Source organism: Vulpes lagopus, chromosome 13 (assembly GCF_018345385.1).
Source record: "Vulpes lagopus strain Blue_001 chromosome 13, ASM1834538v1, whole genome shotgun sequence".
NCBI lineage: Eukaryota > Metazoa > Chordata > Mammalia > Carnivora > Canidae > Vulpes > Vulpes lagopus.
In genome coordinates, this window is record NC_054836.1 from 1,098,894 (window position 1) to 1,170,982 (window position 72,089).

A 72,089-nucleotide genomic window follows, 5' to 3' on the forward strand; every position below is an offset into this window, starting at 1 on the left:
ATGGAAAACAGAGAAATATGTTCTAGTAATGTGATCAGGAAGAAAAATAATTTGAAGAAAAAATAGAAAGTTAAATTAAAAGTTTCTTTGGGGGTACCTGGGTGGCTCAGCAGTTGAGTGCCTCCCTATGGCTCAGGACGTGATCCTGGAGTCCCAGGATCGAGTCCCACATCAGGCTCCCTGCATGGAGCCTACCTCTCTGCCTCTTTCTGTATCTCCCAGAAATAAGTAAATAAAATCTTTTTTAAAAAGCTTCTTTTTAAAGCATATTTATGGAATTATGAGTTTTGGGAATTAATTCAACAAGTTATACATTGGAAATCACATGACCCAAATACAAATTACTTCATACATACATGATTTAGTTCCAATATGTAGTTTGCACACTGTTTTCAGATCAATGGTTTGCAAAGAATATTTTTTCCTTGAAATATTCCAATTCCAGTAATTCTTACTCTTTCACTGCATGAAAGGTTAACAAATTCTAAGAAGTCAATATAATATAGTGTCTTAATGGCATGCAAGAGTTCTGCAATGGATTTTGGGTTAAGAAAAATGTACCTTTTTGTAGTTAGCACAATTCCTTTTAAATATAGAAATATGTTTAAGGGATATGATGTGACTAGAGACCATGTTACAATAAATCTACAATAATTAGACTTCATAAACAAGTTATTCTAAGTTTCAGTTTTCTGCAATTGGTTATAATATTATATTTAGCATATTAGTAGTAGCTAACAATTGGTTACTGTGATAAAATTCAGAAGCAATCTTTTTGGGTAATGTTTTAAAAATCCTTACAATAGGATTTTTTTTTCCTAATCCAAACACAGGAAAAAAAGGCAAAGTACTGTGGTAGGTCTTAGCTTTATTTAAAGATGGTTGGGTTACTATTTCTTGGACATTTTAAAGTTTGAAAAGTCAAAAAAGGCATAAGGAAAAAAAACCCTGAAGTACCAGGAAGTTGGGGAAAATATAAAATGAATAATGATCTTATGGATAATATTGTTTTTAGTTTGTTTTGTGGTCTTATTCCAGTTATCGGAGGAAAGATGTTTTTGTTTCTATTAGTATTTTGTGTGACATTGAATAAAGTAGTCCACGAGAGGTCCAGGCCCATGTGTGAGTTGCTCAGGCTTAGTAACTGGGAAAATGACCTTCCTTCTGGGAGCTTCATTTTCCTTACATATAAAATACTGTAACAGCATTAAGTTCACAGGTTTGGTAGAAGAGATTGAATATAGAACCTATAAATGGATGAACTAGTATCTAGAATCAAGTTAGAATCACGGGGCACAACAACCCTACTACATGAGAATATGTCTGTGGCTCACCTTTACTGTTTCTTTCAAGTGAATGAAATACATTTTGCCCTATTTATTTTAGGAGCATAAGATTAAATGATTATAAGGGATTCTACAGAGGTAGGAATACTAACAACTCTAGGATGTTATTAATAGCAAAGCATCATTATATTTCCTCAGATGAAGTCTACGGGGTGATCGCATGTGGGGTTCCTGCAAGAACCCTGGTAGGTTATAGAATGAGACCCAGGTATTCTTTATGAAATCCTCTGTTCCTGAACAGAATTCCTGTGCCACACTGAACACTACTTGCAACTCGTCAAGTTTCAACTAGTCTTCCCTAGTCCAGCAGGGGGTTAACCAAATTTCAATTCCAGCTTACTTCACAACATAAAGAAATGTTGTTTTAGAGATCAGATGACTTTTAGCTAGAATAAGTACAGCAGCAAAGCAATGAATGTTGTTGTCTGGGAAATAAAGAAATGCGAGAGGTAATCAATTTCTTCCAATCTGCTTTTGCTCACCCACTTGATTTGAAACCGCATATTGCTTCTCCCAGAATTAACAGTTAAGGCATCTCTTACAACTCAACAGGCATTACAGTGTACACTCAATTTTGAGTATATTGAAAACCACATCATAAAAGATCTTCCGAGGCATCTATATTTAAAATAACAGCATTTTCTAATTAAGCCAGCAAATTTAAACTCATAGAAATAAAGAAATTTCTGAAGAATTAGCTCTCTGGTATAAGCTATGGTTAACTATGTGCATATTTATTCATCTATTTTACACAATATGCTCATTTGTTTCAAAAGTAGATAGTCCAGTTTCGGTGTTCATCGTAAGCTCAATTTGGTTTTACTTCCTTACTGTGCTTTCTTGGCATCTGCTTTTATGGAAATATAGCTGGCCATTAACACAGCTTTGCATGCCTTACAACTGCATGGTTTTTCATGCAAAATAGACATTTGTAAAATAATTACAGATGGGGAAGTATGCCCCATGGAATTTTTTCTTCATTACGAAATTATCCTATTCTGATCATTTTTACATCCACTTCATTATAAGGGGAGAACACAGGGAAAATAAAATATTTCTGTTATGATAGCAATCTTCAAAGTATTTTTTCTTACAAAGTGGGAAGTGATGGATTATATATATATAAAAGGGATGATTTTGAAGATATCTAATAATTTATTTCCAATCCCCCTCCTTTATGCCACCCTCCCTATTCTCTAGAACAACTTCTCTCAACCACATCTGAAGCTCCTGGCAAGATTCCAGATGTTATAGTCATGGTGGACTTGGAAGCTCAAATCCAGAAGAGGAAGATTTGCCATCAAGGGTTGTTTAGTCATCACTGTATCCAGCTTCCCTTCCATCTTTCAGTAAGATAACCCTGAGCTGGATATCCTTTATATAATAAATAATAATAATAATTCCAGGTCCTTTCTCGTACCCTTCTCCACCTTCCCATATGCCCCAGGAAATTGATGTTTATGGGCTGCATCAACTGGAATCCCCTGCCTTCTAACTCCCTATAAGGTCTAACCATTGGGAAGCACTAACAGATGATTTCTGAGAAGAGAGAGGTTGAGGATGTAACTGGCTGACTCCATCATTGCTAAGGCTTCAGTTGGCCATATTGGTACCCTTCTAATGAAGTCCATACCTCCTCCTATGAAGTGCTTTCCTAAAACTTTTATTCTTCACCATTTCTGGTAATTCTTCCTCTCTATCAATTCAAGCCAAATGGTGGCAATGTCTTCAAGTTGGAATTAGCTCCAGGATATCATCCTTTCTTAGTTTCCTTTGCTAATATATTATATGTAGTCCCTTCAGTATGTTGTCTAATCATCTTTGTTGAGAGTGCCATCTATCTCCTGAACAATATAGACCCTTACTCATACTGTGTTCTGTGGAAATAGAAGCATAAGAGGAGTGAGATTTTAGTTACAGAATGATAGACCGATACCACTGGAAAGGAGTTTCACACACATATTCATGATGAAAATGAGACAAATATAAAGTATTCTGCCCAAGTCACAGAACAAATTAGCTGAGGAGATGAGACTATAGCCAAAGTCTTCCAAGTACAAGCTGTTTTTCTTTCAAAAGAAACATCTGTATTTGATCTTAACATCTGTATTTGATCATCCAGAATCCAAACATGAGATGAGTCAACAAGGTTATAAATTTTGATTTCCTTATGTTGTTTTAAATGTGTTTTTTGAGGAAGATTCATATGAACAGTGATAAAAGAAACAAGATAGAAGAAAGACTATAACATTTGAGGAATATATGGTAGGGACATTGATAATTTTAAAATTTCAATCACTAGGAATATTCATGTTAGCATCCTCAATTTTTCTCCAGTTTATGCTGAGAACAGATCCTGAGTGTGGAGTAAATTCTGTATCTAAGTCACTTAATGCACAGCTGCCAATATCACATTAAAAAGGCTCATTATTTCATTAATGGGCTCAAGAGGGGCTTCAAGTCTATTGCGATGATGAAAAAAAACATTTCTATTAGATGACTGGCCTTCCTAGGATAGACATAAAACTCCTGAAACTAAGAAAAATTTCACTTTTCTCACCTGTAACCTATTTTTTTATATCTGATAGAAGTTTCCACACATTCCAGAACTAGCTTCTAAGAACCCTCAGCACCTTTTATTACCCCTCATAATAAGATACTTCTAAAAATAGAGAATTAAGATACAATTACTTTGTGCCTTCCCATGGGCAAGGCAGTAAGGGGAAAATGAAAATAAATTATTTCATAATCTGATCAGAGAAAGTGGTCCTTTAATTTACAACCATATTTGTGCATGCAGAACTCAGTAATTCAACAAATCCAGGAAAGACAACTTATAGAGCATACAAAGCAATTCATTGAGTAGTCCTCAATAACTTATGTTTTACTTTCAAAGCTTTTCCTGATGGACAAAAATAGAAACAACATAACACTCTGTGATATTATCATTCTAATGGAATAATTCAATTGCTAAATGTCGTTTGGTCTAAATTCCACAAGCATCTGTCATACATAGACAAATACCTAGAATTTCACTTGGAGTATCACAGAAAACATCTCTGCCCTAGAATACAAATCAGAGGATGATTTAAAAAAAAAAAGTGTTGCCTGATTTTATATTCAAAGAGGGTGCACAGTAAAATAACCAATACATACGGCAGTAATGAATAACATGAGGCCATGGGCCTCACAAAAGCTCTATAGCTTTGAATCTGGCTTTTGGTATAATTTCAAACACAGCCTACATACACAAATACATCAAAAAAAGATTAATAGGAAAAATATACAGTCAGTCCATCAGTATGAAACAGCTACCAAAGATAATAATGAGACAGGGAGGAAAGAATGACCTGGCACATTTCTTCTAACAAAATGAGGATCACTGTAATGGTCATCGGCAGTAGTTGGCCAAGTGTGATGTAGCCCTCACATGCATTAGGCTAGCCTTCAGGTTCCAGGATACCCCTGAGCATCAGGTATTGGTCCTGAAACCAGAGAGTGGTGGCAACAGCCCCAAATGATGTTTTCCTAAAATTGTACGATTTGACTATTACTTCTCAGCATAGAAAAGCAATGTGGAAATATGAAAAATAGTTAAGATTATATGAGATTAGAAGTTCTTATTTATCTCTGTACTTCCAGTATCCCTAATGGTGCTATTAAATGCTGTACTTATAGTCAAGTCATTAAATGTTAGATTGCATTGACTTAATTAATTAGAGCCTATCCCTTCACTGTTAGGCATCTGTTGTACAAATTTAAACAAGTTGTTTCAACTCAGAGCTTCAGTTTCAACATCTGAAGACTGAGATTTATAATAGTACCACCTCCTGGATTTTTTTTCCCCTCCAAGAACGAGATAATGTACATGAATGTACTTTTTTGACTTTAACAGATTGAAGACTGAATTCTTGTGTTTGTGTGGCTATTTTATCTTTTTTAAAAAGGTTTTATTTATTTATTTATTTATTTATTTATTTGAGCAAGAGGGAGGAAGAAGGAGAGGAAGAGGGAGAAGCAGGCTCCCTGCTGAGCAGAGAGCCCGATATGGGGCTCAATCCCAGGACCCTGAGATCATGACCTGAGCCAAAGGCAGATGCCTAACGAACTGAACCATCCAGGTGTCCTTCTGTGATTCTTTTAATATTTTAGGGGTTAAAAAAGAGTGCTAATTTTGTCATTGGCATTCCTCTGATTCATATACAGTTAGATTTACATAACAATTGCTAGGTTTTATTTTCCTCAAGAGATTCAATGGTAATTTCAATGAAAAATGACTTGCAAACCCTTTTATTTTTAACACACGTGGCCTTACTAAAGAAGATTGCTCATCAGTTTTCCAAGATGATGATGAGAGAGTTCCATAGTAAAGACACAAATGGAGCTGTGAAACTTGGCATTTCAGGACATGTCAAAACAGAAGCTATTCCCCATGAGGGAGGTCCTACTGACAGGAGAACCCATTGAACCTTAGCAATGAGAAAATGACTGAACATATTTGTTCTTACAGAAAGCTCTGAGTATCTTTGACAGCCACTCTGGGCAGAGACAAAAAGGAAGTGGTTTATATAGCACAAATCAGTGTAGTCCCAGCAGCTTAAGGGACTTCAAAAATAAAGTCCTTTCTAAATAACAGATTTCTAGAGATGCTGTAAGCAAATTTTTCCCTGCGAGAGAATGAGGGCCTTTCTCTTCACCACTGGAAAACGTTATAGCATCTTGTATTAGTGATAATAGAAATAACTATGTCAATTGGCAAACAGATGAGAAGTGAAGGCAGAGGGGACAAAAAAAAAAAACAAACACTTGAATACTGTTTGGTACTACTGAGACAAGAAAAATGGTAGGAGTTACTTAAAATACATGTACCTTTACATTTCCAACAAATATGAATCTTTAAATCTTTGGGGTCTGGGAACAAGAAACGAGAATTTCTAAATCATATGTTATCCACAAACCACTTCTAGTATTCTTCATACTCTTTACTCGTTATGATAATAAAATGTTTAAAAAATAAAATAAAATAAAATTCTTACTACTTTAAAAATATTATTGTACCATTTATAAAACCTTTAGCCTTATAACAAATATTCAAAAACTGCAAAATCCTAGCAAATGTTATTGGATAGTTTTCCAACAACATTTGGATCTCCTATCAAGATTAGAAGTACTATTTCTAAAATGTATTACTTCTTGAAACACCATTATAAGACTTGTATAAACTAAACCATGCGTATAAGCATATTAATATCTAGTGGCAGGAATGACTCACTATCAGCAAAACACTGGACCTCTATGAACAACACAGAAGCAGCTGTGATCAGACCTGACTGAGTAAGTTGTGACTCATGGTCTCCTAAGTGCTTCTGTGCTGGTTCTCTGAAATGTCAGCTTTAACCTTTGACTTGAACATCAACATTTCCTGTACTTGCTTTAAACCTGACATAAGTGATTGCCTTCAAATCAGGAATATCCCTAGGTTGACTATCAGGCTTTAATTATTTCAAGAGAATTACAATAATTTTTCCCATAAACCTAATTTCTCAATTTATTTTTAAGATTTTGGATGCAGAAAAACAAACTTCTGGAGAATCACGGGGAAGACGTTTCTCCATGGAAATCCCATGCAAGACAAATAGTCTTTCCCAGGTGAATAAATGGCATGACAGGCAATACCTAAAATTGTAATCTAAGCATAAACTCTTGATTTCTTAATTTCTCTACTCTTATACTGAGTCTTAATCTTACTTTAAATATATCCCAAACAAATCATTATCTCTCCAGCTATAAGCCTACCACTGCCACATCTCCTTGCCATGACACAATAGTCTTAGGTGGACTTCTTGCTTCCATTTCTGATTCACTAAAATCAATTCTCCACAGACAATTCAAAACATAATTTAGATTTTGTTATTTAGCATGCTTAACTATCAGTTTCCTATCACAATTGAAGTCCAAAATTCATAGCTTGCCTCTAAATTCCTAATGGTCTAATTTTCCTATTCCATTCTATACTGTCCTCAGCCTAAATTCCAGATGCACTGGCTTGATTTCTGTACTTTAACCTTTCACTCTATTTGGTTTCTCCCTAAATGGCTTCTGCCCCCATACAATGGCATATGACTCAGGAATCAGCTCAAAAGTCATCTCTAAGTGACTTCCACGTGCACTCCACCCATAGTAACATACCACACTCGGAATGATGCTATCATGTTTAAATCCTCTGTATATATGGGTCACCATGTTTTCTCTCATTGCCCTTTGCCTCTCCTTTTCTTCTTTTTTCTCCTTTCTTTCTTCTCCTTTTACTAAAACAAACTCTAATAAAGCAAATGCTCTCCATTTTTAAAGCCGTGCATGGCACATAGTAAGCTTTTGATAGACTTTCACTGGATGAATGAGTGAAGGAAGAAATGAAGGGGCACCTTAGGTCATACATTTATCATGAGATTTAGGGTCATCTGGGTGGTACAGTCAGTTAAGTATCAGACTCTTAGTTTTGGCTCAGGTTGTGATCTCTGGGTTGTGAGATTGAGCCCCACATTGGGCTCCATGCTCATTGCAGCCTCTCCTTCAGTTTCTCTTTCCCTCAGTTCCTCACCCTGCCCCCTGTGTGCTGCCTCTAAAACAAATAAGTCTTGTTAAAAAAATAAAAAAAAATAAGATGAGCTTTGGTTTGCTCATTTCTAAAACAGTAATACTGCTTTTCCTCAGAGTTGTTGTGATATTATGTAGGATTAGTTCGTAAAAATATTTATATAAACCAGCATGAAAATGGGAGATTTTAAAACTATAATGAATTTTAAGAAGCTATCAACATAGTAGAGCTACATTTAAAATATAAACCAAAAATCTAAGAAAAGAAATCACATATTTTTAAAAGTCTTACTACTTTAAGGGGTAAAATATTGGGAATTGCCAAAGTTATTCACCCTAATTTAGAGATCTAGGCTTCAGTAAATAGAAGGAAAAGCAAGAGAATTACTTTGCATTGAGTATTTAAAGCAGACTCAAAATGATAATAAGATTTCTACATACTTTACATCACTGAGGTGGGTATTGTTATTTCAACTTATAATTTAGCCCCAGAAATGTTAGGTCTGTATGTCACCAAACCAGGTGTTTTTCCTGCAACATCACCTTGCTCTCATCAGTGGCTAGGAAAATGTTCAAAACAGAAGCTAACAGTTTTGTTGGAGTTTGTATTTTTAGACACCAGTTCTGCCTATACCTTTTTCAGAGAACTCCACCCCCAACACCTGCTAAGTGGTTGTCAGATCATAAGTCTCCATATCACTGCAGCACCCCTCCTCAGGTAGGCATACCTGACCTAGGAAAAATCGTCTGTGGCCAGGCTTTAAAAAAGTATGATGAGTCAATTAGATTGCTTTCTTGGGAACTAGAAATAGGAAATCAGAAGAAAGAAGCAACTGTCAGTTTTCTAGGGATTTTGAAACAAGTCGAGTCTGGAGAAAAGATAGAAAATTCATGAAACAGTCAAGAATGAGGTGCCAAGCATTCCCCTTGCAACTCCATGGCCTTTCTGGGCCTTGTGCTAGTATAATTGAAATAAAATATATTTTGTTTCAAAAAAAAAAAAAAAGCAAGCCCTAGCAAGCCAAAGCTACCCACAAGTGGAGACTATTAAAGAATAAAAATAATAAATTAGGAAAAAAAGACAAAAGAGCAAGGAGCCCACATGCTGAGACTAAAGAGAACATGTAGTTCCTAAGAAATGACAAGAGAACCTTTGATTTCCTACTACTCAGTTTCAGTCCCTGCAAGACTGTCTCTTAGCTTTCGATACAATTGCCTGCTATCTTTATAGGAAAATATTTCCTCCTCTTTTTTGTGGACCTAGCGCAGAGTCTTTCTTGAAACTAAAATGACCTTAAATAGAGCAGATTATTTGCCTGAAAAAGCCCATCCATGTTTGTGTGTTTATGTGTACGTTTCTAGAAAGTCTGTTTCACCTCAATGTAGGAGTTTGTTTTATTTTTAGATATGCTTTTATCTGCTACCTCTGTTGGAGAAAGGAGAATCAATCTTGCTTGTAGGAGCTCATACTTTTAGGAAAGGGAGCAGTTCAAAAATAGAAGACAATGGAAATTATCATTTATTTACTACCTCCCCCAGTTTCAGTCTTATAACCTGAAAACTCAGCTTTACATAATGGGAGCTATATCTGACACATAGCTAAATTGAAATTTAGTTTTGCAGGAACAAGCAATTAATACAAATGATGGCAAGTGAGGATCCCTTAAATAGCTTACAGGTAGCATCTTACACCATCACAGTATTCAATTAGTGCAAATTTTTATTGCAACTAACATTGTTTCATTGACTTAAACTACGCAGTTTTTTCAAAATGAAAGCTGCGCAAATCAACATGCATTTGTAATTTATAGCCCTGATAGCTGAACTTAAGTTTGAGTAGAAAGCACTTCATGTCATAGAAACATGACAAGACTATGGCTGATATTAAACAGAAGTATATTATATCAGAAAAAGGCTGCTAACGGGATGCCTGGGTGGCTCAGTGGTTGAGTGCCTGCCTTCAGCCCAGGGCATGATCCTGGAGTCCTGGGATCAAGTCCTGCATTGGGCTCCCTGCATGGAGCTTGCCTGTGTCTCTGCCTCTCTCTGTGTGTCTCTCAAGAATAAATAAGTAAACTCTTAAGAAAAAAAAGTCTGGTAACTATATGCCAGGACTTTAAAGGAATAAGATTAATGTCCTTATATAATTTAATAAACCCAACTTAATTATGTTAGAGTCACACTACTATAACTGCAGACTGAATTGTAAAGTTATTCTAGTTTTAATAAGAAGTGAAGATAGGTTTTCTGAATGTATGAATGTTTTCAGGCATGGATATAGAGATGGTAGTTGGGGTTCTGGATATGAGTAGGAGGAATAAAGTATGCAATATAAGTGCTCAAGCAGGAGGAGAAAAAATTGTGAAACATTTGCTCAGCCACTACACAAGGTTATTTCAATAGGTTATTCTTCGAGACAATCAATAGTCAATCATTTGCCAAGGGTAGAACCTCAGTTCTCATTAGGACTTTCTATAAATACAGAAATGGCTATGTTCCCATTAACCATTTACTCTGGCAGTTCTACGATTCCTCTGTTCTGTTGTCACTTACCGTCCCATTAATTTATTCTTAAACCTTGATAATATCCTGCAGGCCACCATCTAGAGGTCCCCACTAATGCTAATCCCCTTTATAATCCATACTTTTTGGCTGATAGTCCGTGAAGCAATTGCAGAAGCACTGAATTCTGTTCTCTTTTCCGTCACAGTCAGGATGGCCTCAACATTTGCCACTAGATCTCCTGCGTCAACTTCTCTCTTTAGTCAGGGTTAAGTATTTTCATTATTTTGTGATGTGGCAAGGGAAAGGGAAGAGTCAGCCACTGGGAGCTATTTCTGAGAATAATCTGCCCTACTAGCTTTTTTCCTCATCATGTGTAGCAGTGTTCTCTTAGGAGAGCCATTGCTTCTTCTTTCACTTTGACTTTTTTTTTTTTTCATGAATCCATTAAGTTTATCTGCATATGATGATATTCCTTCTGCTGAGTAACTTCTAGATCTTCGCCCATGGGGATCTCAGATTCCATACAAATAATGGACATATGATAAAGAGACTGCTAAGAATACTAGACTTTTAAAGATGCTTCCTGCCTACAGCTAGTGAATGACATGTGGAATGGAGAAGAATGTTAAAATAAGATTGAATGTAGCTTAATTACACATAATCTCCTCCCTAAGTATCAACTTTTCATGCAGCAAGACACTAGAACCTAGGTAGAAATTTCTGGTTACAAAACACATTGGTAGTTTCATATCTCCATGTAATATATTGCTGGCTCCTTTCCAATGGAGGTGATAAAATGCAAAGTGAGGCTTTAAGGTCAAGAAAGAACTGGTTTCATGTGGACTTGTTTATTGAGAAGTGAAGACAGGAGTTAGATTTCTTCTACCTGCATCTTTATCAGAAACTGTATTTATGCCAATCAGAATTTTCAGCTCTGGTACTGAACCTGAGTATGCAGCAGCTTAGCAAGTACTTCTACTTAGTAATTTATGGCAAAAAAAAAAAATGTCCTTCATAATGTGGATCTTGGCATTGACTAGTTGTATGTGCATAAGTTAAGAACCTACTAAGAAAAAAAAAAGAACCTACTAAGAGTATTAACTAAGTTTAGTGGTAAAATATTCTCTTCTAGTATACAAAATATAGAGATATAAATTTAATATTTAACACTAGAATCTTGAATCAGTGATTTAAATACTGCCTTTCTTAGACTTTATAAAAATGTATTCTCTTCTTTCCTAACATATTTCCCTTTTGAGTTCCTTTATATCAATATTATCACCACTACTTCACCAACCTCAATTTTATGTATCTGTGTTATATTTGAATGTGCTTCCTTTATATTCCTATTCAGTAAGGTACAAGTCATATTTAGAAGTCAATTAAAAACTGTTTAACTTTCTTTATCCCTACCCTCCTTTTAATCATAACTCATTATTTCAAATTTAGTGTGTCTGTACCATATGCTGATTCTTTCTCCTGATATGCTGTACCAGAGGCTGGTATTGCCTATAGCATATGTACAATGCTTTATATTTAGCAGATCCTCCAAGAAAATTTAGCTGTCCTTACCACCTCCATTTTTTTCTCTTCCTTTTCTCCCATAAATGTAGATTCTGTGCATTACTGTTAGACTGTGTCTACTGTGTTATAACATTCCTTACTACACAACTTTCAGTAGTTCCCTCTTGCCCATAGAGGTCACTTTCTCTGCTGTATCTTTCAGTCTTGCCAAAGTCAGGTCCTACCATACCAACTGAAATTCATTTTCTGCAGCTTCCCAGCAAAAACTGTGCATTAGCCAAGCCAGTCCTAACAATCCTTTCAAAATGGCAGGCTTATGCCAGACTCCATTCCTCTATTTTGCCAAGAAAAGCTTGCTTTCTTCAAGTTTATCACTTACGTCCAGTTTTCCAAATATCTTCTATAACAGTTCCAGTTTGCTCTTTGGGGCATTGCATGTAATCACATGCTACTTTGTAATAGTTTTATCCTTTCCTTTCTTCAATAGAAGTTTCTTAAAGGCAGGGAACAGGCTGTATACTCTGTTCCAGAAACTTATGGCTGGAAACAACCCTGAAAGAGCAACTAGATTGATCCTTCCATTTGACAACTAGGAAATCTCAGATAGTAGCTACATTTGTAGTGAGCATAACATATGAAATTATTGAGTCATGATGTTGTACATCTAGAACTAATGTATCATTGTGTCAACAATGCTTCAAGAAAAAATAAAAATAAAACGGATAAATGTGAGGCTTAATGTAGTCTAATTAACTTAAAATGCCATGGAGCCTTTAGCAACAGAGTTAATATTAATATCCAATTTAGCCTCCATAGAGCTCCCCATTCAGTGGGGAGTCGGCTTGTCCCTCTGTCCCTCTCCCCATTCTCTAAGTCTTAAAAAAAAAGGAGCATACGCCCTATATGTGTGCCGATATGTGTACCATATCCCCCAACCAACTACTCACAAATGACAAGGTATACATGTAAGCATTCATGCCCTTGAAATTTATTTCTTGACAATATTAACAGAATACCCTAGCATAATTACACATCACCCTTCCTAATACTAGCAGCTTATGTTCATTAGGTAGGTTCCCAGTGCTTTACTTATTTCATATCATTTTAGCTTCATCTCCTTGATTTGCATTTAACAGATTCTCTGTAGACAGGAAAGGATATGTATTTTCCCAGTGAAATAGCCTTTAAAGTGGACCAATTTCAAAATATCCTGCTGTGACAAGAAACAAAAATTAAGGTGAAAGTATATAGCTTATTTACAAATAAACTGTTTTCTAAGGAGAATGGAAACTCATCTTTTCTGAGCAAAAGGATGTGCATATGGAATCGAATTTTAAAAGTGGAGAGAAAGCAATGAAGCAAAAGAGTGCAGAAAGAAGAGATTACTAAAAAGCAAGACTGTAAAACAAAAATGAAGATTTGGGGAATGGCTAAGTGCTGTGTGTTGCAATGCCCCTTCCTTCCTGAATCAATCCCCAAAATCTTTAAGAAGTTAATCTTCTAAAACATTACATTTTGAAAATGCAACAAAAAGTGCCAATGCACTGGTTCAAAGTGAGTGGAGATAGAAAGACGTAGGATCTCAGACACATGTGTATTCCCCTGGAATAGCACCATTCTGAGCTACCTTTTATGTTTAAGTATTTATTGCTTTTAATATTGATAAAACCATAGTTTAATTAGGTTTACAAATGTTAAGTATTTTAAGAGCATCTTATGGAATAATCCTACATATACACCCAAGATATTTCAATGATTAAAGAAAAAAGTTTTCATTTGGTTAAAATAGGAATAAAATTGACATTTTATGGATAAAACCGAACTGTTCTAAAATAAAAACTGAGTTTAACAGTGTTTTCAGAGTTTTGACAAGTCATCAGATGGTACATTCGTTGATGAGAACAATTTAGATATTGCCGAAACATTTAAAAATGTTACAGATGGAAATCTTTAGCTCAGTTAATTGCAATATATTTCTTACCTAATATGTACAAAATATGAAAACACTTATGGATTCCAAGTTTCTGCATGTTTAATGATTAATAGTTCTGAGTGGCTTATGTATAACTTTAGTGAAAATGAAATCCTTACCTCTTTCCAGATCCCAGAAGTGTTTGCAGTAACATTTTCTTCATAAAATATACATGCTTCCCTCCTGCACTGTTGGTGGGAATGTGAACTGGTGCAGCCACTCTGAAAAACTGTGTGGAGGTTCCTCAAAGAATTAAAAATAGAGCTACCCTATGACCCAGCAATTGCACTACTGGGTATTTACCCCAAAGATACAGATGTAGTGAAATACTGGGACATCTGCACCCCATTGTTTATAGCAGCAATGTCCACAATAGCCAAACTGTGGAAGGAGCCACAATCTCCTTCGACAGCTGAATGGATAAAGAAGATGTGGTATATGTATACAATGGAATATTACTCAGCTATTAGAAACGACAAATACCCACCATTTGCTTCAACGTGGATGGAACTGGAGGGTATTATGCTGAGTGAAATAAGTCAATCGGAGGACAAACAGTGTATGTTCTCATTCATTTGGGGAATATAAAAAATAGTGAAATGGAATAAAGGGGAAAGGAGAAAAAATGAGTGGGAAATATCAGAAAGGGAGACAGAACATGAAAGACTCCTAACTCTGGGAAACAAACTAGGGGTGGTGGAAGGGGAGGATGGCGGGGGGTGGGGGTGACTGGGTGACGGGCACTGAGGTGGGCACTTGACGGGATGAGCACTGGGTGTTATTCTGTATGTTGGCAAATTGAACACCAATAAAAAATAAATTTATTAAAAAAATAAAAAATAAATAAAAAAAGAAAATATACATGCTTACTCTTTAAACTTATTAGTACTTACAGCCTCAGATAAACCAATGCCACAAAGTGTTTGTTCTGTAAAATATTCTTTCAATTTAGTTGATTTGGAACAATTTAGTTCTCAAAAGTCTGAATTTTCTTTAGAGTTACCAAGCCAAGTATTAGGTTTTAATCACTGCTTTAACCAACTGCCACAAAATTAGTGGTTTAAAACCACTCAAATTTGTTATCTTAAAGTTTTGGAGGTCAGAAATCCAAAATGCATCTTGCTAGACTTAAAAAAAAAAAATCAAGATGTCAAAGGACTGTAATCCTTTGAAGGCTCTCAGTGAATCTGTTCCGTGACTTTCTCAACTTCTAGAGTCTGCCTGCATTCCTTGATTTGTGGCCCAATTTACCATCTTCAATCTTTGACTCTTCTGCCTCCCTTGTCCACTTATAAGGAAATGGTGTTTACATTGGGCCCAATAAAATAATCTGGGATGATCTCCTCTCCAGATAAATTAATCAGCCCTAATTCCACCTGCAACCTTAATTCCCCTCTGCCATGTCAGCTAACATATTTATGGATTTCAGGGGTTAAAACGTGGATATCTTTGGGGACCACCACCAGCTACTAAGAAAGTTGAATTTGCTTCATTTTATAATCTCTAGGTTTTTCAAGCCTTTGTGGTTAATTTTTAGATTAATATTGTACCATAAATTTTAACCCTAGAGTCCTATAGGACAAGTTTTGCTTGAACAGAATTGATCTATTCTTGTGTTAAAAATTCCCTGGTATCTCAAATTTGGGGATATACAAGATGATGTGCCAAATCATAAATACACTGTTTGCACTGCAACTTTGTGAAGATTGGCCAAGACCTTACTATAAGTTTCCATGGCAAATGAATGCCCAGAAATGGAGAGATCTTTTCCTACTTCCCTGCATCACTCTTGACTACACAAATTATGCTGTAAATGTCAGAAGCTGCTTTCTACAATTCAGTTTTAAAAGTTTCCCCTCCATTATACTGAAATTTAACAACCACTGAGCCAAACAATAAATCTAAGCCTTATAGGCAAAAGTAGCTTTCAAAATAATGGAATTTTAAGATTGGCTTAATAAACCACTATATTGTAGAGGGTTTTTATGATATTTGTTGTAATACTGTATTTCATATTTGGCATTTACAACTAGAAGAACAAATTTAAGTTTCAGTCCACATTGAATTCGTATAGTTCAATTATGCTTAAAATTAGACATTATTCTCTAAGCATGTGTCTTTATAAGATTTAGAAGGAATGTAATTTGGAGTGAATTACTATTACAGAATAACTTTGTAATAAGTTTATTTTAGTTGAATATTCTGAATGTTCTATAAATAGCCTTCGGGGAATAACTGGTTAAAAAGTATTCTTGTAAACACTAATTTAACTGAGGTGGGTATACAGGGCCCTAAGGGGGATCACAAGCTTATCCCTGTGGTTTTCTAGTTAGTTTAATCCTATAGTAAGATATTATTTAACCTAAAATTCAGGAGATTTAATAGATGAAGATGCCTAAGAGGACACTAATAATAGTTGTTGATTCCTAGTATTTTATAGACCTGGAAATATATGAACTAAATTCAGGCCTGGATTCATACTCCAAACTGTCACATCTGTTTTCTCATCTGTAACTACACTGGGGTGAACTGTACAGGTTGAATTTCATGCAAATTTGATACAGCAAATGTATTCTCTTATCTTTTTTACAATAATGTAAACTAGAGAAAGTGTTAAAAAACATAGTATATAATAGGTGTAATGTAAGAAATAGGGGTTCATCAGCTGTTATCAGCAGGGCTTCCAGTCAATAGTAGAGTTCTTTGGGAGTCAAAGGTATACATAGATTTTTCAACTATATGGGGGGTAGAGTACTCGAATCCCCTGATTGTTCAATGGTCACCTCTATCAAGAATGTGATTCATTTAAGATTCCTTGAGGATTAATGGTAAATATGGGTGCTTAGCATCGCACATATATTTTACTTAACTCAGTGAATGATAGCACTTTTTTCAAATAAAGAATTCCACCACTATATTCTGTTAGTCTGCAGAAAGCTAGTAACAAATAGTAACTTACATGGATAAAGAGTATGTCCGGACTCTCATACCTGTATAAGAGAGAAACTAGTCCTGAACTTGTTTTGCCCTTATAAACAAATGGGGGAGAAAAATCACATACAATCCTGCCTGGAGTTTATTATTAATGGACTGTTGATTTAAGAATTTTTATCCATTATTTTTCAAGTATTTTTTCTCCCCCCTTTATATCCCTTCTAGGTTGTTAATTACTCACTTGCTTAATCCTAAGCCAAGAACCATGGAGAACGAGTTTATATCAATCCTTATTGTGAGGATTGGTTTTTAAAAATCATGATTCAAAAAAAAAATCATGATTCACTTTAATGTTATTAATGAATTTTAACATAACATTTCAATTGAGGGTGTGCATTTGCTTTCAATTTTCTGTGACTTAAGCTTTAAAATTCCTACTGATTTTTGTGCCTGATCACTTGAGCTTGATCAGAATTATTTCAAATAGTGCTTATTTCTCAGATCCCATTGTATATTTCTCAGTTCCTATTTTATTCTTTGGGGTTTTATATCTAGGATCTTTACACCCTTAACTACAGAAACATTTTACAGCCTATCTCTCTGCTAATTCCAACATCTGTGTCAATTGTCTTCTCACTTTATCCCTCTTGATTATGGATTTTCCTGCTTACACATGGTAATGTGTTATATTCTGGACCTCATAATTCTTGTTCAGATTCTGAATTTTTATTTTCTTTTGAAGGTTCAATGTTGTCCAGCAGGCAGTTAAATTATTGGTGTTTTGCTTGATCAAGTGGAGACTTTTGTATTCTGCTGAGGCATTTATTTTGGTTTTACATCTAGTTCTGGGAAAAATCTCTTTTCTGGGGTATGGTCTTTATTCCTGAAATGGAATCCGTCTGGGATTTTGCTGAAAGCCTGAGTGTTAAAATATACCCTCTAAATTTGACAACTTGAACATCCCAGAATGTGGAAACTTTTGAATAATCTACTCTTTTCCTTTGCCTTCCAGATGTTCTTTTTCTGTATCCTTCAGAGCCATGCAACTATTTTATTCAAGTCTTTTATCATGGTCAATATCTACAAAAAAGCCTACAGCAGCTTAATTTACCACCACCAAAAACTGGAACTAATATGGTTACCAATAGATGAATGAATGACCATTGTACGGTACAACCATACAACAGAATATTATTCAGTAAGTAAGTGAGCAATTGAGCTATGAAAATACAGGGATGAATTTTAAGTGAATATTGCTATGTGAAAGATATCCATTCATAAAGGCTGAATACTGTATGATTCCAACAATATGGAATTCTAGAAAAGGAAGAACTCAAGTTATGGTAGAAAGATCAGTAGTTTACGAGAGAGTTTGACAGGGGAAGGTGAGAGAAGATTTAATAGTTGAAATAGAGAAGATTGTGTAGGGTGGTGAAGCTGTGCTTTATGAGAGTGTAATGAAGCATATAACAATGCATAGGTCACAATCCATAGCACTTTACTGCACAGAGAATGAATCTTAAGATATGAAAACTTAGTCATTTAGGAGGTCAGGGAATCCCAGGACAGTATGCAGAATGTAATAAAATCATCAAATTGTGTTACAAATTCATAAAAGGACTTCATTGAAAAGGGCATAAGTAATGTTGGAAATGAAGTATATAACTACAGACAAAAGCAATTGTGTGGGGTCATTAAGCCCGTTCACGTTCAGAGTTACTATTGATAGATATGAGTTTAGTGTCATCATATCTATTCAGTCCTTGTTTTTGTGGATTGTTCCACTGAACTTCTTCTTAAAGGGGAATTTTAAGAGTCCCCCTTAAAATTTCTTGCAGAGCTGGTTTGGAGGTTACATATTCTTTCAGTTCCTGCCTGTCTTGGAAGCTCTTTATCTCTCCTTCCATTTTGAATGAGAGCCTTGCTGGATAGAGTATTCTTGGTTGCATGTTCTTCTCATTTAGGACCCTGAATATATCCTGCCAGCCCTTTCTGGCCTGCCAGGTCTCTGTGGAGAGGTCTGCTGTTACCCTAATATTCCTCCCCATAAAAGTCAGGGACTTTTTTTCTCTTGCTGCTTTAAGGATCTTCTCCTTATCTTTGGAATTTGCAAGCTTCACTATTAAATGTCGAGGTGTTGATCGGGTTTTGTTGATTTTAGGGGGGGATCTCTCTATTTCCTGGATCTGAATGCCTGTTTCCCTTCCCAGATTCGGAAAGTTTTCAGCTAGGATTTGTTCAAATACATATTCTGGCCCTCTGTCCCTTTTGGCGCCCTCGGGAACCCCAATTAAACGTAGGTTTTTCTTCCTCAGGCTGTCATTTATTTCCCTTAATCTATCCTCATGGTCTTTTAATTGCCTGTCTCTTTTTTCCTCAGTTTCCCTCTTTGCCATCAACTTGTCCTCTATATAAAGGAAGGGAGAAGAAATGTTGGGAAATATCAGGAAGGGAGACAGAACATAAAGACTCCTAACTCGGGGAAACGAACTAGGGGTGGTGGAAGGGGGGAGGAGGGCGGGTGTTGGAGGGGAATGGGTGACGGGAAAAAAAAAAAAAAGCAATTGTGTGTAAGTATCATACTCTAGTTGATAAAGTGGTTTCCCACCAGGGTACAGATAAGCAATTGATACTCTATACTTGTATACTGGAACTGAACAAGTAAATGTTCAGTAGATGGCAGGTCCCAGATTTCTCAATAATGGAGAGGGAGGTTACAGATAGGCAAGGAAGAAGAATCTACAATGATCCATTTGGTAATGGATCAGAGTTGTAGATATATGAGCTCATGTTTGGTCTAATATAAGATGGTTACATATAGAAGTATTTGTAGATATATATTTGTATACATATACATTTGTACATATACATATCTACTTGCTTGGTCATCTAAGGGAGCCTATAAGCAACTACATCCCTGTAACAATAAACACATTTAGGATAGGGTTCTTGGTTTCTAATATTATTCAAGTTTTAAAAACCAAGGTTCCTAGAAAAGTCCACAGAGGAGCTTAGAGCATTTTTTTAGTGCCAGAGAGTGAGAAAAATGCTTAAACAAAACAAAATATAAAAAGATACATAATGAGCATATGTCAAAGACACAACAGCTAATTGAAAGAGAGCTTCAAATGGTGAGAGCTAGAATCATTTGAGCAGATAGGATTATACTTCAAAGTATAAAATTAACGAGTCTTTTCATTCATCTCTCATTATGAACAAATGGAGAGAACAGAAATCTCCTATGCAGAAAAATTCTGAATACTCTATATGTAGCATTCCATCTTCAAAGTGGTGAAGTAGAACTCCTGACTTTAGTATGAACTGCATATACTTCCTTGGAAAGAGTAAAATATGGAATGAGAGGAAGGAGGTACGTTTACAATGAACAAACCTGGCATACTTCAAGCCAGGTGATCAGGGTTAACAGTAAGTCATACTCTCAAATGATGGGATACAAACAACATTTTATCTTTGAGGTCTTCCTCCTCCAAATCCAGAACACCAGTTTAATCATCATAGGGGAGGGATTAGAAACCAAAATGAGTAACATTCTATAAAACATTTGGCCAATAATCCTCAAAACTGGAGGTCATTAAAAAAAAAAGTCTTAGAAACTGTCAGAACACAGAGGTGCCAAAGGAGAAAAGACTACTAAATGCATTGTGTGATACCCTAGATGGGCTTCCAGAACCAAAAATTAAGTTAATATCCAGAATTGCTTACTTTTAACCTAAGGCTTATACATCAGTTTACCTATTATAACAAATATACCATACTATAGTAAGATTTAATTAGGGAAACAGAATATGGGGCAGGGAGATAAGAGCTGTGTATTAGCTTTATAACTTTTCTATTACCCTAAACTGTTCTAAAATAAAATTCTTTACATGTAGATTAATAAAGACCTTTTGTCTTTTAAAAATGGATATTTAATACTAAAACTAAAGACCTTTTGTCTTTTAAAAATGGATATTTAATACTAAAACTAAAGACCTTTTGTCTTTTAAAAATGGATATTTAATACTAAAACTAACACATCTAGTTGCCAAAGTATAGAACAGCTTTAATGCTTTACCCCTCTTATAGAATGGATATTTCTATATATTAATATGTAAATTTAAGAGGAGTATTGCTTAATTTTATTAAATGTTTCACATCTGCTCTATGCAACAGTAGACATCTCTGGGAACCATGCATCAGAACTAAAAGAAAAGCAAAGCAATCTATGTTTGGCACTACCAAAACTAATGCTCTGTTATATATGAATGTATTACAGTCATGCTAGCAGAAAAAAGTTTGCAAGTTAATTTGCAGTAATGCAAATAATTCCTCTGCTTACATCCTCCTCATACTCCATCCTTCTTTAATATTGGCAGCAGCATAAGGCACAGAACTTTACAGCATTTGGTCACTTCCCTCCTTCTTGGGACTTGAGTCCATAGGTGAGGAGAAGCATTGATTTCCTTTGGGCTTAAAAGGTATTCATCATAAGAGTGGATCTTTATAGTTAGGGGTTGTATGGTACTTGCATAGAGTGTCAGACTTAATGACAGAGTTTTTTTCTTTTAACATCTCAATTTTTTTTTTTAATTTGGGATATGGAAGATCCTCTTAAGCTGTGCTATTCAAAATCTGTTCTGTACCTTAATTCCAGGGTATAAACTTTTGGCAACTAGGTATTAAGAAGTAAGTACTGAAATTGAGAAAAAGCACATAGGAAATTTTATTGCACTCTGAAATTGCCATTTTATGAAAATATTTATCTACAAAGATTAAAAACAGGACTTTAATACTTGATCACAAATGGTGAGGAACAGTGATCCTGAGCATAGGGCCTAGGGTAGGGGATCCCCTTTCCCAAAGTCTAAATGTGATGCTCAAGGTAGGGAGCATGGGGAGGGGGGAGAGAAGAAAAAGATATCACAGAAGAAGAAAGATCACCTTTGACCTTTCCACATTCTTTAAGATGGAGTCAACTTCTACTAACAAAGAGCTAAAGATTTTAGATTCCTTTCTTTCTCATGAGCCTTTATTATCTAACCTTACAAATCATTCACAAAATTTAACAATTAACTGTGGGAAATATACAGGGAACTAGAAACATTTCATCTTGTGAACTTTAAAGAAGGAAAATACAAAGTTGAACTGTGTAATTACAAGATTAGTCATGCTTATTTTCCATGGATTGATTTTTGGATTACTGCATAAGGATAATGATGATGCCTGAAGAAATGTACTGATGTCTTTTCATATACTGTGAATTGGAACTATAAAGTAAAACATTGATTTTTTTAGGCCGGTGATGTGTTAGGAATTATGGTTTCTCACTTTGGAGAATTTATCTCAGCTTTTTGAATCCACAGGTAAACTTCCACTATCCTCCTATACTACAAACATCAGTCTTAGTTTTGAAATGTGGCATATTCATTTTAACTCAATTTGTCTTCTCATATAAATATATTTGCACATAGAATCTCCATTTGTGATTCCATGTTATTGCCTTGCAAGTATGAAGGTAGCTACTCCCCACCTCTACCTGTGGATTACTACCTCTGTTATGATAGGTTTTCACTTCTCAGTCCTCATTATGCCCAGGATAAGGTGCTTGATTTGTGTCTTAATTTGGGTTGCTTTAACATAGACTGAGTGGTTTGGACTATAAGCATCTTGAGACAGAGGGTGTGCCCTTGGGAATCCAATGGGTTGCCTTACCCTACAGCTTCTGTTGGAAGTCTAGACACTAACCCCAATGATCTGAGTCACCTTTGGGGTCCTTCTTCCCTTAAAGGATAACACACATCCATAGCCTTCCTTCATTCCATCTTGGTTTTGGTTTCCTTTAGCCACAGCTGACTGCATTTCTGCTGGTATAATCCCATCTCTGTTCCTGGATTCTTTTGAGATTGCTGAATAAAATCAGTGGTATGCACCCACACTAATCTTATCAAAAAGTCATTCTATTACATCCTTAGTGTTTTCTTCCAAATATGCTTTCTTATTTTTACTAGTGATAGGCTGAGAAATTTCCAAGTCTTTAAGTTATGGCTTCTTTTTACTTAATTTCATATTTAATTTCTCTCCTTGAATTTTACTAAGCAGTCAGGAGGACCCCAAGTCTCAAAACTTTGCTTAGAAACCATATTAGCTAAATCTATAGTTTCATTGCTCACAAGTTCTACCATCTATGAGACACAGAAACATGAACATCATTCCGCCACGTTCTTTGCCACTTTATAAAGGATTGCCTTTTCTCCATTGTCCAGTAACATGTTCCTTGATTCTGAGATCTCATCAGAATGGCTTTTACTATATTTCTCCAATGTTCTATATGTGATAATTTGTGTTCTGTAAGATGGAACCCTTTTCTATAGATCCATTACCAAAATCACCCTTAAAATACCCTTAATTGCTTTTTCTAACATGCACCTCAAAACTCTTCTAGCTTCTAATTATGACCCAGTTTCAAAGCCACTTACACATTTTTAGATATTTGTTATACCAGTATTCTACTTCTTGGTACCAATTCCAGTCGTTCTGTACAGACTAATTTAGGATACCACAGACTGGGAGATTTAAATATTCTCATGAATCTGAAGGCTGGGAAGCTCAAGACCAAGGTGTTGGCAGAATCAATGTCTGGTGAGACCCTGCTTCTGGTTTTCCGTGGTTGTCTTCCCATTTATCCATAATGATGAGGAGCAGAGAGAAGCAGCAAGCACTCTTCTATCTCTTTTTTTACGGGCAGTAACCCCATCAGGAGGGGTCCACACTCATAACCTAATTACCTGCTATGTCCTTACCTCCTAATACCAACACACTATAAGTTAGGTTTTAATGTATACATTTTTGGGGGGAACACAAACATTTAATCTACAGTTTTCAGTATACAAAAACAGAGCTAAATATTATTTTAGGCTAACTGTGTTCAAAGCAGCTGAACTAATTGCTACATCTGGTGATGAAGCAATACAATACGCATTTCAAATCCCTCAACAAAGTGAAAGTTCTCATACTCATGCATATTTTAAGATAATCTTGCTAATTTTTTTTCCTATGCTTTTTTTTTTTTTTTTTTTTTTTTTTTTTGGTACTCAGCCTTACATTAGTAGTGGTAAAGATTTGGCTATAGAGCTCTTTTCAGGGATGATTGTAAATTGAAGTCTAAATACTGAGAGCATCACTTAGTGTGATGACTATCATCCTTATAATTAGTAGGAATCAAAATTCAAGGGAAAACTGGGTGATATTATGACATTTCACTAGAATTCTTGGCCATTTTGTGAAGGAATTACAGACAATATCAAGAGAACTCTACATAAAATTGTATACAGTTATATACAAACACTTTCCTCACCCTTTATCTTCCACATGGTAAGACTCACCTGAGGGCCCTAAGGATGGATAGAACCAAAGTAGGGATTCTTTTTTGGGGGGGGCAGAACTTCTGCTCTAATAGGTTTATGCTCTAGCCTGTTGTCTTTACATATAGGGATGGGAATGAGGAGAACTACATTGTCAAAGATTAACTTTTATTACCACTAGAAGATGAGTTTCTTCCTGAAACCATTAAATATGCCTCTTCTTCCAAGGCTGTTGGACCTATTTAATAGTTCAGACAGGAGAATACAATTTAAAAAGGATGAAGCAGTCACCCCTTACAAATGTTGCCAATGGTGACCACTGAAGTAAACTCTATAGAGGTGAACATGATAAAGCATTTTTAGGGGTGAGGTGATAAGGTATACCTGACTGGAAAATACCAAGGGAAGAGTGAGAGGAATAGAATTAGAGACAGAGCTACCAACAACTCAAGCTGTATTTTTTGTCAAATGGGGCAACTCCAATAAAGGAATCTGGAATTAATGCAGGCTTGTTAGATTGTTCTAACAAAAGACTTAAGCATATATTTGGTCTCATATACTAAAGCTGAAGTATTTTTGGCCAGGTTTTTGAAGTTGTTCATAGATTACTAATTAACTAAAAATTAAGCCAGAATCCTTCAACACAATATCGTATAGAAGTTGCTTAATTTATTCATTCATTCCTTTATTTCTTCATTTGAAGAGGAGGGATGAAATTAGCTTTTGCTCTATATCTTGTTTCTTGTTTCCATTATTGGTGGCTGTTCCAAAGTATAGTGTCACAGTCATCTTTTGCTTTTCCTAGCCAAGAGAGACCAAAAATAGTGAAAGAAAAAACAAGAATTGAAATACTCAGTATTACTTTATCACCAATACAGTTACAATCTAGTTTCTCTGAACTTCAGGTTAGGGAGAAACCTGAGCTAAATTTTTTTTTTCTTTTTTAAGATTTTATGTGTGTGTGTGTGTGAGAGAGAGAGGGAACACATACAAGTGGGGGAAGGGCAGAGAGAAAGGGTCAAGCAGACTTCTTGTTGAGCCGGGAGCCCAATGCAAGGCTGGATCCCAAGACCTGAGCCAAAGTCAGATGCTTAACCAACTGAGCCACTCAGGCGCCCCAATAAAGTTTCTGTTGACAGATACCTGAAGGGTGAAGCTGAAGAGTTTGCAGACAGAGTAAGGGACAGGAACTTGATAACTAAGCTAAGCTTTGAAAGTGAGCTCTGGGAGGAATACAATGGGAGGAGCCCTAAAGAGTGGATTTTTCTTTTCCTATTTCTCCATGCTGCATAGATGAACAGAGGAATAAGGAATGAGTCAGTAGCATTTGTATTTTATAGAAGAGGGTTTGGTCAAAGGAATGGGAGTCTCCCAGAATATTTTAAATTTTTCACTTAGACAAAAGCCTGATTCCGATCTAATTTTCACTGTTAGTGATGAAGCATTTCATGAAACATTTAGAAGACATGGTCTCTGTTTTCCCAGAGGATATATAATTCAGTCAGGACTAACATCAAACAATGAAGAGATATTTCTATCATTTGTTGCTTTAGTTATAAAAGTAAAAAGCCAACCTCAGCTGTTCAAAAATACCCAAGTGCTGAAGGGAATTGTTAGAGGGATGGCAGCAGCTGAGTTGGGCTTAGTCTGGGAAGGCTCTGTGTTGCTAATTCCCTCACTGATTCCTTTCCTTGAAACAACCTTGAGTTTCCTGCCTCCTGTTTGAAATTTAGCCTTATTGTTTTCATTCTTCTTTTTTAAAGTACACATTATTTGTGGGAGCAAAATGTATATAGAGTTGTTAGGCATTTTTAGAACAATTTCCAGATATTGAGAAAAAGTTATCTAAATTTGTTAGATGTTTTAGTTATATGGCATTATTTTCCTGATTCAGTGGGGTTAGTCCAATTTACTGGTTACCCTTTTCATGTTATTTCTCTTTAAAATTGGATAAGGCCAAAAAATAAAAATAAATAGGATAGGGCCTATTTGAATGTCAGTGTTACAGGGTGGGAAGTAAGTACTTGAGCAGGGACAGTGAATAAGTAGGAAAGATCAAGTACCAGATCTACAATTTAGGTTTTGCCATGGCAACAATGATGGCAGGTCCCTGGGTAAGAGAAACCCAGAGATCATCAAGATGAGTGGAAAATTAGAACTGCAAAGGAGAGAAAGGAGGAATGGAAAATACTTTGTAAGGGTTTACAACAAAGTGTTAAGAAGTAGTCAGTCTCCTTTTTATCCAAGACCCTAAGAGGCCTAAGATGCTCTGCCCATTGGTATATTTATTCAACAAAAACACTCCATTCTGTGTGCTACACACTGAGCTAAAATATAGGACATTAATGTATGTTTTTCTTTAAAAGCGGCACTTCCTGTGAAATACTTACTGTTACTTATTTTTTTAATAATAATTATTTATTGGTGTTCAATTTACCAACATACAGAATAACACCCAGTGCTCATCCCGTCAAGTGTCCCCCTCAGTGCCCATCACCCATTCACCCCCACCCCTGCCCTCCTCCCGTTCCACCACCACTAGTTCATTTCCCAGAGTTAGGAGTCTTTATGTTCTGTCTCCCTTTCTGATATTTCCCACACATTTCTTCCCCCTTCCCTTATATTCCCTTTCACTATTATTTATATTCCCCAAATGAATGAGAACATACACTGTTTGACCTTCTCCGATTGACTTACTTCACTCAGCATAATACCCTCCAGTTCCATCCACATTGAAGCAAATGGTGGGTATTTGTCGTTTCTAATGGCTGAGTAATATTCCATTGTATACATAGACCACATCTTCTTTATCCATTTATCTTTCAATGGACACCGAGGCTCCTTCCACAGTTTGGCTATTGTGGACTTCGCTGCTAGAAACATCGGGGTGCAGGTGTCCCGGCGTTTCATTGCATCTGAATCTTTGGGGTAAATCCCCAACAGTGCAATTGCTGGGTCGTAGGGCAGGTCTATTTTTAACTCTTTGAGGAACCTCCACACAGTTTTCCAGAGTGGCTGCACCAGTTCACATTCCCACCAACAGTGTAAGAGGGTTCTCTTTTCCCCACATCCTCTCCAACATTTATTGTTTCCTGCCTTGTTAATTTTCCCCATTCTCACTGGTGTGAGGTGGTATCTCATTGTGGTTTTGATTTGTATTTCCCTGATGGCAAGTGATGCAGAGCATTTTCTCATGTGCATGTTGGCCATGTCTATGTCTTCCTCTGTGAGATTTCTCTTCATGTCTTTTGCCCATTTCATGATTGGATTGTTTGTTTCTTTGGTGTTGAGTTTAAGAAGTTCTTTATAGGTCTTGGAAACTAGCCCTTTATCTGATACATCATTTGCAAATATCTTCTCCCATTCTGTAGGTTGTCTTTTAGTTTTGTTGACTGTATCTTTTGCTGTGCAAAAGCTTCTTATCTTGATGAAGTCCCAATAGTTCATTTTTGCTTTTGTTTCTTTTGCCTTCGTGGATGTATCTTGCAAGAAGTTACTGTGGCTGAGTTCAAAAAGGGTGTTGCCTGTGTTCTCCTCTAGGATTTTGATGGAATCTTGTCTCACATTTAGTTAGATCTTTCATCCATTTTGAGTTGATCTTTGTGTATGGTGAAAGAGAGTGGTCTACTTTCCTTCTTCTGCATGTGGATGTCCAATTTTCCCAACACCATTTATTGAAGAGACTGTCTTTCTTCCAATGGATAGTCTTTCCTCCTTTGTCAAATATTAGTTGACCGGGGATCCCTGGGTGGCGCAGTGGTTTGGCGCCTGCCTTTGGCCCAGGGCCTGATCCTGGAGATCCGGGATGGAGTCCCACGTCAGGGTCCCGGTGCATGGAGCCTGCTTCTCCCTCTGCCTGTGTCTCTGCCTCTCTCTCACTGTGTTCCTGTCATAAATAAATAAAAAAAAAATTTAAAAAAATATTAATTGACCATAAAGTTCAAGGTCCACTTCTGGGTACTCTATTCTGTTCCATTGATCTATGTGTCTGTTTTTGTGCCAGTACCACACTGTCTTGATGACCATAGCTTTGTAGTACCTGAAATCTGGCATTGTGATGCCCCCAGCTATGGTTTTCTTTTTTAAAATTCCCCTGGCTATTCGGGGTCTTTTCTGATTCCACACAAATCTTAAAATATTTGTGCTAACTCTCTGAAGAAAGTCCATGGTATTTTGACAGGGATTGCATTAAACGTGTAAATTGCCGTGGGGAACATTGACATTTTCACAATATTAATTCTGCCAATCCCTGAGCATGGAATATTTTTCCATCTCTTTGTGTCTTCCTCAATTTCTTTCAGAAGTGTTCTGTAGTTTTTAGGGTATAGATCCTTTACCTCTTTGGTTAGGTTTATTCCTAGGTATCTTATGCTTTTGGGTGCAATTGTAAATGGGATTGACTCCTTAATTTCTCTTTCTTCAGTCTCATTGTTAGTGTATAGAAATGCCACTGATTTCTGGGCATTGATTTTGTATCCTGCCATGCTACCAAATTGCTGTATGAGTTCTAGCAATCTTGGGGAGGAGGCTTTTGGGTTTTCTATGTAGAGTATCATGTCATTGACGAAGAGGGAGAGTTTGACTTCTTCTTTGCCAATTTGAATGCATTTAATGTCTTTTTGTTGTCTGATTGCTGAGGCTAGGACTTCCAGTACTATGTTGAATAGCAGTGGTGAGAGTGGCCATCCCTGTCTTGTTCCTGATCTTAGGGGAAAGGCTCCCAGTGCTTCCCCATTGAGAATGAGATTTGCTGTGAGCTTCTCGTAGATGGCTTTTAAGATGTCGAGGAAAGTTCCCTCTATCCCAACACTCAAAAGAGTTTTGATCAGGAATGGATGCTGTATTTTGTCAAATGCTTTCTCTGCATCTAATGAGAGGATCCTATGGTTCTTGGTTTTTCTCTTGCTGATATGATGAATCACATTGATTGTTTTACCAGTGTTGAACCAGCCTTATGTCTCGGGGATAAACCCTACTTGGTCATGGTGAATAATTTTCTTAATGTACTGTGGATCCTATTGGCTAGTATCTTGTTGAGAACTTTTGCATCCATGTTCAACAGGGTTATTGGTCTGTAATTCTCCTTTTTGGTCAGATCTTTGTCTGGTTTTGGAATTAAGGTGATGCTGGCCTCAAAGAATGAATTTGGAGGTACTTCATCTCCTTCTATCTTTCCAAACAGCTTTAGTAGAATAGGTATGGTTTCTTCTTTAAACGTTTGATAGAATTCCCCTGGGACACCATCTGGCCCTGGACTTTTGTGTCTTGGGAGGTTTTTGATGACTGCTTCAATTTCCTCCCTGGTTATTGGCCTGTTAGGTTTCCTTTTCTTCCTGTTCCAGTTTTCGTAGTTTGTGGCTTTCCAGGAATGCGTCCATTTCTTCTAGATTGCCTAATTTATTGATGTATAGCTGTTCATAATATGTTTTTAAAATCATCCATAAAAATCCATCCATCTGCTGTTTTTTTTTTAATTTTAACATTGTTTTAATCAAGTAATGTAGCTGTTTGAAACAGGAAATTTTAAGACCATCAGATAGATCAAAGTGAAGGATTAATTTATTAGGATAGCCTCTATGGATAATTGGTGTTGGTAGTGATCTCTCCTTTCTCATTCCTGATTTTATTAATTTGAGTCTTCTCTCTCTTCTTTTTATTAAGGTTGGCTAATGGTTTATCTATCTTATTAATTCTTTCAAAGACCCAACTCCTGGTTCTGTTGATCTGTTCCACAGTTCTTCTGGTCTTGATTTCATTGAGTTCTGCTCGAATTTTAATTAACTCTCTTCTTCTGCTGGGTTTAGGGTCCATCTGCTGTTTTTTCTCTAGCTCCTTTACGTGTAAGGTGAGCTTTTGTATTTGAGTTCTTTCCAGTTTTTGAATGGATACTTGTATGTATTTCCCCCTCAGGACTGCTTTTGCTGCATCCCAAAGATTTTGAACGGTTGTATCTTCATTTTCACTAGTTTCCATGAATCTTTTTAATTCTTCCTTAATTTCCTGGTTGACCCTTTCATCTTTTAGCAGGATGGTCCTTAACCTCCACGTGTTTGAGGTCCTTCCAAACTTCTTGTTGTGAATTAGTTCTAATTTCAAGGCATTATGGTCTGAGAATATGCAGGGGACGATCCCAATCTTTTGGTATCGGTTCAGATCCGATTTGTGACCCAGTATGTGGTCTATTCTGGAGAAAGTTCCATGTGCACTTGAGAAGAATGTGTATTCAGTTGAGTTTGGATGTAAAGTTCTGTGATATCTGTGAAATCCCTCTGGTCCATTGTATCATTTAAAGCTCTCGTTTCTTTGGAGATGTGCTTAGAAGACCTATCGAGGATAGAAAGAGCTAGATTGAAGTCACCAAGTATAAGTGTATTATTATCTAAGTATATCTTCACTTTGGTTATTAATTGGTTTAAATATTTGGCAGCTCCCACATTCAGGGCATATATATTGAGGATTGTTTAGTCTTCTTGTTGGATGGATCCTTTAAGTATGATATAGTGTCCCTCTTCATCTCTCACTACAGTCTTCGGGGTAAATTTTAGTTTATCTGATATAAGGATGGGTACCCCTGCTTTCTTTTGAGTACCATTTGAATGGTAAATGGTTCTCCAACCTTTTATTTTCAGGCTGGAGGTGTCCTTCTGTCTAAAATGAGTCTCTTGTAGACAGCAAATAGATGGGTCCTGCTTTTTTATCCAGTCTGAAACCCTGTGCCTTTTGATGGAGTCATTAAGCCCGTTCACGTTCAGAGTTACTATTGACAGATATGAGTTTAGTGTCATCATGATATCTATTCAGTCCTTGTTTTTGTGGATTTTCCCATTGAACTTCTTCTAAAGGGGAATTTTGAGAGTCCCCCTTAAAATTTCTTGCAGAGCTGGTTTGGAGGTCACATATTCTTTCAGTTCCTGCCTGTCTTGGAAGCTCTTTATCTCTCCTTCCATTTTGAATGAGAGCCTTGCTGGATAGAGTATTCTTGGTTGCATGTTCTTCTCATTTAGGACCCTGAATATATCCTGCCAGCCCTTTCTGGCCTGCCAGGTCTCTGTGGAGAGGTCTGCTGTTACCCTCATACTCCTCCTCATAAAAGTCAGGGATTTCTTGTCTCTTGCTGCCTTAAGGATCTTCTCTTTATCTTTGGAATTTGCAAGCTTCACTATTAAATGTCGAGGTGTTGAACGGTTTTTATTGATTTTAGGGGGGGATCTCTCTATTTCCTGGATCTGAGTGCCTGTTTCCTTTCCCAGATTAGGAAAGTTTTCAGCTAGGATTTGTTCAAATACATATTCTGGCCCTCTGTCCCTTTCCACGCCCTTGGGAACCGCAATTATACGTAGGATTTTCTTCCTCAGGCTGTCTTTTATTTCCCTTAATCTGTCTTCATGGTCTTTTAATTGTCTGTCTCCTTTTTCCTCAGTTTCCCTCTTTGCCATCAACTTGTGTTCTATGTCACTCACTCGTTCTTCCACCTCGTTAACCCTTGTCGTTAGGACTTCTAGTTTGGATTTCATCTCATTCAATTGATTTTTAATTTCTGCTTGATTGGATCTAAATTCTGCAGTCATGAAGTCTCTTGAGTCCTTTATGCTTTTTTCTCGAGCCACCAGTAGCTGTATAATAGTGCTTCTGAATTGGCTTTCTGACATTAAATTGTAATCCAGATTTTGTAACTGTGGGAGAGAGGACTGTTTCTGATTCTTTCTTTTGAGGTGAGGTTTTGCTTCTAGTCCTTTTGCTCAGTGCAGAGTGGCCAAAAACAAGTTGTATTGGGAAAAGGAGAAAAAGAGAGAGAGAGAAGGAAAGAGAAGAGAAAAAGAAAAAAGAAAAAGAAGAAAAAAAGGAAAAAAGAGAAGAAAAAGTGAAAGAAAAAGAAAGAAAGGTAAAAAAAAGGGGGGGGGCGTGGGGGAAGCAATCAGAAATCAAAAAGAAAAAAAAAACAAAAAAAAACAAAAAAAAAAACACGGGGGAGTATCTTCCGATTCTGTATACTTTAAGTCCCTTGACTTCCTCTGGATCTGGTCCGTCTCGCTGGTCTTCTGGGGGAAGGGCCTGCTGTGCTGATTTTCAGGTGTTAGCACTTGGGGGAGCTGCTCTGCCCCTGCCTGGTTCAGGGCTCAGTGGGGGTTGTTTACCCCGTGAGGCCCAGGAGGAACAGCCCCAGTGGCGGCGGCCAGCTCTGGAGCCCTGGAGTCAGCTCCGGCAGTAACTCCGGAGCTCTCCGTCTGCAGGGCCTGGAGGCTCCGGGGCGGGCCGCTGATCTCAGCTCGGGGCAGGAGCGTCCTCGCTGTCCTGGGCCCTCCCTGCCTCTGCCTGTCCCGGGGGAGGCCAGGTCCTGGGCTGTGTCCCGGCGCCCTGAGCTCCGTGGCCAGCGCTGTTGGATTCGCTCCCGCCCCGCAGCCCCCTCCGCGGAGCCGCCGCCCGAGCCCCTCCGAGCTGCTCCGGGTCCCGCCGTGCCTGCTGCAGCCCTTAGGGAGCTGGGCGCACTCTCCGGGGCGCAGGTGCCTGTTAGTGTCCCTGGGAGCCCGAGGGCATCCCCGCCCTTCTGGGTCCTGCTCTAACTCGCTGCGAGCCCCTTTCTACCCGGGAAGGTTGGTGCAGCTCCTGCTTCTCCCGGACGGGGCTCTCCTATCTTGGGGACACTCCCCCTGGCCTCAGCCTGACTCCTCGGGGGCCCCTCCCCCTTGGAGGCCTTTTGTGTCTTTATTTCTTTTTCCCCGTCTTCCTTACTTGATAGAAGCACGAACTCTTCTCACTGTAGCATTCCAGCTGGTCTCTCTTTAAATTTCAGGCTTAATTCGTAGATTTTCAGGATGATTTGAGGGTTATCTAGGTAATTTGGTGGGGATAGGTGACTTGGGGACCCTGCTCTTCCTCCATCTTGCCCCTCCTCTACTTACTGTTACTTAGTAACAATATCAAATTTTCCATTTGCTATCACTGCTATTTGTCTTAAGAGAAGATGCTTCTAAATGGCTTTACTGTATATTTTCTATTAGTTGTTTTCCCTACTGGTATTAATTTACCCAATCTACTTTATTAGCACCTTCATTTATTCACAAATTTATGTCTATTTATTGTTGTTATCTATGTATCACCTAGTGGAGATTCAAATGTGATCAAAATGGACATAGTCTTTACATTATCTTTATAATTACTACCTATTTCAACCATCCATTTACAATATAGTAGACAAGACATTTAAAAAGTAGTCACCTGAATAAGTAACAAACACCACCTAGAGATCAAGGCTGTGTGCCATAAGTCTCTGTTCTCGTTGTAACTATCACCATTTACCCTGTGAGAACGGTTGCAGTGGTTTGTGTGTGTGTGTGTGTGTGTGTGTGCAGGCTAGGTGGGGCTTGGGGAAATCAAAATTTTTTTGAGCTTGAGAAATATACATTATCTACAATAGAGATACCCCTCTCAAGAAACACTGGTGGGAAATTGGTAGGTATCATGTGCCAGAACAGTACTTCCTGAATGTCTTGAAATCTGCCTTAGGCATTTTCTGACTATCCCCAAATGACACCATTCTGATAGGACTTCATCTCCAAGTCAAATTTACTTAAGATATTCACTTCTATATTTATGCTTTTCAATCAGTGTGCATTGAGTGCCTACTCTGTACAACTGTCTGTCAACCTATGCTAGGTGTTTGGAAAGAGAACAATAAGCAGTGCAGACTGAGCCCGCTCACTCTGGAACTTACATTCTTATTGTAAGGGGAAGGCAAGGCAGGCATTAAGTTACTAATAATTAATTATATAAACCATAGTAAATGACACAAATGAAGATGCAGAGGGTCAATAGATTATAATGGGGAAAATGGATCTGGTTTGGAAAGAAGGCTAACAAAAGTATTTGATAAAGGACATCTAAGTAGAGATCATAATTTAGCTAGGTAAAGAGATAGGAACCAAAGACTCAAGCTTTGAGGCAGAAACACGTGACATGAACAGAAACCCATTTACTATAAATTCAGATGGAGGATGAAGGTCACCTTTATATTTTCTTTTGAAGCTAACTAAAAAGGACTCTAATGACGCAAGATAGGGAGTTTGTGTTCCTATCCTGGCTTCCAACTACATTTGTCACAGCCACATGATAGCCCAGATCTTTGCCTGAAAAGATTTTTCAGGAAAGCCTTTCCAGTTATCAATTCACTATCATTAAAAGACTTGCAAAAGTAGTCTGGCTTAGGGATTTTTAAGCCCAGCTGCTCCACTGTTTCTGTGCAATCTTGGGTATGGGAAACAGTGTGTGGTCAAGACTCTGGACTCTGGGGTTGCAGTTTCCCCTAGATGGATCACAGATCTCCCCTAGAATCTTATGAGGAAGCCAATGAGGGGACCCTTCTATTAATACAGCTTCCTAACAGCCATCAATTTCTCACCCTTAAAGGGGACTGCTCTTCTTACCTTTTGTAAGCTACTCAAATAACTCAGGCTACTGGAAAAAGCAAGTGGTTTGCAACTTTTGTTTTTGGTACTTCCAAAGCAATAGGATAAAAGTCTTGAGTATCTGGTAAATTTGAGGAAACATTAAAGAAGAACAAACCAAGATGTAACATCTTAAATTGCAATACACATAGCATGGTTAGGAAAAAAAAAAAATCAAATATTCCACAGTGACCAAACAGGAAAGATTTGTGAGAATTTTATTTATCTAGGAATAAAATCATACATGATCTTGAGACTACCTTAAAAAAATGCCTGTGGTTCTAGGAACTCATGTTAATATTAGCATCTGTTAATCTTCATATACAATTATATTTATGAAGTAATGACAAAATTTATGACACAAATATATACATAGCTGTGTTTGACTTGATTTTCTGAAGTTAGAGTAATAGGTGTATAGATTATATTAATATTCATATTAAAATTAAAGTTACTTTAATAATGTTTTAATTAAAAATAAAAAATAATTTTTAATAAAAAAGTCTAATTAGGGGGCCATCCAGCCTTTAGAACTATATAATAGTCATAGAAAATATACAAAGTTAACCTGTTATAGGAGATGCTACACTCCCTTCACTTCCTGGAGTGTGCTTCTGTGTTTCTCATCAGTTACTCCTCATGGAGCAAAAAAGTGGGAAAGATCTGAATTGTCACACTATCATTTTTATCAATATGAAAGCTCAAAATTCAGAGTATTATGAGGCAATTGACAAATAAGGACTTTCTTATTTTTAAGGCTTTTTTTTTTTTTGAGACAGAGAGGGAGAGAGAGAGAGAGAGAGAGAGAGAGAGAGAGAGAGAGAGGCAGAGACACAGGCAGAGGGAGAAGCAGGTTCCATGCAGGGTGCCTGACGTGGGACTCGATCCCGGATCTCCAGGATCACATTCCGGGCTGCAGGCGGCACCAAACCGCTGTGCCACCGGGGCTGCCCTTTTAAGGCTTTTCAAAAATATCTATTTTTATCATGACAAAGAACATGGGAGGAAAATGGCATAGAGAATATGGCAAATCAAACGCAGGACTTGATGCAAAACACCGGAGGTGGGAAGGATAAGTCTTGTTCTGAAATATTTTAGTATCATACAGATGTACATCAGGACTTAGTCTGACAGAGAAACAGGAGGATGTTCTAAAAAAAGGAAAGAAAGATTTGAAGGCATTAGGGAAGTAGATAGCTTAAATCTGAAGCTATGTGGCTTGGCTCTGATGCATGTGAATCAGAGATTGAGTCACTGAGCAATAAAAGCATTATGGATGATTGGCTAGGAGGGGAATTATGTTAATGTTAGTGAGAGGGAGAGCCAGCCAAGGAGACAGAATCTTGACATTCATAAGGCTCAGTCACCTAGGCAGTATCTGCTGGCTACTTACAAATGTTGGCAGTGACAAATTGATGTTCATTCAGTATTTTCACAACAGGTATTTTAATTCTATTCCTGGTTTATGGCAGGTACTAAGTCCTGAGGTTAGAATTGTAGACCAAGAACAGATTTGTTAACTGTCAAAGTGTTACTAACTATAATGTGATGTTTTCGCTCCTAATGCTATTTTTATGATAAAGAAGCCCCTGAATTGTTTTCATTAAATTCATTTAATTAAATTTCAACCATGTTTTGATTGATTATTTAGTAAATACTTTTCAGGGTTAAGGAGTTCCAGCACAATTCTAGTCTCCAAGTTTCCTTTAACAGAACATTTGATGTATGTTTATAATGATATCTAAGGCCAAAAAGGAAAGATTCTTTTACATGATAATAATAGGGAGTATAATGTTTGAAAGTTATGGGGACAATATTATGCTAACACAAGGCATATCCTTGTACGAAGTTCAATTCCATTGTCTGTCTAATAAAAACTTGGTGTAAAGACATTTTCAGGAGGAACACTAGCCTAAAAGAGGGTCTTAAAAGAGAAAGAAGGAAAAAATATAAGGGATGAGGGGCTACAGAAACTTCTTTAAGAGCACTGCCTTGTAAGCTGCCCCCTAGCATAATACAAAACACTGCCTTGGAAAAAGCTAAGACTCTCAATTCACACTCCCCTTGTCACTACAATGATAACTCTCCTACATCTACCATCTGTTCTGGCAAATATTTTTGATTGACAAAGAAGTGATCTAGGAAGTTATAATCCCCTTCCTGTATCATCCTCCAGATGCTAAATATAGGACCATACTAGAGAAGCATTTGACCTCTGACTTTTGATCAAGACTTGGAAGTTCCATGAGCTAGCACAGCTGCAGCATCCCAGAAAACATCCCCACATATCCCTGTTGCAAGATATTAAGATTGAATTCCTTGTTTAGGCAACACAGAAAATAACAGAAATAACCAATGAGTACCAACTATGTTTTCTAGAAGTGCTGTATCTCACTAATCTCTTCCCCTGATTTTTTTTCCTGTTACATAACCCTCTCATCTTATGGGAAAAAAAAATGTTAAAAAAATAATTGAATATCTCCAAATGAACATTTTGGTGAAAATCTAATCTTAACATTTAAAAAGCTGTTTGAACAAAGAGGTTCCATGATACAAGCTATGTATAGACCTTAAGTATCCGTACTTGACCATAGACCAGGTGATTTTTTTAAATTTTTATTTATTTATGATAGTCACAGAGAGAGAGAGAGAGAGAGAGAGAGAGAGAGAGAGAGGCAGAGACATAGGCAGAGGGAGAAGCAGGCTCCATGCACCGGGAGCCCGACGTGGGATTCGATCCCGGGTCTCCAGGATTGCGCCCTGGGCCAAAGGCAGGCACTAAACCACTGCGCCACCCAGGGATCCCTAGACCAGTTGATTTTTGTTGGTATTACAGAAGCATTATTTAAGTCAACTATCATACCATGGAAGTTTTGTATGTAAAAAAGGAGTATGATTTGGCCTATGAATAAACAGGCCCTAATTTTCAGTAAAAGGTATTTAAAAAGTAACATTCATGTATCAGTGATTTGGTACTCACACATTATCACAGAATACGATATAAGATGATTACCTTCCAAAGTGATGCCATGAAACTAAGTCAATTCAATATAAATGACTATACACACATGTTACAACATCAACTCAAGATGTTAGGACTTCTGTAATGTGCTTTAGTGGTATATTTATGTATTCCCTTTGTTACCATCACCACACCTGTAATTATAGTGAAAAATGGCTATAACAAAATAACCAGTGCTCAAAACCTGCCATATAAGATATATTTGCTTTTTGTGAGTTAAATGAAATGGAGGGGTATGCAGTTAGCTAAGTGTGAATTCTAGGGGTCCTACTTTATTATTTGCTACTATATGTAAGTATTAGTGCAGGGTATGATTCTAGATGTTGTGGCTTACTAGGACTTCTAAAGTCTGCACTGCTATCCTAGAAGTTCTTTGGTTAATTAGCACTCCTTATGTGCATCAGATATGATATAGAATCTGGACTGGAAATGGGAAAGCAAGATACCTACTATCAGCTTTCTCTCTTTTTTAAGTTATTATTATTTTTAGTGTGCTATCTTTCCCCCAGAGCCTTATCTTCCCACAAAATCCTCTCATCTCTTAATATCTCAAGATCACTATTGGCTTTTATACACTGACCACTTAATACTCCTTTTTGCCTTTTTATTAAGAATCTTAAATATAAATATGCATGAGTAATTATGATATACTACATACTTTGTTTACTTTGGGATGCAGACTATAATGCATTTTTGTTCTACAATAGGTTATGATGGGGAGGATTCATTGCTAAAAGCAAAAGTCCTAAAATGTAGAGGAGGAACTTGAATGGCATCCCTAGGACTCAGGTTAGGAATAGGAGATAGCTAAGGAACTGGCCTGCACTGGAAAGAAAATGCCTTGGAGATGGAATAAGCAGCTTCTGATGGTTTCTTAGTTCTCTAAGGTTTCATTGTTGCCTATCATGTCCCTACTCTCCTTTATTCTTAGTCTAGGCTTTGATGCCACTACACATGGCTTAGGGCTAGTGAGTGCTTTCCCCTCACATTTGGGGCAGATGCCAAGGAAGACAGACGGGAATACACCTAAAACAACTGACATTTGGAGTGTCAACATGTATGCATGTAAATAGAGGTGGGGAAATCTGGCTATACTCTAGAAAAGTGTCTAGAATCCAATTCCTCTCAATTATGAGTTCGCATTTGGGATATGAAACATGATCTTTAGGAATGAAATAAATAGAATTGGGCCAGCGTTGTCTGAAAGGATGACCAGACACAAGAGTCCTCCTGAGGGAGGTAAGGGGACCAAGGTCATCTGCCCTATCCCTTGCCTCCACTATTTGCTTCTGTCTCTGTGGATACCAGAATCCCCTTTATCTAGACCAGATCATGAGCACATGAGATCTAAAGGACTAAACAAATAGCAGCACCCACCCAAGAAAAATGAGACTAGAAATGATGAGGTTCCAAGCAGCACCAGTGGGAACCTTGGGATATTTGGAGTAGGCATTGGTTTTTTAAAACTTATCCAAGTTATTATTTAGAAACAAAATAGAAGATATTACAATGGTTCATTTTGCTTTAAGGAATTTGTGGGGCAATTCATCATAAACTGATGTTCTGCTTCCATGAAGTAAATGTTTCAAGTATCATAAAACTCTATGTAAAATAGGAATTTAAGCCCAACTGTTCTCACATTAACTAAAGCTAGAAGTAGTAACAATATTCTCCCCTCAGAACTGATGTTGTTATTTTTTATTTTTTCCCTTTCCTTGACTAGTGAGATTTCAGAGAATGTGTGAAGAAGGTGGAAACTAAGTATGAAATGCTCCTACCTTTGAGGAGTTGAAAGAACTCAACAAATGTTAAGTCAGTTCTCAATATCCATGAATGATGATAGAAAAGTGGGATCATTAGCCTGATTTATAAAAGAAACTAAAGCTTACTCATTGGCTTTTCTAAAGGTCAACGACCATAAATAAGCTTATCACCATGGAGATTCAGGGAGCAGATAATTCCCTTCAATGTTATTCCAATCTCAAGCTATTCTTACAATCCATGTTTGAAGTAAAAGAAAAAAGGAGTAAAAAAAAGGAGTAAAAAAAAAAAAAAAAGGAGTGATTCTCCTGTGCCCATAGGGAATTTAAAAAAAATATAAGCACTGAGCTCCATGCATGGAGCCTGCTTCTCCCTCTGTCTCTCTTTCTTCAGTGTGTCTCATGAATAAATAAATAAAATCTTTAAAAAATAAAAAAAAGGGGACACCTAGGTGGCTCAGCGGTTGAGCATCTGCCTTTGGCTCAGGACTTGATCCTGGAGTCCCAGGATCAAGTCCCACATCAGGCTCCCTGCATGGAGCCTGCTTCTTCCTCTGCCCATGTCTCTGCCTCTCTCTCTCTGTGTCTCATGAATAAATAAATAAAATCTTTAAAAATATATATAACCACTTATATCTGTTCCTAAATCAGCTGAGGTGAAATACACAGCTGATGGTCAGATTTGATTGTTGTTGGTCATATCTTAGCATCAATATGCTTAATTAAAATGGGAGTAGAACTAGCGTACAGAAATATGATTAAAAAATCACAAGGATCATATATATATATATATATATGTGCAAGGCATGTGCAGTTGATGGCTAGAGACAGTTGGAGAAATTATATACACACACAAAGGCACTTGTGACATTCTGCATGTTGCTGACCTAAGACACTTAGCTTAATACAGTCATTAAATTTGCAATTCTTCACTTTTGCACTAGACAATTTATATAACCACATGGTAACTTCCTAAAGAGAAATAAAGGAAGAATATATCTTTTAAGAATTTGCTTGACAGTCTAATGAGTTATTGACTCTAGATATTAAGGCATACACAAAGTCAAAAAAGGTGTTAATACAGTTTGTTCTAGGACTTTGCAAACTAGTCTCAACAGAATTACCAATGGAATATATCATAGTCCACTGACAAAGTAGTTTAGAGGGAAAGAATGATCATATGCATTAGGTCATTGACAAAAAGCATAATCGTAAGCAATGATATAAAGTTTTATTTAATACACAATGCCTCAAAAGAAGTTCTACTTCTGGTAATTACAGGTAGGTTATGTCATATTAACGTCCTGAAGATCTTATGAACTCCAACCAAATATACATATGATGCTATGTTTATTTGAATATAAAAATATGTGTTCATGTTTTAGGGAGTAATGAAAGCAGTCAGGCTGACAGAAGGTATGTCACCCTTGAAGGAGTGGCACTGGAGAGAACAACAATGTTCATATGTCTTCCTAAGATGATGTGTAACAATCCTCACTTCCCGGTGTTCATGCCATTGTATAATTCCCTCCCCATGAACGTGGGCTAGACCTTGTGACAACCCCTTGTAACAAACAGAATAAGGCAAAAGTAACTCGATTCTGAGAGAGGATCACAAAAAAGACTAGTTTCCTTCTTGCTCATGTTCACTTACAGCCTTCACCCTGCAGGAAGCAAGCTGCCATACTGTAACCTTAGGGGAGGCTATGTGGCAAGGCATGGAGAGGTCCAGCCAAATAGAGAGCTTAAGGTTGCCAGAATCTGTGTGTGTGAGCCTGGAAGTGATCCTGAGGGATCTGCCAACATCTACATGAGAAAGCTTGGGAGAGATTTATTGCAATTAAGCCTCAAGAGGACCACAGCCTGTGAGAGCCCAGAGACAGAGGACCCAGCTAAGATGCATCTGGATTTCTACCCTTCCAACTGTAAGATAATAAGTATATGTTTTAAGCCACTAAGTTTTAGAGTTATTTGTTATGCACTAATGAATATGCATATGCAATGAAAAATAGGATTTTATTCAACAAAGATCCCTCAAAAGATATTTAGCTTCTGGAAATTACGGAAGAGCTTTTTTACTGACTGTCCCACAGATATTAATTATAAATGCTGGTTAAATTTTAATTTAAAAAACTTATTAAATTTTGGAGACTGAAGTAGGCAGACTGGCAGATATTTGATTCTCGAAAGAAAGGAACCCTTGAATAAGGGTAAGATAAGGCTCTTCCTCTAAGAGCCCTCTACAGGCCACTTGGAAGAGTGGCTCTAGAACTCAGAAGTGATCTAGCATGAAGTGACTGAGGATGGAGATCATGGCTGTCAGAGTCGTTGTAAATCGAGGGAAACTCTAGCTAGGAGGGGCTCACAGAGAGAAGCAAGTCCCCAAATGTGTACACAAACTCTCCTCAAATTCTTGGCGGATTCATGAACGGCATGCGAATGAGACGAAGAATAGCAGAGATTTCAGCTGCTGTGTACAGAAAGGAATATCCTTTAGGGTTTAATTTTTACTAAGAGGATATTAATAAATACTTCGTATTTTACATCAGAAGTATAGCAGGTTTTTAAGTAAACATTATATTCAAGGAGTGAGGGTTTACTCTAAGAGTAGAAAAAAATGAGACCTATCTGTAGTAACCAAGTTTTAAACTGACATTCACTAGCCAGGTGATTTTTCCAAGATAAATCAAGTACCTGATAGAAAAAACAAAACAAAATGAAAACAAAAACACTCTTTAGGGAATTTGGGAGAGATCGATACTAGGTTTTATATAAGGTATCACTGAAAATTCTTAAAATGCAAGAACAAAAAGATGATAAGTTTTGGTAATTAAAAATACAAAGACACAGAAAAATATTAATCATTATTTAGGTCATATCAGTCAGGAAAAATGGACCTCAGGATGACTCAACATTTAGAATTAGCAGGAAAGAACTTTGAAAGGGAGCAATTAGAAATGTTCATAACCTACAAGTAAAGATAGCTGCAATGAGTGGACAAATAAAGAGATTACTTAGAAAAATGGATTATAGTAAATATCCAAAGTTAGAAACAAACTGAGATTTTCTTAACAGCAGATTAGATATGGAAGAGAAAGTTAGTGATACTGAAGACTGACGAACAGATATTACCCATTCTAAAAAGAGTAGAAAAAAAAGACAGAGATTAAGATAGCCTCCAGGACCTATAGGAACGTATTAAGCAATTTAACATACCACATTAAACTGGAATAACAGGAAGAGAGCTAGAAGGAACAGAATGTGTAAGACAGTAATGATGAAAATATAACCTTATAACCTTATTAAACCTTAAGGTTTAACCTTATTAAACCTTAAGAAGGTCAATACAAAGAAAAGCACACATAAATGCAAACCAACTAAAAATAAAAACTTAATAGCCAAAGAGGGGGAAAAAAAAAGCAAACCAAAAATCTAAAAAAACACCTAGAATTCTATATCCTGAACATTCTGAAAAGACAAATACTCTTCAGATAAATTAAAACTAATAAAGCTACAGTAATCAATAAATTAAAACCAATAAAGCTATAGTACTTCAGTACTGGCATAATAAATATATAAATAAAGTAGAATTCAGGAATAAACCAACATATATGATCAATTGATCTTCCACAACATTGCTAAGGTCAGTTATTGGAGAAGCAATATTTTTTAACAAGTATTTCTAGAATATTTGAGTATCCACATATTTATAAAATGAATGAACAACTCTTATGTAGCACCATACAAAAAAATTAAGTTGAAATCGATCAGAAACACAAGTGTGTTAAAATGACAGATCAAGAAAGCGATTTTTTAATCTTGCTTTAGGCAAAAGTGTACTAGACTCATAAACACTAACCTTAAATAGAAATCTGACTTCAAACTCTCCAGTATTCAACAGACAATATTACAAAAGTGAAAAGACAAGCCAGAGAATAGATCTGTAATACACATATCTAATAAGTGATCCAGATCTTGTATCCAGAATGTTTTTATAGGTTAACAATTTTTTTAATGAAAATGATTTGAAAAGTAACAAAGTTATATCGATGGCAGATAAAAACTAAAAACTAGCATTCTTATACAATATTAGTTATCAGGGAAATGCAGATTAAAAATACAGAGTGAAAACATTGCTGGAATAGCTAAAATTTAAAAGATAGTCAAATTAATCCGTATGGGCAGGAAATTGCAGATGTTTTGATGGAAATGCAAAACGGTATTGCTACTTCTGAAACAATTTGTTTTATATAAAACTAAACATATCACCATAAAATTTAGCTCTCCTATCAGGTATTTACCCAAGGAAAATGAAACCACAGGTCTACACAATGACCTGTACATGGATTTTTATAACAACTTTATAATAGCCCAGAAGAAGAAACAATCCACACAGCCCAAACAGATACATTAAACAACAGTGAGAAGATATTCATCTGATCACCTACTGAGATTAGACAGGATTTACATGGGGAAAAAAAAAAGGAAATTGTCAATGGGAATGCTCTTTGTCATCTTATTTGGTGTGATGGTTACATGACAGAAATAGTTACAATTCATTGAACTAGATGAACTGAGCTGAAGTCAGATGCATGACTGAGCCACCCAGACACCCTGAACTAGATTTTTTAGTGAGTAAATTTTACTACATAAATGACACTTAAACATGCCCAATATCATTTGTATATCTAGAATGTGGTTAGTTCTCCCTCCCATGGATTAATATATTTAAGTACTATATATTTAGTTATGTATATATTCTTTTGCCTCTTAAATGTTGACAGAATTGTCAAGACACTGCATTTTTTGCCAAAATCAGAGTAAAATTTTCCTCAGTTAGGAGAGAATACAAACAGTTGTTTGCCTAGAAAATTATGAGCAGTTTCTTTATTAGTAAACATCTGCTACATGACACTGATAAGAACAGAAATATGAAATTGATTAGAAATCTGCCTTAAAATGTTTTCTATAAAAGGATTCACAGTGTATAAAAGGAAATAAGCTGATAAAGAAACTGTTTTAATAGTATTTTTAAAACTGAAAATACATAAATATATTCAGAGGTCAAATGAGAAAAATAGGCTATTTAAGGTTTTAACAACACTTCAAAGTTTCAAATTATGAGTAGGCTAATTTTTAAAATACAGGTCATATAGCTATTAAAAAAAAAACCCAGCTCATGTTTGGATACCTTAGATAACATGGTATTTCGGAAACAGCAATCAAGAAGCTCAGCTTGACAGCAGAGAATGAAAAGATGTATGTGAGCTATAAAAAGAAGGGGCAGGAAAACAAAGTTCATAAGACAGAAAATCAAAATACAGCACACTTTGAAGACTCAGAAAGTTAAAAGAGGCAAATGGTCATGTCTGAAAAAAAAAATGAACTAACAAAGACCAATGGTTTGAAGTTGCAGCAAGGGCTGCTTGTTTTGAAGATAAATAGGCATGGAGAGGAGGTAAGAGGAGACAGGGCAAAGTACACAGACGAAGGATAATGCCTGAAGAGGTAACATGTTTGTTACCGAAGTAGTTCATAGCACTATAAAACCAAAAGTGTATTAAATCATTTAATAGCTTGCTATGAATTATGGAAGAGACCCATTACCGCGCTATGTTGTTATATAAAACTGCATGTTCCAGAACAGCTATCCAGTCATCTTCAACCTTCCTCAGGGATTTCTTTATCAATTTAGAATTCTCTCATGTGAACTAAATATGAAGTGTCTGAAGAAGAAAAAAAATATTCTATTTTTCAAATTAGTGCAATACATCTTAGCCACTAAGATGTATTGATTAATCACTTGATCTAGTAAATGTTAAAAAAAAAAAAAGCTTGTGACAGATCAAAATTTGGATGAATAATATCCCCTCCAAAAGGATATCCTTAAGGAATTAAAGGTAATTGCTGAATTATAAGAAAGGTTTTGAAACCAATTTTTATTTTTAAAATTTAAGACATACTTAACAGGACTATATATTTTTTTAAAATAAGGACTGACATAGTTTGTTGACTAGTAATAAATAGAAACTTATACAAAGGAAATAGAAACAGATGACATATTGATTATGTGTTAGTAGCATTAGAAATAGTGATTTGGCTGAAATCAGTAGCAAGTTTCTAATAGGTATTAGATAAGGAAAGAGATACAAAGAAAAATCAATTCATATGATCAAAACTTCAGTTGGTAAGTGACCACCATGACTTATTCAGGAATTCTGGATTTTATAACACAGGTAAGAATTTGAAGTATATTGTAATTGAATTACAATTTGTTGTAATTCAGTTGTGTTTTCTAAACAAATCAAAATAGCTAGGATATATTTAAGTATAATTTCCTTAGTAAGAGTGTGAAACTTATTACCAATGTTGGTTGAAATTTGCACTAAACTTGTTATGCTATTTGACATTTTGTAGGAAAACAGTTCATTGGTAGATAGGGTTTTTCCTCTGAATATCTTTTATGCAAAATCATTTACATTTATAAAACCAGAAAAAGGTTTCCACGTACAACCCTAATATTGGTTTCTTATACTTCAGAACATGTTAAAACAAAAGTTACTAGGCCCAAGAAATGGGATCCTGATAATTCTATTTGGTAGTTTTAAATGTATGTATAGATGGGTTGTGAAAAGGATCAAATACAACTTTAATTATTTCTCTTTTCCATGTGTACGCTGATTCGCACACTTTTTTGCCTTCACACACACATGCCAATATTTTGTGTTTTATGGAAACTTAATCATAAATGGAATGGTTGGCATTTCAACAAGGCTATTTTGAGGTTTTTGATGTTGTTTTAAATTATCCTAGAGCAATGTATGTACTTACGAATTACTCTTCAAGTTGGAGGTCAATCGCAGGTATAAGAGGCATGGTTCCTTGCAAATTTTAATTTGCCACATTAGATGGAGATTAGTGATACTTTGTTTAAAACCAAGTTCTTTATTGAACTTTCCCCAATAGGATTTTTCTCCATCTCATCACAATTAACTGCTATGATTGGTTTTAGAAATATCTTTCAATAATATTCTCTAGATGTAGATTTATAAGCTGTAAGTTTCTAGAGTACATTTCATATATCTATAATTTTAGAACCCATCTTTTTTAGAAGATGCTCAATTTTTCTTCAACATTTCTAAGAGTTCAAAAAAAATTTACAGATGTGTATAGAGGTCAAGAAATTTATCTCTAGGATTTTCAGTCCTCAGGACCAGATTCCTAAATATATTTTTGAGGTAAAGGTAAATGGTTTTTCTAAACACTATTCATTTCAGTGTAGAACCTTATCACAACATTAGAAAGCAGAGTTTTGTTCTCGCTCTAAATTTCATCAATTATAAGCAATGTATAAACCATTATTTCAACCTAATCTTTTGCGTTTTCTTTTTCCCCTTAAAAAATTTTTCTCCTTGTGATCTCATGTGTGGGATTTCCCTGCTTTGAGTAGGTATGCCCCTAAACAATATCCACTGGAAAAAAAAAAATCCATTGGAGATGTCTGAGTAGAAGGAAGGAGGGCTTTGTTACCTTTGTTCACTGCAAAGGTGAAGTAACAGGAATGAACTTATAGTAATATTTACCCTCTCGTGGGGCAACAGCAGTAACACAAGCTCACTCCGAAATAGAGAACATGAACAGTTGCAGATGGTTTAATGAAATTAAATTTATTATCTAAAACCTTTCCATAAAGAAAACCCTAGGCCCATATGATTTTAAAGGTAAATTCTACATTTCGGGAAGTAATACTAATTCTATACAAACCCTTCTAGATAATTGAAGAGGAAAGATTTTTTTAATCCATGCAAAGACACTAGAATTACTTCAGGAATTTTAAGAAAACTGTAAATTCCTTCATTAACATGGATGAAATTTTTTACTGTAGTCAAGTGTTACATTAGTTTCAGGTGTACAACACAGTGATTCCACAAGTCTACACATTATGCTAGGCTCACCACAAATGTAGTAGCTACCATATCTGCTACAACACTATTACAACACCATTGACTATATTCCCTACACTGTACCTTTTACTCCCATAACTTACTCGTCCCATAACTGGAAGTCTGTATCTCCCACTCCCCTTCACCCATTTTGTCCATCCACCACCTCCTCCCCTCTGGCAACCATCAATTTGTTTTATCTGTGGGTCTGTGTCTGCTTTTTGCTTTTGTTTATTCACAGGTTTTGTTGTTGGTTTTGTTTGTTTTTCAAGTTCATACATAAATGAAATCATATGGTTCTTATCTTTCTCAGTCTGATTTCACTTAGCAGAATACTCCCTAGGTCCATCCATGTTGTCACTATTTGCATATTTTTTAAAGGTATAACTGAAGTACAACATCATTAGCTTCAAGTGTACAACTTAGTGATTTGAGAATAGATACAGGGATGTTAAAATGTTAGTAGATCAAATCCCAAAGTGAACATAATAATACCTCATGACCCTATTGGGTTTATTCCAGGGATGAAAGTTTGGTTTATTATTTGAAAATTATTCAAATTCACTACATAATTTAAAAGAAAACTACATAATACTCTCAATGCACATTGAGAAACATCCATTCCTCATAAGACAAAAAATAAGTCTGTCAACAAGAAACACAAGAATATTTCCCTAACCTGGTGAAGGACACTTAAAAAAAAACAACAACCAAAAAACAATGCAGTTACCCTCAGAATTGTGAAAGTTGATTATTTGGCCCCAACATCAGGAACAAGATAAGGAAATTAATGGTCACTATTTATACTCAACATAGTGCTGTATTTCTAGCCAGTTCAGAATTAAGAAAGAAACCAAGAAAGTAATGGAAGTAAGATTGTCATTACTCACAAAGACCATTATTACATTACCTATGTAAAAAATCTGATAGAATCTACCACAAAGCCACTAGAACTGATGTGAGTTTATGTCAATTGTAGTATTTCAGATTCAGAAGTTAACTGCATTCTTACAGGTAGAGACAAAAAGAGCACCAAGAAAAGCCTGCTCACTCTAGCCAAAGGATTAGAAAACAAGAGGCCTAGAAGGAAACCGTGACAACACAAGGCCCTACTGCAGCGAAAGACCAAAGGAAAAATGACTCCTTCCCCAGCCAAGAGTTAAGCATGAATCTTCCAACACCAGCAAGCAAGCAGCTACAGGGTGTTCGGATTAGGCTACCAGTTGCAGCTTTGCAACCTCAGGAATTCCTGGGTGAAATTTGAAACTGATCCCTATACCTAACAGCTAAAAAAAAATAGGTGGTAGGTTTAATAAACAATAGAATTTACTTACCAAGTTTGTCTATAGCAGCTGTGAACCAGAAAATGAATAGATCTCCACACATCTTACCCTTTCCCACCCACAGTGCCTTTAGAGTTTATATATAAAAGCCCTAATTGGGTTCAGTCATGGATCTGTCCAGATGATCTCAAAATATGTTAATCTCTCAAAACTGTTATTGAAGTAGGTCCTAGTAGGGGAAGAGTGGGCAAAGCATATATTCAGGACAGGTGATAGGGATAAGGAGCCTCTGAATACTAGGGTCCAGCTTGCAGGTCAATGGAGATCATGTCCTCCCGATGACTTCCTCCAACAATCTCTTCCTATGACTCTATAATCATCTCAAAAAAAAATTAAAGTAAATCCACAGTGATTGTCTAGGGCTCAGGGTGAGAGGGGAATAGGTTGCAAAAGCAAATGAGAAACTTTTTCAGGTGTGAGTGATGAATGTTTTCTCTCTTGATTATGGTAGTGATTACAGAGCTGTATACCTTTATCAAAACTCATCAATAAGTATATTTAAAATGAGTGCAGTTCCCACTCCAAAAAAGTTGATTTATAGTAAGTTCACTTAAATGTGGGATATTTCATAGTAAATAGTGTGGAGAGTGCTGAATGTTCCTTCTTTTAAAAAATCATACTATATTAGGGTATGGGTGGCTCAGTGGTTTAGTGCTGCCTTTGGCCCAGGGCCTGATCCTGGATACCTGGGATGGAGTCCCACATCAGGTTCCCTGCATGGAGCCTGCTTCTGTCTCTGCCTCTCTTTCTCTCTGTGTGTCTCATGAATGAATAAATAAATAAAATCTTTTTAAAAAATCATACTATATTAAGTAGGGAGTTTTAGTCTGTATTTAACAAACTATACAATATTTCTTAGTAAAAATTATTTGGCTTTTGATTTTGCATAATAATTTGACAAAATTATATGATATAATGACATGAGGTATTCTTTACCTCATGTTTGATTTGAATAATACAAAAAAAACTTTTGCCAAATTTGAAGTTTTTCATTAATTTTCCTGCAAAGCTCCTAGAATAATTAGAAATTCTCCTTAACGTATTCTTTTATAATCCTTATAGATTTTTCTCTTCTATTGGTGTTAACTGATATGTCAGACCTAGACAATGGGTTTGTTTTAAAAATATGATACCCTAATATGCTGATTGACCTGACCAAATCTTTCAGTTTCCCTTCACATTTGAAGCAATGTTTTAAAATTTATTCACATTTGTGCTGTAAGTAAATTAAGAGGTGGACAATTAAGTTGACATGGTTAGCAGGAATAAAAGCTAGTTTTAAGCAGGGTTTTATAATGGTCAGTTTATTAGTGAATATTTTCACACTTTATAACTTTCTCTGTCCTAGCTACAGGGATATGAATTCTGAGGAAAAAGAATTCTATATATGAAAGCCCTGTGTTGAAGGACTACTAAAAAGTAGGAGTCAGAACATAGGTTTTACCACTAATGATGCTTACTGCATGACCACAAATAAATATTACCAACCTGCCCTCATTGTTCTTTTCTCACTAACACATAGGTATACTTGAAGTTTCCTTCCAGCATAAAGAAACATAAACTATATAAGAAGGTATTACTAATATGAACTCTTCCCCATTTAAATTAAACAATATGTTTCCCCAGGAATAAGTTTCTTTTCCCTCCCCATCTCCTTTAAACAATAAGAAACTATCCTTGGATTAACCTATACTGGCCTCCTTTATACTACAGTCTTTCCTCAGTACTTACAAAATATTGAAAGTGACAACTGATAAAATAATATCCATTACAACTGATACACAGGCCTGCACTAATGCAGTACTAAATGTAGTAATCAGCACACATTAGTAAAATTGATCCTACATATGAATTAAGGAAATCCACTACAGAGATACTAGCCAATGCCTCATGTAGTGCATATTTCATTTTGTTTTTTTAATTTTTATTGCTTTTAAAGATGTTACTTATTTATTTGAGAGAGAGAGAGAACACGAACAGGGGGGAGGCAGAAGCAGAAGCAGACTCCCCCATGAGCAGGGAGCCCAGGACCCAGAGACCATGAGCTGAAGGCAGATGCTTAACTGACTGAGTCACCCAGGTGATTTTAACACTCAAGTCATAGACACAAATCTACTTAATTGTTTAAACATATTGTTTAATCTACAAATCTACTTAAATTATATCTATATAAATATATAGATATATTTATGTATATGGTTCCATTTGAATTGTGATGAATATAAACAAAGAAAGCAAACTCATAAATAAATAGGCCTTCAACCAGGACATCTATGTGCTTACTAGACAATAATACACAATTTACCAAGTGAGAAAGGAAGCTTGTTAAAATCATATTCCTGGGCAGCCCCGGTGGCTTAGCGGTTTAGCGCCGCCTTCAGTCCAGGCCTTGATCCTGGAGACCCGGGATCAAGTCCCACATCGGGCTCCCTGCATGGAGCCTGCTTCTCCCTCTGCCTGTGTCTCTGCCTCTCCCTCTCTCTGTGTCTCTCATGAAGAAATAAATAAAATCTTTTAAAAAATTATATTCCTATAAAAAGCCTGGAATGTCAAAAGGTTTTGCCAGCTATGTAACTTAAAATTAGAAAAAAAAAAATACCTGAGAACTGAGAAAAGAGAATGAGGTTGACATTCAGGCTTGATTTCAGTTCCTAAGTAAAATATTTTCAAATTACTTTACTCATATATTACAAAAGAAAACAACCAAAAAAAAAAAAAAAGTAGGTAGAGACAAGGGAGTTGAAATAACATGTTTAATTCAGAAGACCGGATAAAAATTCTTCTTTCACTCGGGAAGCTTTCAGCATTCCCCATCCTGATGCATGCTCTATTTCCTATTGAGGAAAGAAGCTCAGTTAAAAAATGAAACAATTTAGTTTAATATATACCATAAGCATCTTGGTCAGGAAGGCAGTTATACATTTTATTTCAAATAAGAAGGGCTTCTAGGTTGCTCACCAGAGGCAGAATCTAAAAGCAGAATTGTGGTTGTGCTGCCTTATGACAAATTTCATTAGTATGCGAAGAATTATCCTGTCAGCCTTTTTAGGTAGACATTTAATTGGATTTGTCTTAAAAAACCTTAAGTGACAGGAAGACAGCTGCATACTTACCTTGAAAATGACATTCTGCGTTTTCCCTGTAAGCGGAACTGCTGCAGCTGTCTGATAATTTTCACTCTTTTAAGGAAATTATTTGTAAGAACTAGACAAGGGATCAGCTTTGGGCCCATACTGACTTTTACAGGATTTTGGAAAGGCTGGGCAAAAGAATAAAGGGAAATTTATATCAGTGCTGAAAATTGGTCATGCACTTGTGATCTCTGCTGGTCTGCTTGGAATGCGTCATAACATCAATATCTCATTTAAAAAAATGAGTCCAATTTTGAAATACATGTATTATAGACAAATGAATTGATTTGGTCCTGCCCATATGGTAATTTAAAATTAGTGTGCTCTATTTCTGACATTTTATTCCTTTTTGGTGATGTTTGCTTACCATTCAAGTCTATGAATTACTCTCAAGGCACTGGAATATTCACTTGTCCTTGGTTATTTTTGCACCACCTATAATTTTAGAGGAAATGCATTGATAGCTGGAAATCTTGCTGGAGAGACAGTTAACAGTGAAATGAAGCAAGATTTTTTTTTTTTTAATTACAGTGGTAAATGAAAAATTCATTTTTTGTTAAGTTGTTTTTGGTGCTGAAAGTTCTAATGTTAAGCCCGGAAGTTTTATTCAAAACATTTAAATTATATGTATGATATTTAAATAAATCCTGAGCTCTGGTAGACTCAGAGAGAGACTTAGGGAATTGGTAGCATTGGCTGCATAGGAAACCTGTTCCACGTGGGAACAATTATTCAGATGAAACCTGTGGTAGGTGGAAACAGAAAAAACTGTAATTTGTTGGAAACACATCATAGAGGTGAAAGTCAAAGTTTACCAAAAAGGTAGATCAAACAAAAGAGGAGAAAAATATGTGTTGATGTAAAGAGCCTTAAAGAAAAACAAACAAACAAACAAACAAAAACAAAACAGAGGCCTGTCTCTAAGCTCTTTGGATCCAAGAGATAGGAACATGGGCAAAGAGGTACTGAAAACTGCCTATCAAACAATTTACTGGAATAGCTCTCATTTAGGACTGCTCTGTGACTGCTCAAACTATCTGGAGCAAGGACAATTATTTTGTTGTGGGGCTGACTGGCTATATTCAGTATATTCCAAGGACTAACAATGCCATATCGCTGGGAATGCTGTGCAACTTAATGTTTTAAACACATGCTTATTTACAATCAATTACGCTTCTGTATTCTCCTCTCTGAATTCAAAGTGCTTACACAGATAGGAAGCTGCCTCAGTGAGCTTACCAGGTGATGAGAAGGGACTCACAATTTCTGAAAAGCAGCATCATGGGATAAAGCCAAAGCTGAGTTGGGCATTCCTACTCTGTTCTCTGCTTGTCTTCTCAGTTCAATCAGCCATTTCTCCATTAGGAATTCCTCTTCTTTAGGGAGGAATCAAAGCTGGAGTAGGGGGTATGAGGGGTGAACACAGATGTGTTCCTTCCATAGTTTCCCTCCCAGATGAGTAAAGGTTTTCTTCCCTCCAACTTGTTTTCTTAACCCACCAGGCTTAATAACTGATCCTACTGTCAACCAAAGGGAGGCTGATCAGCATTACATAAGGAAACTAAGATTTTTGCCTTCATGAAGCTGCTCTCTTATCTCCAATTATATATCTCCATTGTGAATGCTCCCAGGATCACTGACAGGCAGTCCAGCTTTTATCCCTAAGCCTCAAAGCTCTGAAAGACATTCCAGGCAAAAATATTCACACCCTAGTCTAATTCTTATATCAAATATATCCAGCCATGTGTTCTGAGATGGCTCATGGGTATTGTGCGATGAATCCAAATGCCAATGGAAAATTATTCCAATAGTTAAATGTCAGCATTATTAAAATATGCTAAATTCGAACAATATTTATTCCTTCACATTATCATATTCCAGTGAAATTAGAGACCATAAATTAGATAACTTTCTTCTTCAAATTAAATTATAAAGAAATCAAAGGCTAAAATTCTTAAGTCTAAAGAAATTAGAATACAAAAAATCATATTGCTATTTTTTTTTAATTATGCTCAGTCTTAGCCAGATGAATCTCATTGTGATGCCTGACTATTATTGGGATTCCTTCACCAACTGCAATGTAGGCTCTGATCCAGCGCAATTGGGACGGCCAACCATAGAAACAGAATTATTTTAATGAAAATCCTCTTAATCTAAGGGTATGAACTTGGCTTAACCAAATGCCTCAAATTTTCCACCTAGTATTTCAGTGCTTAAACTAGTATTTGTGATTATTTCTCAAAGTTTCTAAATAATAAAATATATGTTGTAATTTTAAGAGTTCATCCCAAGTACAGACATAGGACCCAGGCATCAGACAAGTGATCATATACAAGCATTATTACTCATAAAAGTTGCATCTGAGGATGCAGATTAATGTGAAGTCCAATGGGTTTCTATTATCTTCCCTTTATATTGAACTTAAGAAACATTGAACTAAGCAATCCATCTTATTACATGGGAAATTGAGAATCTAAGCTTGTAAAGCCTAAGTACCTATGAAAAACAGGGCAGAGTCATGCAAAGCATGCCTACTATTTTTCTACCAACCTTACCAATTGGATCAATGAATCTTATTGTGAGGTGGTTTCCTCTCATACTTTTTACTTTCTGGTGAGAAAAGTGGAGTTTCATTCCCCTCTATGGAAATTTGATGGCAAAATTGTTATTTCCCCATTACAATTAGATATGCCAGAAAACTGCTAACTAATAGATGGGTACATGATATTAATACCAGATGCCATTTAAAGACATACTTTTGTAAGGGCAAAACTCTTTGTCTTGATAAAATGTACCATTTAAAGTGAATATATACCTGCTGAGCTAGACATATGTAAAGTTTTCCTTCTTAGCATAATTTTCCTTGTTGGGGAAGCAGAATTTCACTCCTCTGGTTCAAATGGGCCTGCCAATCCTATACATAGGCTCAGGCATATGACGGAGACCTACTATCATGAACTTGGACATCAGTAGTAGTTTAACACTGGACCAGAAAACTATAATCCTCTGATTTTCTTACTGGGACTATTTAGAAATAATTCCTGTTTCCAATAGGAACTTTCTAGTAAGATGAGCCACAGGGTGATAGCTAATATCATGTTCTCAACGTGGAGACAACTTGTCCCAGATATAAAGAAATAGGACTTGATGACATACTTAAATACCTATTGGAATTATACCTAAAATCAGAAATACTCTGAATTTTCAGTCACATTATTCAGTAAATTCACCTTTTGTTTAAATCAATTTTTACTGAGTTTCATTCTTGTAACAATTCGGAGCTGAGGCAACCTCTGTACCAAAAGAATACACAGTGAGATTTATACAAGATCCACACTCAGAGATGTTTATCATAGCAATTATGGAAAATACATGAACTAATGGATTTTATTTTCATAAACTAATAGAAAGGAAAATTATGGATTTTATATAGGACAATCTTCACATAATATTGTTAAGTGGAAAAAAGATAAGTACAAACCTATATATGTATAAATACATATATTATAACTAGTTTCATGTAAATTAAAAGACTATATCTCAAAATATAAACATATACCTATGTGTTAGCATATATATAAAATTCTGGAATTACAAATACAATTCTTAGTAACAGTTACACTTGAACAAAGGGAATAGAGATTGAGAAAGGAGAAGGGACATCTGCTAATAATTGTATAACTCTTGTTACTTTGGATTATTTTCATCATGCACATATATTAATCTTAAAATCTGTAAATAGAGATTGCCTTTCAGTGGCATTGTGAGCCACCTTTATTCTGTTTTTAGGAATTACTAATGAATGCTATATATTTTTTAAATGTTGATGAAACTGAAGGTAGCATAGAGGTATGAAGGATAATATATCTAATCTTCTCAGTAAAATAGTAGCTTCTTGAAAAGAAGAATCATGGTTTCTTTTTCTTTTCTTCTTCATGGTAGCATAAAATAAATTCTGCCTAATTTGACTTGATACAGAATGAGCGATACGGTTTGCTGACATGGATTAGTTGATAAGTTCTTCCATCTTCTATCAGAAAAACTACTAGCCTAATTTGATGATATGATCCTTTCATAAAATCATCTTAAAAATTACAAAATTGAGAATGAAATAACCACTTGATCTATTGTTTGGTTAACTTCACAGAATTAGGTGATTTTGCAAATGTCAGAGACTTTTCCTCCAATAATTGTCTTCCAGTGAATAAACTTTTTAGGTTTTAGGAAAAAATTTAGAGTTCATCCAACCTTGAACATCCAGTACATTTTCATTTTCTTTTAAACACTGGTATGCTGCTGGTACTCACACAAGAAGGTAGGGGGTCAATGACTTCAGTGGAAAATCTCAAATTCTGCTATACAGCTACATCTGTAGTTAATGAAAAATGTAAATGAAAATTTCAAAATTTTCTACATAGCATATGTATTTTTATATCTACTCTTTTGTTAATGAATATTTATGTCAGCTTTTTATTTTGTATGACTATAAGTGAAAATGAAAGATAATTGTAGTATTGTTATAAAATATACCATAGTCACATTTTATTTATTTTTTTTCATAGTAACATTTTAGATGATCCTCCAATATTTAGAGTTCAATGCTTTTTATGTCCCCAAAGCTTTCTGTTAAAGTTTAGTTTTTAAGAGAATAACTGATCTCTAATTTAATAGCAATGTTGGCTCAATGATTTGTTTTTACTATATATTCTAAATATAATAATATATATAATAATCAATAATATATGAAATGATTCTTGTGCAATAAACACAACTTGAAATATGCTCAAATTTGTCCTATTGCATCCAGGCATTTGACTATTAAGAAATACAGGATTTAGAATGATCTCAAGGGTGATATTTGGTTTCTCTCTTAGTGGCTTCTTGTCAGAATTAAATCAACTTAATGGATACTCTTATATAGAATAAAAATCATTATACCTGGATTCGCTCTCCAAAACCGTGGAAAAAAATATCCTCAAAAAAGCACACCTGTTTTATATTGGAAGGCAGTATCCTTTACCTGTTTTCTTTAAACTAGTCCCTATTGATTTGAACTCTCTCACTGAACCTACTGTGCTGAAATGCTCCTGTATACCACAATCATTCCTCATTGATTTTGAAGAAAACCCCAAATATACGTGACTGATTTTATGCAAATAGATATTTCAATACATTTATAGTGAAGTTCCCTTTAATTTTAAAATACCAGGTCTTACAAGTAATCCTTTTAAGGCAGGTTTGCAGTGCTAGTGTAACTGGATGGTTTTCAGATATCTAAAGTTGGGCTATGTTTTTCCTAGGAGTGCATTCTGACAAATGTCCAAGTGATTTCAGGGAAAGCTACCACTTTTTAAAGGAGCTTGCAACAAAGAAAACATTGGACTACGAAACAGCAAATTGTTTGGCAAATAGTCAAATGGGGTTTCCTTGTCCCATGATTTACAACATAAAAAAATGCATATACAAAAAAAAATGCATATACAATAAAAAAAATCAATTAGTATTGAATTTTTAATAATTAGTATATATAGACACTGATGATCTCTGAATAACTATAGAATTAAGAACTTAAGTTTACATCAAAAATTTTAATCTTTAAATATATTTGCACAGGTTTAACCCTAATGTATATTACTCTAAACAAAATGTAGAGATTTTTATTGTATTTCCATATAATCCTATTTTTAATCCTTTAATTTAAAAAGCCTTACTGACAGAATGAGTACATTGTACTCCACTAATCAGGTTAATTTCTATATGTATTTAGCCTCCCTACATTTTTAAAAAAAGATTTTATTTCTTTGAGAGAGAGAGAGAGAGAGAGAGAGAGAATGAGGAGGGGGGAGGGACAGAGGGAGAGGGAGAAGTAGACTCCCCACTGAGCAGGGAGCCCAATGTGGGACTCGATCCCAGGACACTGGGATCATGACCTGAGCCAAAGGCGGACACTCAGCTGACTGAGCCAACCAGGCACCCCCTAATTTCTCTACATTTTAATGACCTCTTAGCTCAATGACCTCCTTAGCTCAAGGTCATTTTTAATGATCTCTTGGCTCAAGGATTTTTTATGGCTACCAGAGCAGGATTTAGAACCCATATTTACTAACACCTAGAATATGATCTATCCCATTACTTCCTACTTCTTCAACTATGAGAGTCACCATTCAGTACTGTTCATGGTCTAGAATATGGTAATGCTTAGAGAAAGTTATAAGTACCAAAAGACTATACTTCAAACATCTTTTTATAAACTAATATGTATTTAAGAAAGGAGACACCTAGAATAATTTAAGAAACATGACAAATGAAACTGAATCAGATTTTAATGTTCTTTTAAAATAATAATAAGACACAATTCAAAACAGTACTTGATTATGGTAAATTGATAAGTTGAAATCTCAACTGTCAAACCATTTTATTTTTTAAATTTTTTTTTTGTTATTTTATTTATTTCATCATGATAAGTGTACTCTTTAATACCCATCCATTGTTTCCCCCATTCCCCACCCACTTGCCCCTTGGTAACCATCGGTTTGTTATCTATAGTTAAGAGCCTATTTCTTGGTTTGTCTCTCTGTATCTCTTTTTCCTTTGCTTATTTGTTTTGTTTTTTAAATTCCACACATGAGTGAGATTGTATGATGCTATTTGTCTTTCTCTGATTTTGCTTGGCATTATATTCTCTAGCTCTATCCATGTTGTTGCAAATGGCAAGATTTTCATTTGTATACCATTTGTATATAATATATATGTGTATATGTGTATATGTATATATGTGTATACATACACACACACACACACACACACACATACCATGCCTTTACTCATTCATCTATTGATGAATACTTTAGCTGCTTCCATAATTTGGCTATTATGAATAATTCGGCTATAAACATAGGGATGCATCTATCCCTTTAAATTAGTGTTTTTGCATTTTTAGGAGTAAATACCCAACAGTGCAATTCCTGGATCATAGGGTAATTCTATTTTTAATTTTTTTAGAAACCTTCATACTGTCTTCCACAGTGGCTGCAACAATTTGTATTCCCACCAACAGTGCAAGAGGATTTATTTTTCTCCACATTGTCTCCAACACTTGTTTTTGATGCTGTTGATTTTAGCTTTTCTGACAGGTATGAAGGGATATCACATTGTAGTTTTGATTTGCATTTCCTTGATGAATAATGATGTTGAGCATCGTTTCATGTGTCTGTTGACCATCTCTATGTCTCCTTTGAAGAAATGTCTGTGCATGTCCTTTGCCCATTTTTAATTGGATTATACTTTTTGAGTGTAGAGTTGTACCAGTTCTTTATATATTTTGGATACTAACCCTTTATAAAACATGTCATTTGCAAAAATCTTATCTTCTTCATAGGTTGCCTTTTAGTTTTGTTGGTTGTTTCCTTTTCTGTGTAGAATTATTTATTTTGATGTAGTCCCAATAGTTTATTTTTGCTTTTATTTCCCTTACATCAGGAGACATATCTAGAAAAATCTTGCTAGAGCTAATGCCAGAGAAATTACTGCCTGTGCTCTCTTCCAAGATTCTTATGGTTTCAGGTCTTACATTTAAGGTTTTTTTTTTAAGATTTTATTTATTTATTCATGATAGACAGAGAGAGAGAGAGAGAGAGAGAGAGAGAGAGAGAGACAGGCAGCGGGAGAAGCAGGCTCCATGGAGGGAGCCCGACGTGGGACTCAATCTTGGGACTCCAGGATCACACCCTGGGCCAAAGGCAGGCGCTAAACTGCTGAGCCACCCAGGGATCCCACATTTAAGTTTTTAATCCATTTTGAGTTTATTTTTTTGTATGGTGAAAGGAAGTAATCCAGTTTCATTCTTTTGCATGTGGCTGTCCAGATTTTCAAAACCATTTGTTGAAGAGACTATATTTATTCTGTTATATAGTCATTCCACTTTTATTGAAGATTAACTGACCATATAATTGTGGGTTTATTTCTGGGTTTTCCATTCTATTCTATTGATCTGTGTATCTACTTTTATGCCAGTACCATACTGTTTTAATTACTACTGCTTTGTAATATAACTCTAAACCTGGAATTGTAATACCTTCAGCTTTCTCTTTTTCAAGATTGCTTTGGCTATTTGGGATCTTTTGTGTTTCCATACAAATTTTAGAGTTGTTTGTTCTAGTTCTGTGATAAATGCTGTTGGTATTTTATTAGGAATTGTATTAAATCTGTAAATTGTTTTGGGTAATATAGATATTTTAACAATATTTGTTTTTCTAACCCATGAGCATGGAATTTGTTTTCTTTGTATTGTCTTGAATTTCTTTCATCAGTGTTTTATGGTTTTCAGAGTACAAGTCTTTCACCTTTTTAGTAAGGTTTATTCCTAGATATTTAATTATTTTTGGTGCAATTGTAAATGGGATTGTTTTCTTAATTTCTCTTTCTGCTGCTTCATTATTAATGTATAGGAATATAACATTTCTGTACATTGATTTTGTATCCTGCTACTTTACTGAATTCACTTATCAGTTTTAGTAGTTTTTTGGTGCAATCTGTAGGGTTTTCTGTATATAGTATCAAGTCATCTGAAAATAGTTTTATTTCTTCCTTACCAATGTGGATGCTTGGTATTCCTTTTTCTTGTCTGACTGCTGTGGCTAGGACTTCCAATACTATATTGAATAAAAGTGGTGAGAATAAACATCTTTGTTTTGTTCCTGACCTTAGGGCAAATGTTCTCCGTTTTTTTGTCATTGAATATGATGTTGTCTGTGGTTTTTCAGATAAGGGCTTTATTGCTTTATCATGTTCAGATATGTTCCCTCTAAATCTACTTTGTTGAGGATTTTTATCATAAATGGATGTTGTACTTTGTCAAATGCTTTTTCTGCATCTAATGAAATGATCATCTGGTCTTTATCTTTTCTTTTATTGATGCCATGTGTCACATTGATTATTTTGTGGATATTGAACCACTCTTGCATCCTGGGAATAAAATCACTTCAAAATGGTGTATGATTTTTAACATATTATTGGATTCAATTTGCTAATATTTTGTGAGTATTTTTGCATCAATATTCTTGACAGATATTGGCCAGTAGTTTTCTTTTTGGTATCTTTATCTGGTTTTGGTCTCAGAGTAATACTGTCCTCATATTGAATTTGGAAGGTTTTTTTTTGGAATAGTTTAAGAAGAATGCGTATTAATTCTTCTTTAAATGTTTAATTGACTTCTCTTCTCAAGCCATATGGTTCTAGACTTTTATTCTGAGAAAGTTTTTTATTACTGATTCAATTTCATTGCCAGTAATTGGTCTGTTCACATTTTCTATTTCTTTCTGCTTTAGTTTTGGTAGGTTGTATATTTCCAGGAATTTATCTATTTTTTTTCTAGTTGCCCATTTGTTGGCATATATATTTTCATAATATTCTGTTATAATTGTTTGTATTTCTGTGGTGTTGGTTGTTATTTCTCCTCTTTCATTAGTAATTTTTTTTTTATTTGGGTCTTCTTTCTTTTTTTAAATGACTCTTGCTAGAGGTTTATCAATGTTCTTTCCAACAAACCAGCTCCTGGTTTCATTGATCTTTCTATTGTATTTTTAGTTTTTGTATCATTTATTTCTGTTTTAATCTTTATTATTTCCTTATATTATTATTTCCTTACTTTTGCTGGGTTCGGGTTTTCTTTATTCCTATTTTTCTATCTCCTTTAGGTATAAGGTTAGATTATTTGAAATTTTTCTTGCTCCTTGAGGTAGGCCTGTGTTGCTATTATCTTTCCTCTCAGAACCATTTTTTGTTACCCCAAGGATTTTGGACTATTGTGTTTTCATTTCTATTTGTTTTCATGGAATTTTTTACTTCCTCTTGGATTTCTTGGTTGATCCATTCACAGTTTAATAGTAAGTTATTTAATCTCCATGTATTTTGCCCTTTCCAGATTTTTTCTTATGGTTTATTTCTAGTTTCATAGTACTGTGGTCAGAAAAGATACATGGTATGACTTCACTCTCTTTTCAACAATCAAATTTTAATGTTCTTTTAAAATAATAAGACAGAATTCAAACCAACATTTGATTTGGTAAATTTGTAAGTTGGAACATTACTGTCAAAACCATTTTTAAAGGAATCCCCAAATTAACAGTTTACAGTACTAAAAGCAAATTTTAAAAGATATTGAAGAATATGGTATTTATAAATGTATTTACATGTTTATTTATATGTATGTATATGAACTTGTATGTATATTATACACACACATATATGAATTGATATACCATGTGCATGTTTATATAAATGAATATAAAAGGTTATATATATTCATGCATTATAAACATAAAGCATATATACTATTTATATATATGTATATGTGTATATGTGTGTGTATATATATATATTAGGTACACACAATAGGTATATACACTATATATATATATATATATATACACCTAATATATATATACCTTTATATATATATATACCTAATAATTGTACCTAATATATATATACATATATATATTAGGTACAATTATTTATATGTTAGTGTATAAATCCAGGAGAAGACAGGCCAGTTATATATGGAGAGGGACGTTGAGCTTTGGGGATGATAGTGGCAGTGTCAATTTTTGCTTCATATACATCCAAAGCTTAAGGAAAATTTGAAAAAAAACATGTATTTGTGGATTATTTATGAAATTAAAAAAATCTTAAGAAGAATAAAAACCATGCTACACATTTTTGTAGTAGTTTGTTCTGTGTTGGCATTCTGGAATTACTTCTGTAATTTTCCAGTTACAACATTTATTATTTACAAATATCTTTTGGAATATCTCTATCACAAAATTTTGTTATGAATTTAAAAAATTTTTAAATACAGATTGACTAATAACTTTGCAAGGTATTTCCACATGTTAATGGATATGCAGGGATTTCTTTTGCTCAAAAAACTGTATACTGGTTCAATTATTTATATTCATTACTGTGCATACCCTCTCCTTCTATTATTCCCAGAGTCACTACGCTAAGAGAGTATAAACAAACATCTGCCTGAAGCAAATACACTCAGATTTTCTCTACAGACAAGAGTTCCTGAAAATAGAGAACAAAGAGAATAAAAAGAGAGAGATTCTAAATGTAAAATATTATTGACTTCACCTCTTAATTTCCAGTACGCTTGTCCTACTTTCCTTTGGATTATGGACCCATATAAAACAGTATTTCCTTTTTTAGCTAATGTAGCAATTTTAAATATTTTAATATTGTAAATATATTTCTTTTTTTGAACTCAAAGGATAAAGGGAAAATGTTATTTGCCATTCCTATTCCAATGTGTATTATCAGAATTATCTAAGAAGGGAAAATGCACAATGATAATGATACTCCTCAAAGGTTTTGGCTTAATATTTTCCTGAACTTTACAACTAATTTGCTTTTTCCTCTGCTTTCCATCATATTTTCTGCTGATAAAAGTTATAAATCCTCAATAGGCTCTTAATATCTATTATTAGATTTATGCAGAAGTAAAACAATTTCTTAAGGACATAAAAGGAATTCAACATGTTTTGATTACAGAAAACATAGTAGGAAATACAATCTTTTTTAAATGTAATTTTTGACCAAAATATTAACAGCAATAAAAATAATCATCATTGAGATTAAGGCTATATGTTTTACTACTTAAATTGTTATTTTAGAGATACTCTGAACAACTAGTTAACAGCCAAAAATTCCAGAAAAGGTATTGCTTGCAATTTTCTGACAAAGGTATTTTAAGTTTAAATATGAAAAAAAGGGTGACTTTCAGAATGCATAGATTAGACCTAAATCGCAGTTTGCAACTATTTAATGAGAATATGTACCAAGAATAAGATGACAAAAATACAGAATCAAAAGCACTACAATATTCATGTTAAAAATAAAAATATCTGACAAAAAATTAAATGAACGAAATATGACAGAAGTTCCATAAGTGGCACACATTTACACTACATAGTGGAACATGATCTGATTTTTTTCAAGTCAGAAGGTGTGCAATTATTATATCTGAGATTTAAAATAAATCTCAAATCTGACAGTCTTTGTCAGATGCAAGTGAAGGAATCCTATTATAGCCAAGAGTCTATAGAATGTTATATAATTAAGCAATTTAGTCCAATGTTCAACCCTTTTTTAGGCTTATAAAACAATATTTAAGTGGCAAGGGCCATGATACATTTCACTTTGGAGGTGATATTTCTTAAAGCATAAATAATGGTTTAATGAAAAGTCATAAATGGATTAGTTCAGTCCGCCTAAAATAGTATACATTGGTGACACCCAACTCCCAGCTAATGGTAAATTCTTAGATCTATCCAACTGAAAACACTGCTTAGTAGACTGATTCTTAAGCCTGTTTTTTCATCTAGATATGTTTTTCCTTTAGTTTCCCATTAACTTTCCCACTAATTCCAAAGGTCATTTTACCTGTAGAAGGAAAAGTTAACTGTGTCAAAAAGAATGTACTGATAAGGCAATATTTTTAAACTTTTATGGAAATGGTAAATTATACATATGTGCATATGTATATGTGTTTATATACACATTTCATTTTGAAAAATGATATTTAAGAATTATATGTACTTAATTCATACCCTTAATATTGAATTTAGCTTATGTATAACATGAAAGAGGAAGAAATATGACTTTTCATTAACCATTCTTCATATTTTAATAAATATCATCTCCAAAGTGGCTCTTCATGGCAGTTGTTAACTCATGACCTGAGAGACCTTCTGCTATTTGTAGTCTTAAAATCTTTAGTTCTTCCCTATTTACCACTCTCACTTCCTCCCATAAACTTCTTCTTTAGTTAGATAAGTATAATAAGGTATGATCTTATTTCAATGAAGTTCAAAAATAAATGAAACATTTACAGTGTCAGGATGGTTGTTCTTCTTGGAGTGGGGAGGAAATGGGTACAATGGTGATTTCCTAGTAAGACTATTTATCTGCATGTTGGGCTATATTTAAGGTATATAAATTTAAGATATACAAACACCTGCACTTGAGGATAGAATCATAAGTTTTGAAAACTCCTTAGGTTTTGGTATCTGATGGCTGTTAGAGCTGGTGGGCAAGTTAAGTTTTCTGAAACACAGTTTTGTATCAAAAATACTTAGCCTTTTCTCTTTAAATAAAGGAATAAAAACACTGTGTTTTTATTTTCATTTTTGTTTTTTTAATCAGAGCATGGAGGGGGTTAGATTGTAATTTCTGAACTACTGCATTTTACACGATTTGGGGTATATTTTGCAGCATAAATTAGAGTATGAGAGTGTAAGGTTAGAGACACTCTTAAGAGTACTTTATATTTTTGAATCCAGGGTCCTACAGAGTCCAATATCTTGCCTCCACACCATTCAAGGTCACTACATAAGGAAGAGCCTAGGGTGATGAAACAGAATGCTAATCTACTACTTTCAGGACTATATTTTGGCACGCTTGCCAAAAAAATAATAAATCTACTAGTAAATCTCCTCCGTCATTCTTATATAAATACCATACAAAATTTGTAACTTGTTTTATCTCTCACACATAATTTTCACTCCTCTTTCTTCTCTTATTTTCTAAGTTCAACTTTGAGGCAAATATGATTATCTAATATAATTTTCACACACAATTTTCTGAATAGTTTCTCTGATCCTCTTACCTAAGACTTCTAGTCTTTTTTTTTTAAGCCAAAACAGTGTTTAGGATTATAGTTGATCTTATAAAGATCAAAAAGCATATACAAAAATCTATATTTTTATTGTTCTTATTCTGAATGAAATGTGAAGAGCCTAAGGATACAAATACGAGAAAGTCAAGGCAAATGAGAAGAAAATATTTAACATTAAATGCAAAGAAAATTTAATTTGCATTAATTGGACATCTTTGGCTCAGAGGATGTGAAATGTCATAGTTGTGGTCTCATTTAAAGGAGACATTAAGCTTTAAAAAACACATAGGGTAATTGACACTGGAGGATACTTGTTTTTATCTTTAAGTCTAATCATACTTTTATAGGATTTAAACTATTATTTAATTATCTTCTTTACACAATGTCTCATAAGAACTAATTGAGGCCAAGCATAGTAGCATTGACATTTATTTTCATTTTATCACTATTATTATTGCTATCACTCCTTTTTTTCTGTGGTAAGACTGGCTCTTTGCATCTCTTAAGAGGATACAGATTTAAATAGCTAGCTGAAAGGGAAGAGATCAAGTCTCCTTTTAAGCCACATTGGTGAATTGTAATGCATGTCTGTGACAATGATTGGATTAAGTTAATTAAGCTAATTATAACTTTAAATGTTTACAGCACACATTTTAGGAAATATCTGTTTCAAAAATTTAACTTACAACGGTGAGTTCCCACACTGGGATGAGTACTGTGACAATTTAGTTCACTGCAAGAAAAAATGGAACCTGGATTTGCTCAATCAAATTGACTCTTGCAAAGTAATATAAACAACAATAGCCACAAATTCCTCTAACAGACACCGTATCAGGCACTAATCTGTTTTACTTAAAATATTATTTCATTTAATCACTATTAAGGTTTCAGTATACAAGTAAGGAATACATTTTCAAAGATTTAAATAACTTGTCGATACACATTCAGTTAATAAATGTTGTGTTCCAATTCAAAATTATTATTTACTTATTCCCCCAAATTTATGACCCAGTGCCATTGTTATGTGTATTTTCCAGATGTGGATAACTATGCTTAGAGAGTGAAGTGATCTTCTCAAGGTTAACATGGATATCAAACTGCAGAACTAATGGATAAACTCAAAATAATATATCAAAATAAAAAAAACAAAGAAATAAACATCACTGAGCTAAGAGTCATGGAATAAAGGTCTAAAAATTTCTACATGCAACAACACGATTGGCTATTTCCATTAACTATATTAATTATATTAACACATTTACAGGCTTATATTTTAATAATTAAATTTTAAAGTAACTAAAAATTTATTAATTCAGTTATTAAAAGTCATACATTTCTTCACTGGTTAGCAAAAGCAGTACAATATCCTGGCGATCATCAATCTTTTTTGGCTTTTATTCTTTGAATGAGTGATCAACTAAACTAACTGGATAGACAGAACTCGAAATGTCATGAGATTTTTTTCTATGTCCTGTATTGAAAGCATGTTCCCTCTGGAAATCCTCTAAACCTAAGGAATTTAGAATTCTGGCTTTAAGTAACAAATTTGTCCTAGTGAGCCTCTGAGCAAGATAGTAAGTAGACCCATTCCTACTTACTCTCCCAAGTTCTCATATCCAGGTAGTCCACACACTATACAGAATAAACACAACAAACAAGGTTTGTTTACTCAGAGTATAAATTCATCATGGAGGATGACATCTCATCATTGCAGTTTCTTCAACAAGCAAGCACCTCATGAGGCCATTTCATTATTCTAACCAGACTAACAGTTTCTGAGTGGTACAGCATGGAATAGGTCCAGTTGATCTCATGGGCGCTCCCCATACTGCATCTCTTTCTATGTAAAGTGTATCCCTTAGTCCAGTATAATGTGCCACAGGAAAAACTAATAGAATAATTCAGTGGTTGACATAGTTTAAGGAAGGAAGGAAGAGTGGAGAGGTTTTGCTACAAAGGAACAATATGAAGGGGTCTCTTGGAATGATGGCCCTCTTCTGTATCTTGATTATTATGGTGGAGGTAATATGATCCTACACATTTGTCAAAACACATAAGATACACACACATGCAAAGATTTAATTTTACTATTTGTAAGTTAGAAATTCAATTTTTTAAATGAATAGTAAAAATTTTAGGACTTTTATATAATTTTCCTTTGTAAAGAGAACTTCCTCCCACTTGCAAATCATGAGACAGCTCATTTCCTTAATGCTGATTACTGCACCTACTTAAATAAATAGAATTTTGAGATATTAATAATATCAGCTTAGAGAATGTCAATACTTAAATCTCTTTTCTATTCAGCATTTTTTAAATTGGTGGATCATCAGTGAATAAAGCAAACTATTCATTCTGCTGTATAATGATCCTCTTTTAATTACTTCGACTGTTTTCTACATGGCACTATTTCCTAAAATCTAAAAGATCACCAATATTTTTTGAACTTGAGACATAAAAAAGGAGAATTATCTTTATCACTCAGCTTTTATTCCTTTATGGTCATGCTTTCTTCTCAGAAATCTCTTAATACCTAGCCAATCTTCTACTTCTAATTAACCAATTATCACTACTTGTTTTTAAGGTAACTTTTTGTTCTGCTAAAACTGCTAAATGCCTTTATTGACTGTCTCCACTCCTATTTTTAAACTTTTGGTTTTTTTTTTTAACTCTTTATAAACTTGAAGGCAGGAAACGGACTGTGTACATTCCTCTCAAATCACTGACATGGTGCTCATCTGATCCTGCTCATCATTTCCCATCAGCTTCTGGGGTTGGATATGAAATTAAGAGATGCCAGAGGAAAGGCAAGGAAAAAGAAAAGATACAGGGAAGAGAACATATAATACATATTCAATATAGTTCATTCATGTTGAAGTAAAGTCACTTAAGAACAAATCAGGGACTGCTTTCACTTGGACACTTCTGGCCTGAATTGCAGATCTCTCTAAGGAATTTAATTTAAAATTCATTTTATTCTCATTCTTCTCTAAACAATGCCTGGAGAGAGGGTGGTATTTCCAGATATTGTATCCACCAAAACTAACTAATTGTAAAATAAACATGCCACATATGATATCCTGTGCAAGTGAACATCAAATACCAAGACTCATACACAGGAGTGAGAAGCAAAGGATTTGGAGGATTTAGTTCTATTTTCTGACCTTCTCTGGTTTGAAGAGCACAGCCATAAATAGTTTCTCAGTCCTTTTTAAATTGAATTTTAGGAGATAGTTACTGAAATAGGAATTTGAGCCATGGTCTTCAGATCCATTCAGTTGAACCATTGACTCAACCTACACAGGCACTTTGACCACTTGATGTTGGGAGAAAAGGGAAGGGGAGGGAGATAAGAGTCACAGGAGCAAAAAAGAGTAAAGAAAAAGCCTGAAAAGCACTGTAGTATAATCTACGCTGATAAAGAAATGAGTGTGATAAAGAAAATAATATTTTCATAAAATGTCATATTTTTAAAACTATATTCACATTAATTATTTTACTTGATGCTTAGGGATTTTTTAAAAGATTTTTATTTAATTTATTTGAGAGAGAGAGTGTGTGTGCATGAGCAGAGGTAGGGGCAGAGGGAGAGGGTCAGGGACAAGCAGACACCAGATAGAGCATGGAGGGTGACATGGTGCTCAATGTGGGATCGTGACCACAGCCAAAGTCCATAGATGCTTAACTGACTGAGTCACCCAGGCATCCCAAATGCTTAGAGATTTTTCTAAAGTAAGTAGACCAAGTAAAATTTCTGGATAAAACTGTGTCTCAGGGGAATCTATCTACTCGGTTGGACATCACTACTGGAATCACATCTTCTAAGCTCAGATCTCGCTTCACAATATCCAGCAGCCTAGAAGCAACACAAACCAGAAGTTCATTTACCATTTTCTATCCATATTTCAGTTGCTCCTTGTTTCCCTCTTTATTCTTAAAAGAACATAATGTTCTTAAAAATAGCAACAAGTCTGGGGGTGAGAGAATTCCTTAAAGATCCCTTGTTATACTACCAGTCTCTGATTTCAAAGGCCAAGGTATAATACCACATTATAATATAATACCTACATTACATGGTCTCTCCTTCTCTTCATTTTTGTCTACTATTATCCTTCTCAAATCATATTGTTAAAATGCCTGGAATTTATTTATTTTATCATATTCAGCAATTCTATGTAAGGTAAGGTATGATTATTCTTGATATTTTTCCTGAACCTTATTGGCAAAGTCAGTATTGACTCTTTTCTGATGTAATGAGAGCTTAGTGGAATGAAACAATAATTATAAAATGCCTGACCTCCCTATTATGTCAGAAGCAATCAGCTCCTATTTTAAGATGAGTCATTATGGCTCATCATGAACAGATTTCTATGCAGTTAGTTCTCTATTTGTTTAGTTTTATGAGGCCCTTTGTTGATGATTGTATAATCTTGATTCCTGGATGTCATATTGGACCTTTATGTAACATAGCAAAAAAGAAGTTCTGCTACCTGTATCAATGGAAATATAGAAAGTTTCCATTGCATCATTCTTCTGAGGAAATATCACTATTGATCACTGTGTAACTATCTTCAGAGGGCATTAAAAATGATCAATTGTAAAAAAAAATTAAAAAAGATTAATTGTTTTGCCTTGTTTGTACCCTAGAAGTCTTGACATTACCAGCTCTAACTTACAGATCTGGCTACTTGGATTCACTTCAATTTTGAGCAAAATACATGAAAAAAAATACAAAAATAGATCCTTCTCACAGCGTACTTAGATTTAGTTAGTCTTACTGAAGATACTGCAAAACAAACAAACAAACAAAAAAAACATGTATATAATTTTTATGTAACAGACACTATTCTCAAACCAGGGTATGTTTGTATGTAAGATGACCTTTCCATAATTTAAAGCTAAGTTCAAGTGCAGATATATACATATACACACACACACACACACACACATATATACACACATATATGCATACATACATATATACACACGTATATATATATCCATACACACATACATAAGATTGGGTGATATAGATATAGATATATAGGTATCTCATCTAATTATACATCAGTCACCCAAAGACTAAACTAATGAGCATGCTTTATTATTATTTTAGTAGTAATAATAGATAATAAGTATCTACTATCTGTAGGCACTCAATAAATTACTTTGAAAGAGCTTATGAATGAATAAGAATTATAAATAACTTGATTGAAAAAATTCAACAAATTTAAATTAGGACCAATAGGATCTTGTAAAATTTTTCTTCCAGTAGATTACACTATAAACATTAGAGGTAATGGTAGAGCAACAATGTTTAGTGTCAGTCTAGGACTCAAAGTAAACTATCTTTCTGCCTATCTGCCCCATCTATCAATTTGTCAACATACACACATATATACATACATGCATATATATATTATACATTTGAAAAAATCAGATAATATTCTGATTTTCATTTTTTTAGCTAGTAATAAAATTTGCCAAAAACACTATTTCTTACACCTTTTCTACATTCATAACATCCATTTTAAAGTTGAATATATTCCAACTGTGAAAAAAAGAAGAAACTAAAATATTAAATTTCTACTTAAAGTTATAAGGTATTCTGAAAAAATATACTATGTAGGAGATACTGTCTTACCATATTAAGTAAGTAAAAGCAAATGAGAAATAAAAATTCCAAAATTTTTATAGTAAATATAAGTAATATTTAAGTAAAAGTAGTTTTTCCAATTTTGATTCAAATTTTATCCATGTGTTAAATGTATTTACTCACTGATCTCAATAAAATAGTGCATCTTGATTAATCCTTGTGATCCTTTCAAAATGTTGCCTTCGTCTATAGACATCAGTGGCACTCCTTTTAAATAATAGTATAGTATCTTATGGAATAATTTAATTTCTTACTATCATGAAGTCCAAATGCACTGTTTTCTAAACAAATTCTGAAGTCTAGTTTAAATTCTTCCTCCTAGATAATAATTGCTTCTGTCAAAAGATGTAATTTATATATATTTTTTGTAATATACATTTTAAGACACCAAAGTGAAAACTTCAAAAATAACTACAATGTCTAGATATACACTGTACAGTATTTAATGTGACAACTTTATTTAGCCACTGTGATTCTGTGAGTAATGTTTCTAATTTGTGGCTCTTAATACTAAAAGTTGAAATAAAGTTGTAATTGCATCATGAAATGTAGTGAAATTGCAGTCAGAGGATCAAAATCACTTTCTAACTACGCTGACAAATGAACAAAAGAGCCTCCAAAATTTCTCCATGGTAAAGTTACATATATCATGCAAAACAAATAGAAGATCATTTCATAAAAAAAATTCATCTCAAAAGCAAGCCAGGGTACAGGTTTGTTTTAAAACTTTAAAAATATATATTCCCTGAAGAATGTTATTTTTAAGTAATTATCTCCACATTAAAATGCATTAATGTCCAAATCCATACGATGCAACATAATCTGAATTTAACAAACTATTTAATTAACAATTTAATCTATCAATACAGTTTGGC